The sequence below is a fragment of the Ixodes scapularis genome, unplaced genomic scaffold, assembly GCF_016920785.2.
Source record: "Ixodes scapularis isolate PalLabHiFi unplaced genomic scaffold, ASM1692078v2 PGA_scaffold9__187_contigs__length_104089568, whole genome shotgun sequence".
Taxonomy (NCBI): Eukaryota; Metazoa; Arthropoda; class Arachnida; order Ixodida; family Ixodidae; genus Ixodes; species Ixodes scapularis.
Window position 1 is genome coordinate 28,146,496 of NW_024609884.1, and position 72,089 is coordinate 28,218,584.

General features: G+C 45.1%; 1 protein-coding gene and 1 non-coding gene across 2 annotated transcripts; both read right to left on the minus strand.

Annotated features, from left to right (window-relative positions):
• Positions 1-20,990: 20,990 nt before the first annotated feature.
• On the minus strand, positions 20,991-23,697 carry LOC115320034 (glycine-rich cell wall structural protein). Its single transcript, XM_042287270.1, has 2 exons — positions 23,070-23,697; positions 20,991-21,184 (listed from the first exon to the last, which is right to left on the minus strand). Exons 1-2 carry the CDS (start codon positions 23,695-23,697, stop codon positions 20,991-20,993), a joined length of 822 nt encoding a protein of 273 aa, XP_042143204.1.
• A 4,088-nt stretch (positions 23,698-27,785) lies between these two features.
• On the minus strand, positions 27,786-27,858 carry Trnat-cgu. Its single transcript has one exon. It is a non-coding gene; the product is annotated as a tRNA-Thr (tRNA).
• Between the last annotated feature and the right edge of the window lie 44,231 nt (positions 27,859-72,089).

Below are 72,089 nucleotides of genomic sequence, written 5' to 3' on the forward strand. Positions count from 1 at the left end.
TCATAGGGAGGGGGTCATCGTCTTCTCTAGGCCGAAGTCGAGATGTGTTTCTGGAAGAGAACACAAAGCTCGGATAATCAAAGCACGTACACTAGCATTTCGACGTCATCACAGAGAGATCGAAGACAGACACATGTTGGACTCGAGGGCAGCGTTTGGACGGGCGTCTTGTTCGGTCATTGACCGAACGCAGACATTGCGGGAACCAAATGAGCAATTCTGTATCCTATTTCAAATTTCTCGCGAAGAAAGTCATTTTTGAATAAGCGTGAAGTTCTAAACGATTTCGAATCGAAGGCATTCAAGATATCACATTTTAACCAACCAAAGAACAGAAAGGTAGAAGCTTTCGGTCTTGGTTTCCGCGAATGAACATCTAACGGAAAGCAGTCAATTAAAAAACGAACAACCAAAACAGTCGTTGATGATCGTGCCATTTTTATCATGGCAGGACATGTTTGACTTCGATACGTAAACATTTGAGCTTGATTTCATATTATCCGCGCACTTCCCAAGCTAATAATCAAAACGTCGAAAATGTACGCACAATATGTACTCACGCGTCAAAAAAAAGACAGAAAAGTTTTTTTTTTATTTTTGTTTTTTGCGGGGAACTGTGGGAGAAGGTAAACGCCTCATTCATATTCTGCATAGGAAAGCAGGGGCAAACTGCAATATCGTCGTCGTGTCTCGCATGTGCAGCACGATATAGTGGACAGAGAGTCCTTTGGAGAAAATGTAAATGTTGTCCTTGTTTGAGCACCGAAAGAGCTCGCTCTAAGACAAGAAAGAGCAAACGCGGTATGGCTAGACGTATAGTAGCCAGACAGAATGGCTGTCCCTTTGTTTCCTCAGCGTTCCGCTTTATGATCCGTCGCTTTGCTCCGTCAGCAAATGTTCTTGGTGTACTAGGTCTCCCTCCCTACCGAAAACGAAACAAGAAAATGGAATGATGAACATCAGGCACATTGTTGCCTGTGCGCACTTCAATAGAGACGGTGTTGAGTTTGCCCCCCCCCCCCCCCCCCCTTTTTTTGTGTGTGTGTCCCCTCGTCCCCGGTTTTTTTTTTCTCTCAGTATAATACGATTACCCTTTTTCCTTTGGGATTGCTTCGCAGACACATGTGTAGTTTTGAGAAGCGGTAGTTTTAATAGCGCGTTCACCTGAAATTTCGCACGCTGGCATCCGCTGGAAGATAGGTTGTAGCCTCGCTGCACGCTGCCGAGTTGTTGCTGCCAAGTTTTATCTGACAACTCCGGTAAATAGCAAAGTTCATAAATACTAGCCAGAAACACCTCGTATACGTCAGTGCAGAAATGTACATTACGGCACGTTGGTGTGCGTGCAGTTTGAACTTTCATACTTTGAATTAAATCCGTTTCTTTTGTCTTTTAGATTGAGGAGACGGAAGACCGCGTCTGTAAACAAACAGCTTGGCGTGTCCTATGCGCTTCAGCCCCTCTTAACCGCTTGAGTAGCTTCGTTTATTTCACAGGCCGTCACAAGTGTTGCTGTGTTCTATAATCAGTACAGGGCGGGTGTATATGTTTTGAAAGCAAGTTTTGTCTCTAAAAATTCCCCGCTGTCGAGCTTTGCCCCAGTGTGCGCAGCCTTGAGTACTTTGCTGTGCTGCACGAGAGCTCTAACTACACTCTGAAATGTAGAGCAGCAGCATCGCCTAACATAGAGCATTTGCTTGAGAGCCATCCGTTGCTATTCTGTTGGTGGTTAGTCATTTGTATGCGCATCTAAGATAGTGCTACACCTTGGGCACGAGGGCAATATATTAAGATTAAAGCCTATCTTTCAAGCGAAGGCTTCAACTGCTGGAATTACATCTTCGACGCTTCTAACCTCAATCCAAGCCTAAAAAAAGAAGAAAAAAAAAGGCGATGTGTGTTTCATCGCGGCGTATAGAAGTTGGGTGCTGCCCTGTAAATGCGGTCTTAATAGGGCGTAGCCGAGAAAGCTAGCGTCTGGCTAAGATGTAATACTGGTATATGCGCACAACTCGCGCGGTCAGTATTTCACCTCGACCATCGATCAATAGTGAAGTTATGTTTACAATGTAAATGGGTGTTACGGCTATCTGGAACAAGGCAAGTCTCCCGGTACCGTACCAACGTTTTGCATTTCCGTTGGATGTGCTTTTTGTCAGCTTCTGGACGGTGCGAGGGTGTGTATGCAGGACGGAGAGACGGAGTGCCTGATGTGCTAACATATATAGGAGCTGAATATAGGCACATAACTTTTTTATTATATTGAATATATATGTATATATACATATTTTAAACTATAATCGAGACATAAATAAAGGTTAACGCGAACGGGGTGTGTTCTTCGTGCTCTCCTCCCCTAAACCGAGCGTATAACGTAGAGTGTTGTTTTCTGCCTGCTACAATTGATTAATTTTCAAAACGATTTTCTTAAGCCATACTCGCACACGCTGAAAAAAGCAGCACTGTGTTGCTTAACCGCTTCTGTATACGCAGAGACATGCTTTGCACTGAGAGACGCACGACGTTTATTGGTGCTACAGTAACATGTATCCAGCAAGAGGCAAGCACGCATTGGCGATGTCCGTTTTGGTGTGGCATCCTTTTTTCCATCGACCGCCGCCACAGCAATACTTGTTGCATTCTGGGCTTGACTGTTGAAAGCCAAGTCGATAACTTTGGGGGTCTTCTATTGAGTCTTAGGGCAAGATGGAACACTAGTCTTAATATCTATAGGGCATTTGATTGCGGCCTGTTTAACCTGCATCTCGTGTAAAGAAATGGCTCGTTCCGCGGGCCATTTATTTTCCGAATCCAATCACCACAATTGTTTCTTGGTAGCAAAATTTAAACAAGTGAACAACTGAATACACATTTGAAAGCTTATAGTAGTGAGAGTGACCACGGAGGCGGCCTAGTTTTCTGTAGCCAAAAATAAGCTGATTAATCAGCGCCTACAACGCTATATTTGTCACCTGTTCCTTCGAAGCACAAAGACAGAAATGGAACAGTAAATGTGTGCGTGAGACTCGACATTTCTGCTTACGTGCGAAGGCGTGATTGATAATGATAACTCGGCAGAACTTTAGGCTAATACCGCCACCCGGTATCCAGTGCCGCACAGCGGTATCGGTTCGTGTATAGCCGAGCATGTGATTTAGTGCTTGTCTCAAACCGGCTTTGTACAGTGTGCATGTACTTATTTCTTTCATCGACGTTTCCGCCTCGTCGCTAAACATTTAAGTGGATTGTTTTGGGGTTTTGCTCGCTCGGTGGCTGTTTGCCTGGGCGTTAGGCAGAGATGATCAAGACTAAAAGAGAAACCCGGTTCCAATAAACCGCTTCTGGTCAGTGCTAGTTTTTCGGTTTTTGTGCGGCGATAAGATTTCTTTCAAAAGCTATGGTAATAATAATTATTATCATTTATTTTTCCGCGCTTCGGAGTGATTGAAGAATTGATATGAATCACGTTCGTAATTCATATCAATTTTACAACATGCACAACTCACAGATAGGCAAACGATATGGTTATGATCAGTCAATCAAAGTTTCGAGTTTACGATTAAAATGCACATAATTTGTAAACGCATCTGAAGACGTATTTTGATGAAATGACATTGAAAGACACTTTCATGCGGGTGATCGGACACACTTTCTCCTGAGTACCATGCTAAAACCGACAGGAGTGCCCGCTTAAATGTAGAGGCACGTGAAAGTTACCAAAAGAAATATGTTGTTCTTATTTGGCCATAAATTTTTCTATGCGACATTAAAAGATCGCCTGCAAATCTACGACTTGATAACGTTTGTAAGTTGAAAGTCCCAAGTACGTAGAAGGCATGGTCATAAAACGTTTTCGGCCAAAATATCGATCGTAAACAATTATAATAAATTTCTTTTTCACTTTATTTCAATTAGGAATGTATCAGTTCCTGTCACAGAACTCTTGCCACGCTTGGAAACTCAAGGCGGGAACGAATCAGACTGCAAAATAAGCTAATCATACACAATGGATTGAAAACTTCCTTGGTCAAACGAAAAATTATGCCCAGCAATCTTACAATTGAACCCACAATATGAGATACGTCGTACGAATAAGAAAGAATACCGTCCAAATAAACACAAAGGTCACAATCTACGCACACGCGTGAAATAGAAGTGATTCTAAGGACGTATTCGTTTTAAATCGTCTCCCGACTTCTGCGCATTGATAGTGCTTTAGTTTTATCGGGTTTGATCAACAAAGATTTGAAGAACATCACTCATGCACGCGTGACACGTTATCTTGCAAAAGTGCACAACCGGAAAATAACCAAACATTCAAAGGAAGCTTGAAGTCATCAGTAAATAGTAACAATTGAGAATTCTTGACGCACAGCTTAATATCATTAAAAATATTATAAACTCGCGCACTGCTTGTACGATCGGTAAGACAAGACTGAAACCAGCTGATAGACCGATTCAATCTTCTTCAAACGAGCGCATTCAAATGCGCAACATAAAGAGCATATGCAGGACCAACTCTTGCTTTATTCAGTCGAACGCCTTAGACATGTCGAAGTTGTTGTTGTTGAAAACTTTTTTCATGTCGAAGTAGACTGTGTCAACTTGACCCTGAGCGAAGGCAAGCGGCACAAAATAGTGAAGGAAAAAACAGGTTTGTTTCCACGGAACGGCCCTTTAGAAAGCCATGCTAAAGTTCGCTTAGCCCGTGTCGAAAATAGCAAGACAGGCGGGTATTATTAACGATCTCGAAAGCATTAGAAAATGCACATTGTAAAGCAACCTGTCTATAGATATGAACTGCACAAACAACACCTTTTTGCGAACAGGTACCAGAACTGAACCTTTTTACAGGAACGGCGATGCATCAAAACACATAGAAAGTTTAAAAATGGGCTCCAAAATAGGCGCGAACAATTCGGCGCAGTCTTTGACAATAAACTTTCAGGTATATCTTGTCTACTCCTACCAAAAACTTTGAAATCAGTTTTCTTATCGCCTCCAAGCTTTCAACCGTATCCACGCGAGTATAGTAATCAAAGCGTCAGACGAGGTATCAACAAGGGAAAGGTCTGAAAAGTAACATTCTCGGAAGTGATTTGCAAAACCATTGGCGAGTACGAGGACAGGAACACCCCGGCCCTGCACTCCGTAAAGAGATGCTGCTAGCCGTGGCCCTTGTGTTTCGCTTTTGAGGCTAGTTAATTGGTAATTGTAATCCCTTACAGTTTTCAAGTAACGGGCACAAGTATGCCAGCAACAAGCTCAGCCCCCACACATACCTTCTAAAAACGCGCGTGCTTCTCTGAAAATATTGATTGCTAGGATGTGAAGTTAAAAGAGCTGGAATGTCGTCTATGCACCGAGAAACAAAGAGAGAAAGAGAAAGAGAAAGAGAGAAAGAAGAAGGCGGAGGAGGAGACGAGAGGAGACGTCAGAACGTCGAGCTCTGGTTCAAATGATTAGTGGGTAAAGAACTAACGCTAGCTGCCTTTGTCTCCACTGCACTCGTCGAACGCATTCGAATGCGAGGGCTAAACGCCACACGCCGGAGTTCCGCATTCTAGCGCGTTCGGCGGGTGCAGTGGACGCAGAGGCAGCTACAGCTTTGTGTCTACCCCCTAATCCTTCCAACCAGAGCTCGGCGTTCTGACGTCCCCTCTCGTCTCCATCTCTCTCTCAGTGTCTCGGCGCAGAAAGCACGTTACTGGTATGCCCGGTTAGCTCGGACATACGTGTCTGTGACAAGCTATCGCCCCGAGCGAGCGCCACCATAATCATCCTCCCCTCTTTACAAAATAAAATATCGCTAATGAACTAATGCTGCGACACACGCGATAACGGTTTTCCACTGTTTGTTGTTGTTGTTCTTGTTTTGGGCGCGCCCAATTGGAAAGTTACTATAAAAACTAGTGTAGCGGAATGTACGCAAGAAAGGGGGGGGGGGGGGGGCGACTTAAAGGAGCTGTGCAACGATTTTAACGTTGAAAGAATTGGCATCGTCTACTTTTAACATTGTTCATCTTGTTACAAAGGACAGAAAACACACCTCCTTCCTTCGAAATGTTGCTATTCCGCCGCATAATCGCGAGGCAAAGATCAGAATATTCCCCGATTTGCAGCCGCGAGCGGCCGCCATGAGAACCACGAGGCATGACGTCAATGGGGATCTTGAAGAAAGATTGCAAGTTGTGCGAATACCTGCTCGATAAAGGTAACTTTTCTATAAATCTTGTCGTTCTAACATAAATACAAATGCGTCAAAAGCCCGGCCATCATCGACAAAACTTTTATTATACGGAGTTTTAGTGGCGCCATCTCTCCGAGGCCAACAAAACCGTCAGCTTCATCTGAAGCCGGAGCGGGAGGGGGTCAGAGCCGGACGGGGCGAAAGCCTCTGGCCGGACCCGGATGAGACTTTCCTCCTTTCGCCATATTGTTAGCGCTGCGCCAGCACGTGGTCACGTGGGGATGAGTTCTCGCTGCTCACAGCCCCATTGACGTCACAGCGCACATGACTCGGAAGATGGTGAAGGAGTTGAGAGGTGACAAAAACCTCAATCTTTGTCCATTTTTAAAATAAAAACCGAAACATGCAAGCAAAAGCTGTTTTTTTTTTTGTTCTTTACATCAGAAAGGTCGAGACACCAACTCCCAAATTATTTAAGCAAAGCAATGAAATTGTTGCACAAGTCCTTTAAGTGATAAACTTCGATGCTCGACTCTTATCTGTCTGAATAACATGCGAAGAAGTACCAATTGTTCGTGTTCGGGCTAACCGTATCGCGCAGGACCTGGCATGGCAGACATGCCGTTGCCGGTTTCGCCCCATCAAATCGTGTAGTCAGCTGTGCGTGGCCGTCTTAAAGACGCCAGCTGCAAAGCAGTGATGCAGAGATCGGCTGCCGTGAAAATGCGTTTACTCTGGTACAGTTTAGTGTATTCTCTTACGAGATCGTACACCCACGTAGCGTTGCTGGAAATAAGTTTTAGACAAAAACGAAACGGTGCATCTGGGACGTGTGAGTTAGTATATCGTTTCAGGAACTTGAGGGTAACATAAAATTGGAAAGCTGAAAAGAGAATTCGAGAAGAGGGTGTTTCGATGAGTCCGGTGAACGGGCCGATTCCCGACGGCAGAGGTGAAGTGTCAAGACCAAGTCAAGTCGATCGCTTGAGGAGAAACTCAGGTACGCAGACATAAAGACGCGGCTCTTGAAATATATATATATATATATATATATATATATATCGGTGCTTGCGCGTCTATTTTTGGGAGCAGCACGCGGAAAATTCGTGCGAAGAGCACCTCTGAACAGAACTAACTATACATCGATTGAGAAATAGATAGACATGGCTTTCTTGGGTCACCGCGTGGTGCATCGTTATAAACTATACCGTCGTACGCCGTTTCTCGAGGTCGCGTATAGGTTGTCACGTGAGCGCTGAACGAATTGCTTACCAGGCAGAGGTCGGCGCACCTATGACGGGAGCGTTGCTATTGCACGCGAAAAATATTGTGCACACAAGCGGACGACTCTCGCTTTACGCGAAAGGCAAGACACAAGTCATGATGACGAAGATAATCCTGATTGTTCGTGCAAACCTCGTTGGCTTTTTTGCGTACCCCGAATGCCGTGCACGCTAGCACCAAGTGCGCGATGATTCGTTATCAACACAGCGGCCCTCCCTGTCCCAATAAACATTGGACGCAAGATGTTATCTTCGCAGCTTTGATAAATGAGTGAAAAAGGGAGCGGGACGTGGGAAAGTTGGCGTACGTGTCCACTCCTTGAATGGGGCGAAGCTGCAGTAGCTCAGGAGCGATAGATTCGTGTGACGTAATTCATGCGCTCCTCATTCATCTGTAGACGATAACCCGGACAAGCTAACGCACGAGTCCCTGCCACACCTGCTCGCCGCTGCAGCAGCCGTGGCGCAGACCGCGCCTGAATTAACAGGTGCGAGCGTGGCTGCTCCAGGCCGCAGTTCAAAGGGATTGTCCGGTCAAATTTTGTATTCGAGAAAACAATTGAATATCATTGTTATTGCCTCGAGACGCATCGTACGTGTAATATCTGAATTTTATATGCCCCTCTGCGTGAGTAATTGAATTTATACTGCTCCAATCGCATTCTAGCGTAAACGCTGCTTTTGTTGGCAACATTGAAGCTCTGACGTCACAAAACACAAAGCGAGCATTTTTGTCTCGTCGTTTGCCTGCGAGTTAACGCCTCAGCGTGCTTCGTTTTTTTTTTTTTTTTTTGTGCTCGACTTGTTTCGTGGTTGGGTGAGATTTTTGTTGCGCGGTTGGGTGCCACAACCACTGGGCAGCATATGCGAGCCAAGACATGACGTTCCACACTTTTCCGTGAGACCTGCAGTGACGAGCAAAGTGGATCGTCGTCGTGCGTAGGGACTGGGTTCCCGTCAAGATCGAGATCCCGCTTATGCAGCAATCATCTCACAGAAGAGAGCTACGAGCTGAGTTCTAAGCGGACAGAAGGCTTGTAAGCTGAGGTGTGATGCTGTGCCAACGATATTGTCACGGGTGGTGACCAAAAACCAATAAATAAACAGGAAGAAATAAACGTTTAATGTGGCGAACTTGTGCCGAAAATAAAAGGGTACAAAAGATAATAACAGAGCGTCGCGGGCGTCGAAGTCGGCGTAACACCAGAGTCGATCGCTGGGCCGAGACTGACTCCGCTCGCCTTGCGGAATCCCTTATGTACCCTCGTGGGTTTCTGGATCGTTCGGCGTAGAAGGTTCGGCGCGTAGAACATTCTGACCTCGAACAAGCAACATGGTTCTCGAATTTACCAGAACATTACTTTACAGAGTCAACAAAAATGCGCCTCCGCGGCCAGGAATCGAACCCTGGCTTTCAGCGTGAAAAGCACGCGCGATAACCGTTATACCACGAGCGCGCTGCCTTCTTGGTCAGCTGCGCTCGCGGCAATATTAAACTACGTCCACCCACTCCTCGCCCAAATCGGATCAGTCAATTTAGGTCTGTTCGATTCGCCTGAGCTGGCTGAACTAGTTCAGCAGTGCAGGAACTGGTGCATTCGATTCAACCAGAAGTTGCACGACCGCTGCACTGGCGCGTTCGATTCATCCCAGCTCTGAACGAGTTCAAACCCAGTTCCTCAAAATCTTGCACCGGCTCCGGACTCAGTTCAGCGTCCGTGCAGAAGCAGAGGACAAGAGCAGACGGCGATAGCAGACGACACTCCTCGTCCGTCTCTGCTCGCGGTGCCATTTTTCGCAGCTCTTGCTCAAATGTCTGCGATGTTTAACAATAACGCCGATACGGAGGTTGCATTTCCTCTCATTTAGGATAATAACGTACCCGCGGTGGACGCGGAATTGAGATCATATTCATAACCGAGTACCCGCAGTGGACGCGGAATTGAGATCATATTCATAACCATATCCTACTGTATCCTACTGTAACCTGGTGTGGGCAACCACGACGAGTACAAACCTTAATAAACTTTTTTTATTGCAGAAGAGAGCAATTCGAGTCGTAGCCAATGCGTCCTATTACGCACACACCGATCCACTTTTCTGTAAGCATAAAGTAATAAAAATACAAGAATATTACAAATATAAGCTTGCGACAGTATACGCGGCATCCCTTAAGTATTTTAGCCACCCATTACTGCGGTTTTCTAGACTAAGTGTTAAAAATACGGTATACGGAGTACGTAGCGCCGGGTCCCTGAGAGTACCTCGTCCTAGAACAAATTATGGGCTTCAAATGTTACAGCATACATTGCCAACATTACTGAACTTTTTAAGAGACCACCATGTCTGTCTTGATGCAGTAAATAAGAAAACAATACGCACAATATTCACTTCTAACTTTTAAACTTTTTTCTCCTGCATAGAACTGCCTGTTTTGTTTTTTCGCCTTTAAAATGTTTCTGTTAACATTTCCTGTCTGCCGATCTGCCGATAGGGGGCAGGGGCTTTGTCAAGCTGCACATTTTGCAGCTTTTTTCCCTGTCTCCGTCACCCATATGTACAAATGGGAGTAAATAAATGAATTGAGTGAAGCAATTTGCTTGATTATGGTATTCTGAAAGCGTTTTAGGCACCTGCTCGCGTAGGTTTGGCTCCCTGTGGTGAGTGTTGAAATATTGGCTCAAGTAAATTGTTTCTTTTTGATGCTATGCGGGGATCTACAGTGTTGACATGCTTACTTACAGACACGGGAAAGGTATTGCCCTCTTGATGGTCCCCGCTTTCAGTTGCTCTTGGATTCATATTGACGACTCCGATACATTGCAGAGGTCTGGGATTTAGTGCGTTGGCACTCGCATGCCCCCGTAGCTGATTATAATACTGCATGCTTTATCCGCTGGTATCTGTGGACGCCCACTCATGGGCCTGGGAAAAACACCGAGAATCGGCATTTTTCCCGATTCTCGCTTCAACTTGACGCCAAAGTTACGGTCGATAACTGTCTTGGCCAAGACGCTATCATCAGGCCTTCGTCTTTGAGGTGACCGGTATACCGACCGCGCGCTGCCGCCAGTGACTCCCGACGCAAAATCATCCTGATGCCGCGAACCTATCGTCGAAATGCAAAGATTTCCTTTGGGGGGCATTTGCCGCTACCTTCTTGACTTGTGACCGACTATAGTTCAGAACTTCCTGGTGGAATCGAACAGACCTTGATTATGCAGCGAAACCGAAACCAACAGCTAGGCCATCTCGAAATGATACCAGAAGTTGTATTTAGCACGCGTACAACCCAATATCTGTTTGACCCACGTGTGAAAATGGAGCGTGTCTACGATTCGCCAAGCTCGTCCAAGTCAAGTGATGACATGCATTTGAACGGTTCGCCATTTGCCTTCGACCCGAGGACATCGCCTCTGAGGAAATGACCCGCAGCCTCATCACCGATCCAGTGGATCCGCCGAAATGTGTACCCAGATGCCGCTTCGTGTACCTAGGTGCCTCTTCAGAGGCGAAATCTGCATCCTTTGCTTTGCAAGCGCCCCTAGTTCGATCGGCTCCGTCGCAGTTGTGTTTGCGCGAAACGACATATGTTTGCTCGAAGCTTATTGCCGTCTGCGAGTAATATCCTGCTAAAAGGCGTGACTTTTTTTGCACGTGCTGCATTAAAAGAACCGTATTTCAGTAGGGTACTGCCTACTGAAATACGGTTCTAGACTATATAATTAAAAAAAAAATACAAGACATCCATCGACCAACGCTTGGTATCCCGACCATCCGACAAACCTTTGCGTTTTGTGACGTCACGCAGCACCTACGGATGTCGGCCATTGACGCTGGTGAAATTCGGGGTGCAGTTACATAGGCTCATGAAAGGTTTAATAACTAACGAGAGATCATATAACAAAATAAAAGTGACGTTTTTCTATATGAAGGCACCCTCGACGTAACGAGCGCAAGAACTTAAGTACTTCCGGTTTCGACCGGACAATTTCTTTAACTTGATTCGAACATTGCCTTGGGGCGTACTTTCGCGTGCCTCGGCGACCCCTCAGAGGGCGTTTTGAGTGCGTGAAGCAGTTGATCAAACGTCTTGAGAAGCCGCCTTTAAATTTTCGAAGTTCGTCGTAATGGAGCCGGATTTCTATTAACTAGATCCGGCGCTAGTTTGTATGGAAGGAGCGACTTCTCGGAATACATCCGTCATAGTGTCTCGTACAGACGGTGCTAATATTCTCGATTGTTTCCTCAGCCATAAATATTACTTAATAATACTCACTTAAATCCTTCTTAATCGTGACGCTTTTATTTTGGGGTGAATGATCTCTCATGACGACGTCCTGTGAACCTTTTTCTTGTCTGACTATACATCGCGCAGCTTTGACCGCAACATGTAGGCTGCCGTTACCTGGCGCATCGGCATATTTGGCATGACTGAAACTAAGGCTGGGTGAACGCTAGGCGTCCCCACATATTTTCCGGGATTACCACGAAGAATGAGACAACGAGGCGACATTGTTTGTTGGCTGAAACTGTAAACCAGCATTCGTCTTTATTTACATTACAACATGCGGTTGTTTCAGGGAACGCCGGTCAAAATGTTCCCGCGGAAAATACGCGTCACGCACACACACAAAAATAACAACAACGGTTGCTGTATTTGACAAGAGGTTTGTTTAGTGAATGGCATAACGCATCGATCAAAACATAAAATTTAAATCAGAAACTCGCTACTTCAGTCACTTCAAACAGTCAGTTTGTATGCGTCCCCGGTGTTTTGCTTTCCTATTGGTAGCATCTTTGCGAAGTGGACACTAACGCGCGCAGCTGCGCACCCTGCTTAGGAGAGGTAGAATGAGGTATGGCGCTTACCTTAAATTTGTTTGCGCTGGCGATAGTGTGAAAACGCACAGCATTGATATGATGTTAGACACACGAATCCAACACATATTAGATTTGGCGAGTTGGTCACTGCACTTTCCAGTCGCAGTCGAACCTCGAGAATAACTAAACTGATTCTCGAGGTGAACTTCAGTATGTGCGATTACTCTCGCTATGCCACGTCCGTTCGAAGAGCGCCCCGTTTCATTTCGTCGGATCGGCCTACCGGAGAGCCCATCGTACCTTATCGGATGTGCAAAAACGGTTCTCTAAAACTCTCTAATATCCCCTGTCACTGACAGGATGAGTAAGTTCAGTTGGGAGGAGTTTCAGTCGTTGTGAATCCAGCCCTTTCCCCTTCCCCTTCCCCTTCACCCCCCCCCCCCTCCCCCCCCTCCCCCCCCCCCCCCCAAACGTCGCCACTAGTGGTACAGCATCGCACAAGGCGCGCAACGGAACGCGACGACGCCAGGAAATCGGCATCTGCCGCTCTGCGGCGTACCCTCATAGAACTTCAGCGTGTTCGCTGATTAGGGCGAGTCGGGGATCCACTAACGATGACGTAATTTTCGGGCCTCGTCTTCTAGGTGGTATTGCCACTGGACGCAGAGCCACTAACGCAAAGATGCGACCAACAGCAAATCGAAACCTGGGCGACGTATCCAAATAGGGTGTTGTTGTTTATGTTGTTGTTTTGACGTCGAAAAATACTGCAGGCATCTTGTATCTTTTTTTATTAATGATACCATTAATACACCCGTTATATGGGCTCGCTAAAGGTCTGCTGAACGAACTCTTTTGAAGAAGCAGCGAATCAGCTCGTGATCTCGGCACTGGGCGTGCCCATCGGCGTGCGCTGGTTCCCCGATTCTTTACGAGTTCGTTCTGGGGACCTTTAACGGGCCCGTAAAACGAGGGTAGGGCAGTATTTTTTTAGGCCTTTATTTTTCCTACATATAAAGGTAATTAATCCCTCAAAACTAAGTAACCGCTTGTTAGGCCCCAGTATGACGTCAACATTTTCCTTTTTCTTTGTTTTCCTGTACTACGCGCAATTTTTACAGGAAAATCCGGGACACTCCGGAGCCTGTGGTGACGCCTGTGGCCTGAAGGCGGCGCACATTGCCTCCCGCCGTTTACTGGTCAGACTCGGGTACGTGGAATGAAGAACGCTGGCGTTGGACGCGGCGCGTGAGGGTACTGTACTTGTAGCTCTGGCTACAGACAAAGCTACAAGCGCGAGCTAGCCGGTGCTCCTGGCTTCGAGACAGCCTCTCTAGCTCGAGCGCTCGTTCTGAGAAAGAACGTTTCAAAGCCTCGACCTCGTGCTCTCGTGCTTGTAGCATTGGCTGCAGTCTCAGCTGCGGAGTAGACAGGCGCGCAAGGTTCCACGTAACATCCCTTGAGTTTGGAAGCCAGGGTCAAACGGGAAGGTTGCCTCAAAGGAGGGCTCCCCTGAACAGATGTTCTTTATGATGTCACTCAGTCCTGATCCAGGTGCACTCCCGGAACTGGCTGGGAAAAAAAAGGGGGATAACGAATATGCTTTGAAAAAATACAGGTCTCGTTGTCTGATGACTTAACGGATCTATCTCCGTCAAGTAGCAAACGTTCTTTGATATCAAGGAGCTATCTATTGGGCTAGATCTAGCGCAAACAGACGGGAGAGAAGAGAGAAGACACAATCGATGAACTTACAACTGAGGTTCGAACAAGAAAAAGGCACTCACGCACCCAATGACACACCACTATGCTCTCTCTGTCCCAGGAGTATGTGCGGCAAAGGCAAAGGCATAGGCGCGGGCACATGGCTTTCAGATTTGCTTTCCTTTCGCGAGTGCTCGTGGAAGGAAAGCAAATCTGAAAGCCACGCGCTCGCACCTGTGCTTCTGCCTCTGCTACACGCAACCCAGCACCGTTATCGCGAAAGCTGTCGTCGTGCCAAGGAATTCTAACCGCCCATTCACACTGGAAGCGGATCCGCGTTCGCAAAGCGGTTGCGAACGCTGTTGTATTAGCGGCGAGATGTTTTGGTGGCGCCCTCCTATGGTTCCCCCTTGTGACGTCACTACCTTGCAAACAACAAGTTCGATGGTGTTTGTAAATAGCATCGTGGAAGCTTGAAATCATTGCGCTCTCAAAGGAACACTGCCAACACCGTCAAAATTAAAGTTCTTTCATTCCTCTTATTTCCGTCGATGATAAATCCTTTTCTGACGTCATAGTCAGCGTTCGGCCAATCGTGGAAGGCCGACCACAGCGACACTTTCGGTCGCGCACGTCGCCAATAAAGATCCAGTACAATTGCACGCGCACTTGATGCCATCGAGTGCGCGTGAAATTGTACTGGATCTTTATACAACCGCGTTCGCAACCGCTTTGCGAACGCGGATCCGCTTCCAGTGTGAATGAGCGGTAACTCTTTGACAGATAGCGGAACAGACGGGGCGCTTACATAATAGTTCTTTAGGCGCGCGACGATCTCCGCTTTGATGCATTTCTCTGGCCAGGACATTGCGGCTTCTTCCAATGACTGAGATTTTCACAGCGAAGCTGTATATGACTCGTGTATGCACTCTAAAAAATGTCTGTGCGTCTACTTTCACGCACAACACTCGGAGAACCAATCAGCGCGACTTACGGAGGCAGCTCAGCGAACGACGATGCGGAAACATGTTTAGACCAAAAGACGCAGTCTGAGTTGTGACATTAAGCAATGCAAGCGTGAAGTTTTGCATTGCTTAATGTCACAACTCAGACTGTGTTTTTTTATCTAAACGTATTTTCGGCGTCGTCATTCGCTGAGCTGCCTCCGCAAGTTGTGGCGATTGGCTCTCCTAGTGTTGTGCGAGAAAGGAGACAAACAGGTTTTTTTTTAGAGTGTAGCGCTCACCGCATACGTTTCACGGTAAAGATTACTGTCGCGCAAGCTGCTGCGGCGACGGCAGCTTGCAACGTGGGAAGCGACGTCACTAGCCTTTCTAACAGGGTGTTTCACGTTAGAGCGACAAAAATCTCTAAAATTAGCGAAATCAGGCAAAAGGATAATTTTCTCGGGACCGCATTACTCGTGATGGTGAACGTCAGAAAATGCTCGATACTTATTAATTAGTTCGCTAATTAACTTAAATTACTAATCAATTTTGATTAGTCAGAATAGACATATGGTTCCAATAAGAAACTTGCCGAGCCTCATGGAAAACCACTAAATCAGTAATTTTCACAATGACCTTCAGCAGGTACAAGGCTGGGGCTCTAATAAAACGCGGAAAAATCGCACGGCCGCTTTACCGCAACCGAAAAAAATCCGCCTGGTCCGGGTATCGAACCCGGGACCTCTCCATTACAGGTGGAGCGCTCTACCAACTGAGCTAACCAGGGGTTAGTCGTCAGTAGAGCAAACGGGTTTTATCAGTTTCCACCAATCTAACACCAACAAGGTAGACTGGTGGCAACTGATAAAACCCGTTTGCTCTACTGACGTCTAACCCCTGGTTAGCTCAGTTGGTAGAGCGCTCCACCTGTAATGGAGAGGTCCCGGGTTCGATACCAGGACCAGGCGGATTTTTTCGGTCGCTCACCAGTCGCCTAGCTGTGTTTGGAGATTCATGTTTGTCCTTCGTCCCTCTTGTTCCCCTTCTCCAGGGATTAGTTTCGCCATTCTTGTCCAGCTCGCTTGCACCTTTGCATTTAATTGCATTATAATTATAACCTTAAAGTTGCAAGCTTCACCCTTGTTGGTGTTCGACTGGTGGCAGCTGATAAAACCCGTTTGCTCTACTGACGTCTAACCCCTGGTTGGCTCAGTTGGTAGAGCGCTCCACTTGTGATGGAGAGGTCCCGGGTTCGATACCCGGACCAGGCGGATCTTTTCGGTTGCTCACCAGTCACCTAGCTGTGTTTGGAGATTTATGTTTGTCCTTCGTCCCTCTTGTTCCCCTTCTCCAGGGATTACTTTCGCCATTCTTGTCCAGCTCGCTTGCACCTTTGCATTTAATTGCATTACAATTATAACCTTAAAATTGCAAGCTTCACCCTTGTTGGTGTTCGACTGGTGGCAGCTGATAAAACCCGTTTGCTCTACTGACGTCTAACCCCTGGTTAGCTCAGTTGCTAAAGCGCTCCACTTGTAATGGAGAGGTCCCGGGTTCGATACCCGGACCAGGCGGATTTTTTCGGTCGCTCACCAGTCACCTAGCTGTGTTTGGAGATTTATGTTTGTCCTTCGTCCCTCTTGTTCCCCTTCTCCAGGGATTACTTTCGCCATTCTTGTCCAGCTCGCTTGCACCTTTGCATTTAATTGCATTATAATTATAACCTTAAAATTGCAAGCTCCACCCTTGTTGGTGTTCGACTGGTGGCAGCTGATAAAACCCATTTGCTCTACTGACGTCTAACCCCTGGTTAGCTCAGTTGGTAGAGCGCTCCACTTGTAATGGAGAGGTCCCGGGTTCGGTACCCGGACCAGGCGGATTTTTCCGGTCGCTCACCAGTCACCTAGCTGTGTTTGGAGATTTATGTTTGTCCTTCGTCCCTCTTGTTCCCCTTCTCCAGGGATTACTTTCGCCATTCTTGTCCAGCTCGCTTGCACCTTTGCATTTAATTGCATTATAATTATAACCTTAAAATTGCAAGCTTCACCCTTGTTGGTGTTCGACTGGTGGCAGCTGATAAAACCCGTTTGCTCTACTGACGTCTAACCCCTGGTTAGCTCAGTTGCTAGAGCGCTCCACTTGTAATGGAGAGGTCCCGGGTTCGATACCCGGACCAGGCGGATCTTTTCGGTTGCTCACCAGTCACCTAGCTGTGTTTGGAGATTTATGTTTGTCCTTCGTCCCTCTTGTTCACCTTCTCCAGGGATTACTTTCGCCATTCTTGTCCAGCTCGCTTGCACCTTTGCATTTAATTGCATTATAATTATAACCTTAAAATTGCAAGCTTCACCCTTGTTGGTGTTCGACTGGTGGCAGCTGATAAAACCCGTTTGCTCTACTGACGTCTAACCCCTGGTTAGCTCAGTTGGTAGAGCGCTCCACTTGTAATGGAGAGGTCCCGGGTTCGGTACCCGGACCAGGCGGATCTTTTCGGTTGCTCACCAGTCACCTAGCTGTGTTTGGAGATTTATGTTTGTCCTTCGTCCCTCTTGTTCACCTTCTCCAGGGATTACTTTCGCCATTCTTGTCCAGCTCGCTTGCACCTTTGCATTTAATTGCATTATAATTATAACCTTAAAATTGCAAGCTTCACCCTTGTTGGTGTTCGACTGGTGGCAGCTGATAAAACCCGTTTGCTCTACTGACGTCTAACCCCTGGTTAGCTCAGTTGGTAGAGCGCTCCACTTGTAATGGAGAGGTCCCGGGTTCGATACCCGGACCAGGCGGATCTTTTCGGTTGCTCACCAGTCACCTAGCTGTGTTTGGAGATTTATGTTTGTCCTTCGTCCCTCTTGTTCCCCTTCTCCAGGGATTACTTTCGCCATTCTTGTCCAGCTCGCTTGCACCTTTGCATTTAATTGCATTATAATTATAACCTTAAAATTGCAAGCTTCACCCTTGTTGGTGTTCGACTGGTGGCAGCTGATAAAACCCGTTTGCTCTACTGACGTCTAACCCCTGGTTAGCTCAGTTGGTAGAGCGCTCCACTTGTGATGGAGAGGTCCCGGGTTCGATACCCGGACCAGGCGGATCTTTTCGGTTGCTCACCAGTCACCTAGCTGTGTTTGGAGATTTATGTTTGTCCTTCGTCCCTCTTGTTCCCCTTCTCCAGGGATTACTTTCGCCATTCTTGTCCAGCTCGCTTGCACCTTTGCATTTAATTGCATTATAATTATAACCTTAAAATTGCAAGCTTCACCCTTGTTGGTGTTCGACTGGTGGCAGCTGATAAAACCCGTTTGCTCTACTGACGTCTAACCCCTGGTTAGCTCAGTTGCTAGAGCGCTCCACTTGTAATGGAGAGGTCCCGGGTTCGATACCCGGACCAGGCGGATCTTTTCGGTTGCTCACCAGTCACCTAGCTGTGTTTGGAGATTTATGTTTGTCCTTCGTCCCTCTTGTTCACCTTCTCCAGGGATTACTTTCGCCATTCTTGTCCAGCTCGCTTGCACCTTTGCATTTAATTGCATTATAATTATAACCTTAAAATTGCAAGCTTCACCCTTGTTGGTGTTCGACTGGTGGCAGCTGATAAAACCCGTTTGCTCTACTGACGTCTAACCCCTGGTTAGCTCAGTTGGTAGAGCGCTCCACTTGTAATGGAGAGGTCCCGGGTTCGGTACCCGGACCAGGCGGATTTTTCCGGTCGCTCACCAGTCACCTAGCTGTGTTTGGAGATTTATGTTTGTCCTTCGTCCCTCTTGTTCCCCTTCTCCAGGGATTACTTTCGCCATTCTTGTCCAGCTCGCTTGCACCTTTGCATTTAATTGCATTATAATTATAACCTTAAAATTGCAAGCTTCACCCTTGTTGGTGTTCGACTGGTGGCAGCTGATAAAACCCGTTTGCTCTACTGACGTCTAACCCCTGGTTAGCTCAGTTGGTAGAGCGCTCCACTTGTAATGGAGAGGTCCCGGGTTCGGTACCCGGACCAGGCGGATTTTTCCGGTCGCTCACCAGTCACCTAGCTGTGTTTGGAGATTTATGTTTGTCCTTCGTCCCTCTTGTTCACCTTCTCCAGGGATTACTTTCGCCATTCTTGTCCAGCTCGCTTGCACCTTTGCATTTAATTGCATTATAATTATAACCTTAAAATTGCAAGCTTCACCCTTGTTGGTGTTCGACTGGTGGCAGCTGATAAAACCCGTTTGCTCTACTGACGTCTAACCCCTGGTTAGCTCAGTTGGTAGAGCGCTCCACTTGTAATGGAGAGGTCCCGGGTTCGGTACCCGGACCAGGCGGATTTTTCCGGTCGCTCACCAGTCACCTAGCTGTGTTTGGAGATTTATGTTTGTCCTTTGTCCCTCTTGTTCCCCTTCTCCAGGGATTACTTTCGCCATTCTTGTCCAGCTCGCTTGCACCTTTGCATTTAATTGCATTATAATTATAACCTTAAAATTGCAAGCTTCACCCTTGTTGGTGTTCGACTGGTGGCAGCTGATAAAACCCGTTTGCTCTACTGACGTCTAACCCCAGGTTAGCTCAGTTGCTAGAGCGCTCCACTTGTAATGGAGAGGTCCCGGGTTCGATACCCGGACCAGGCGGATCTTTTCGGTTGCTCACCAGTCACCTAGCTGTGTTTGGAGATTTATGTTTGTCCTTCGTCCCTCTTGTTCCCCTTCTCCAGGGATTACTTTCGCCATTCTTGTCCAGCTCGCTTGCACCTTTGCATTTAATTGCATTATAATTATAACCTTAAAATTGCAAGCTCCACCCTTGTTGGTGTTCGACTGGTGGCAGCTGATAAAACCCGTTTGCTCTACTGACGTCTAACCCCTGGTTAGCTCAGTTGGTAGAGCGCTCCACTTGTAATGGAGAGGTCCCGGGTTCGATACCCGGACCAGGCGGATTTTTCCGGTCGCTCACCAGTCACCTAGCTGTGTTTGGAGATTTATGTTTGTCCTTCGTCCCTCTTGTTCCCCTTCTCCAGGGATTACTTTCGCCATTCTTGTCCAGCTCGCTTGCACCTTTGCATTTAATTGCATTATAATTATAACCTTAAAATTGCAAGCTTCACCCTTGTTGGTGTTCGACTGGTGGCAGCTGATAAAACCCATTTGCTCTACTGACGTCTAACCCCTGGTTAGCTCAGTTGGTAGAGCGCTCCACTTGTAATGGAGAGGTCCCGGGTTCGATACCCGGACCAGGCGGATCTTTTCGGTTGCTCACCAGTCACCTAGCTGTGTTTGGAGATTTATGTTTGTCCTTCGTCCCTCTTGTTCCCCTTCTCCAGGGATTACTTTCGCCATTCTTGTCCAGCTCGCTTGCACCTTTGCATTTAATTGCATTATAATTATAACCTTAAAATTGCAAGCTTCACCCTTGTTGGTGTTCGACTGGTGGCAGCTGATAAAACCCATTTGCTCTACTGACGTCTAACCCCTGGTTAGCTCAGTTGGTAGAGCGCTCCACTTGTAATGGAGAGGTCCCGGGTTCGATACCCGGACCAGGCGGATCTTTTCGGTTGCTCACCAGTCACCTAGCTGTGTTTGGAGATTTATGTTTGTCCTTCGTCCCTCTTGTTCCCCTTCTCCAGGGATTACTTTCGCCATTCTTGTCCAGCTCGCTTGCACCTTTGCATTTAATTGCATTATAATTCGTTGTACGGATCGACGTTTCTTAACGCCTGTTTTCCCCCTTCGGGGCAAGTAAAAGAATCATCATCAAAAACAAATACGGGTCGGGTATCGGTATCTACTAGAGAGTTTTAGTGTATCGTTCCGATGACTCCGACAACGACACCCGATACCACGCCGCAGCCTTTGCTCGTGCATTGTATCGTTATCGGGTATCGTTATCGGTAGTATCGGAGGTATCGGAACGATCTACTAAAACTCTCTATTGTTGGAATATGGTAAATCCGGTGACCGTTCCGGATCGAAACCACGCCAAAAACGTTTTTTTATCGCTAGTCACTCGCAAGTCACATTTGGGATAATATGAAGGGAGTCAGTCGCCCGATTCGTTTACCTGTTCCTTGACTCAGTGAAATCCTTTGTAGCCGCCGTATCCTCTGTAAACCAAGCCCGGCCCGTAGCCCGCACCGGCGAGTCCGGACGAATAGCTTCCAACCACGGCTGGGCCGCCTCCGCCGCCGAGACCCGCCGTACCCACAGCGCCGGTCCCACCGTCGCCGCCTCCCAGTCCACCCCCGAGTCCACCGCCGTTGCCACCAGCTGCAGGAATGTGAGGAGGGATCATCATCTTTCTGCCTTCACGAATTCTACGATAAGTGGGATCTGCTCCAACACGCGGTGCCAGACGGCACGTCGTTGAGGTGGCGTTGGTGTCGGCACGGCGCAAACTCTTGACGCGTTTCTTGTTTCTATAAAAAAAAAATCGTATACCTTTACGTTTTATATATCCTTTTTTTGAAAGGGCTACTAGGCTCAATTATGTGATTAAGAAATAAAAGACACACAACACAAGCTTTTGCCATCATCTGGTTCATCGCATATAAATCATATTAAAGAAAATGTGAAAATAACTTTTTTTTTTAAATATAACTTACAATTGCCATCATTGCTCGCAAGTGGTAAAAATTGCATAGACAACCCCAGAGTCTTCTCGCGTAACTGAGAAGTTGTAAGTGTCTGTCTAATAACTATAAACAAAGCTGTTCTCAACTGAAGTTTTTTTTTTTTTTTTTCGTTGTCAGTGTTGGAACGATGAAAGGAAGGAAGGTAGGAAGAAAAAAAATAACAAAGAAACAAAGAAATTAACTTGGGGCAAATGTCTCGGTTGGCTACAGTGTTCAGGGTTGATGAATGGAGAGATTAAGAAAAGGAACTTAAAAAGTTATTAACGCCAAGAACATAATTTCGCTATGCGAGGGCACTCTTTCCAAGTTCAAAGCGTCGTGCTTTTGGAGTGGACATTAAATAACACAAAGGTAAACACTCCTTGCATCATGCATGGTCCATTCAGCTTGAGGTCAGCCTATCTGCCTTGGGATACGGCACCTCATCGCACTGCCCACTGCAGAGGGAAAATGCAGTTTGGCAAGTGCAGTGCACAAAATTGAAAGCACGACATCCCGGTTGTGTCCCATACGCGCAAGGACGTGTGTATGCACGTGAAGATAACCTCGACACGTTCATCATTGCACGGACTTGTACGCAACAGCTGAGACGTTGCAGAGGCCCCCGCTTGCATTCGTCTATGGGCTGGGCATTAACGCGCGTTCACAAGGTAAAGGCCTATTCACAAACTAGATTTGGACTACTACTGACTACTTTGCGAATACTAAAATCAAGATACGAACGCGAGTTACTGGGATATCCGTGCTTCGCGTGAAACGAAATCAATTCCAGGAGTGTATCTTGGCGCGCGGAACACGAAGTACACATGTCCCGGTAGTAACCCCACAGTCGTGTCCAGTGGCGTAACTAGGGGGGGGGGGGGGGGGGGGGGCAGGGTGGTACAAGTGCCCCGGGCGCACTTGGGAAGGGGGTGCCGAGCCGAGTTCAACCACAATAATAATATAATGATGATGATGATGATGTAATTATCACTATCATCATGAGGGGCGCGAAATTTCATTTGCCATGGGCGCCGTCATATCTAGTTACGCCACTGGTCGTATCTCAACGTAGCAAAGTCAAACGTGGGAACAGGCTTTAGGAAAACATGTCGATCAAACTCCGCACTCAGTTAGCACAAGCTCTGAAACCACGGTTTAAGAAATTGTTCATTTATGTAGAAACAATATAATAGTGAGCCGACTCGATATATAAACATTTGTTAAGTGGCATTATAAATTGCTCGGGAGCTTGGTGTACGCTCTGTGCGGCGCCTTACCTCCGCCGTATCCTTCTGGACCGTGGCTGCCACCGGTGATGGTGGAACTGGTGACACTCCTCACGACGTATGTTGATCTGTCCACCACCGGCCCGGACAGTGCAGAACCTCCTACCGCTGGTGCGGCTGCGGCGACTGGAGCGGCTACGGCTACTGGTCTCAGTACAGCTACCGGAGCGGTTACTGGCACTGCTGGTGCGGCCACGACGCCAGCTCCACCAGGACCACGTCCGAAGCTTCTTCTGAAGAGAGCATTTTCACCGACGGCACCACCTCCGAGACCGCCGCCTCCCAGACCACCACCTCCGAGGCCAAGGCCACCTAAGCCGCCGGGACCACCTCCGAGTCCAAGGCCACCGAATGCACCGAGACCACCTCCGAGGCCCCCTCCGAGATCACTTCCGAGACCACCTCCAAGACCCCCTCCGAGACCACCTCCGAGACCACCACCGAGGCCCCCTCCGAGGCCACCTCCAAGACCGGCTCCAAGACCGGCTCCGAGGCCCCCTCCGAGGCCTCCTCCAAGACCACCGCCAAGACCACCGCCCAGACCACCACCGAGACCAGCTCCGAGACCACCACCAATACCACTGCCGAGACCACCGCCGAGACCAAGACCCCCGTAGCCGCCGCCGAGACCGCCGCCAAGGCCACCGCCGAGACCAAGACCACCGTAGCCACCGCCGAGACCAACTCCGGGACCAGGTCCGAGACCACCCCCGAGACCCCCTCCAAAGCCAAGACTGAGGCCACTTCCGAGACCAGGACCCCCGTAGCCGCCGCCGAGACCAGCTCCGAGGCCAAGACCATTTCCGAGACCACTCCCGTAGGCGTTGAGAGCTAGGCCTCCGCCGCCCCCACCGACGTTACCAGCGAGCACTTTAGCCATCAAGCAGCAGAACACAGCAATGATGGTCTGTTGAAGCCAGAGGGACGAGGCAGACGAATGTGAGAAACCCTCTGGTGAGCCACGAAAAAATCAGCTGCACAGGACACCACAAACCGGACGGGCTCGTGAGCTCGTTTGCCATATTGTATCTGTATTAATAGATATGAACTCGATTCCCCCCCCCCCCCCTTAATAGTTTACTTAATCATAATCGCCTGAAGGTTGACCTCTCTAAGGCGCTGCGGCTGGTTCAGTTGCCGTGAACACGTTGCTTTGTGTATCCATTATTTCCTGTAGCCTTCAGACTGTTGAATAAGTCCCCGCAGTCCACACTATATACTAATATATCGCACCGGGAGGCATGACTGAGCCATAGTCGATGACAGGTTAAGAACCCAGTAGAATAGATGCTCCGCTTCCAGCAGGCGCTCGTTGCCTTACGCCGTGCTCTGGCTGCTTGTGCGACAAAGTATTATCGAAGGCAGAAAGCTCTCGGTCGAGGCGGAGCATCTGCTGGGCTCTAACCCTGTCACCGACCATTGTCACTGATAAGATGAGAACGGCAGGGCATCTCTTTCGGATGCGCAGCTTCCAGATCGCTCTCGTTGCCTTCACCATTGCTTTGGCTGCGCGTGCACGCTCGAAGCTCACGAGACACCGTATCATGGAAGGTAGGGAGCTCGCGCTTTAGGCGGGACATCTGAAAAAGCTCCTTGACGTGCTCATCTTCTCAGTGACTATATAGTATACGCGTCTAGATGTGAAAAAGTCTCCCAACATACACATGTGTCTTCTTACTGCAGTCCAAAGCTTTGCCCCCGCATTCGAAGCCTCCGCTGCTGTCACACTAATGAAAAATGGCGTCGAGCCTACAATTGTGGACAGCACGAAGCCAATCTACCAAGACAATTGTTGCTGAATGGTGCGATACGTAGCCGATCTGATATATTGGGAGCTCGACACGCATCGAGTAATAGCTCTTCAGGTCGGAAGTCGCGTGCAGCGTTTTGGGGTCCACGCGTAAGAGCGCGTGTCTTTTAAAAGAGGGGGGCGAGGACGGAGGTCAGGAAAGTAATCTATAGTCTCGAAGAAGCAGTGTTGTGCAGAACGACGTTCCAAGGAACGACATTCCTGGAATGCGTTCCTTTTGGGAGGAACGGAAAAACGCCGCCGTTCCATCTTGCATCGGTGGAACTGGAACGGGAACTCGTTGCATTTTCAAAATAACGATGTTCCTTTTTTTTTTTTTTTGCCTATATATTTGTAATTTTACCCGTACTTGTAGCCATCTATACTCTGTTTCACCTTGTGTTGTACCGCAGGAAAGGCTACAAGCGCGAGCTCCTTGCTCTATGGCACACCTCGGCGGCACACGCTCCCGTGCACCAAGGGCAGCTAACAACGCTATGAGCTCGCGCTTCTAGCCTTCGCTGCAGTACAACATAAGGTGAAACGGAGTACAGGCTTTTTCTTATCGATTATTTCAACCTTCGACTTCAAAGGATGGGGAAGTGTCCGAGAGATAGTGGAAAAGAAATAACTAGAACAAATGTGATAATGGCAACACGCATACAGCGTCTGTGTGTGCCCCCCCCCCCCCCCCCAAAAAAAAAAAAAAATGAATGAAAACTATTTTTTGTTTTGAAAAAGAAATCACGCATCGCCAGACGCTCATTCTCCTCCCAAATGTAGTGCTAGCGGTCCGAACCAGATGCCAAGGTTTCAGTACGAGCCGTTATCTTATTCAAAAGTTATGCGATTTTCCGAACATTTTGGTGGGAAGATGGGGGCCATTTTCGCCCTTTTTCGGTAACTGGCGCCTAGAGCTCCATGTATCAACGAGCTCTGTCGGTCACCATTTTCCCATTGAAAATTTCAACCGTTCGGCGACGCGTAGTTTATTTTTTAAGTAAAAAATAGACCTTATAGTTATTTTGTCTCACCCTGTGATTTGATCCGAATATTCTCACTTGATTCTTTTTTATCTATGAATTATTTGGCACAATATTTTATGAAAATACGCAAAGGTAAGGTTAAAGTAACGAAACGTTTTAATCTTGAAAAATGTAACGGGAACGCGTTCCTTTCGAACCACTAGAACCTGTAACGGAAACTCGTTCCAAGATTGAGATGGAACGAGGAACGAGCTTTCGTTCCTCTTTTGGAAGAAAGTGTACAACACTGCTTTGAAGTGACAAGTGAAAGCAGCGGTGATTGAGGCCAGTCAATTGCCTTTCCAAACTTGGCTATTGAAATCAATAAACCGTCCTCACCAAGCGTTCGCAGCTTGCGTGACCCCGTCATAACTCTAGTTCACAGGAAGCAGGCCGCGGTGCTCGAGGCGGCTCGTTCCGTATCGTGCTCTGCACGCGCAGAGCTGCAGCGAGGTTGTCCCGTGTGCAGAAAGACTAAAGTTCCCTCGATGCACTGAGGCAGCGGCGGCGTACCCTAAACTGGCTAGTGAAATTCGTCTGTTGTTCAATATAAATTACCGTTAGCCAATTAGAGCCATCGTCCCTGGGCACCAGTAAAGAACTGAGGCTACTTGAACACAAGGATCCTGAAGGATTCCTTTCTCCAGAAGACAAATTTGTGCCACCAAGGTCACTATCAACACCATCTGCTATTCTAAAAGTGGAAGGTATCCACACGAAGGGCACGACTTCAATGTGCGCTCGCAAGCAACTCGCAGTGGCAACTATACACGAGATGTATACAACTCTACAAAGCACAGATATATGAACGGGTACACCACGGAGTCACGATCAGGGGCTGGAGTAGCGATAGTCACTCACAATCGCTCTTTAGTGTAAAAGGTGGGACGTTGAGCAACAGCAGTTCCTTCAGAATTTACAGCCATTTAAGAGGCATTTGTGGTATTTAAAATCACAGCCCCCGATAATGGGCATATTTAGCGACTCCTAGCCTACGATCCAAATGCTCGAAGCTGTAACGAAGCGAAGCACGTATGAATACCTTGCATCTGGCATATGTATGCTGCGAGACGCAACGACAAGTGCATAGTAACATCAACCTTCAGTGGATAGCTGGTCGCTGAGGAGCGCTGGACAGGAGGTTGCTGACACGGCGGCAAAATCCGCCGTTGTTGAAGTCGCTAACTACGTAGGGAATTTTATTATCACGAGCATGTCGCTCAGCAGCCAATCAGATTGCGTTCTTGGCCGATACGCAACTCGAAGAACCATACACAAACAAAGAAACTTGAATAGGGTAAACCACACCCTGCGTTTTTGAACTTATCGGTGACTAGCAGAAGGAGCGCAAGTTCGTCTGCTTCTTTTGCAGGGGTTGTGGTGACGTCAGAACGCCGAGCTCTGATTGGCTCTTGATTAAATTATAGTGTAACTTGCGCTCCGCATAAACATACCGTGCTCCAGGACGGATGTTAACGACCTGGTATAACATGGCGGAAAATCACTTTCACCGCACTATTAAAATGGTGCCTGTAACGCGTCGAATCGTTTCCGCAAAAATAAGCACAAAGATATATTTTAACGTGAAACATGTTTGGCTAGTTGCTCCGGATTTTGTGAAGCCGTTGCCTGTGGCGTCCCATAATGCAACGCGCACAGTGTGGCATTATGGGGCGTCACATATCTACAGACCAATTCAGTTTCTACGCGGGGAATTGACGTCACGTCACATGATGCATGGTGATGATAATGCGGTATATTTATATACCGCAAGGGCCCCGGTATGGCATTCTGCGAGGTGAAGACACAACAAACTTACGGGAGAAGAAAAAAAAGCAGGCAAGGAAGCGTTCATGCACCTTCCTCATAACGTAAAACAAACCAAAACATAATTGAACACACAAGGAAAAGGACAACTTTGCATATAGACAAAATAATCACCGATTTCACGCTCGTAAAAATAATTATTTCAGCATCAAGAACTTCCAGTCTGGTGGACACTAAACCAACAATTTACCAGAAATTACAGAGAATCAATTTACCATTGATTCTCTGTAATTTCTACCACAGTCGGGGCAACGCGCTTTAGTCTGAAGTGGCAAGCTGTGAGGGGATGCGAACTTGATGGTACGACTCAAAACATAAACCCCAATCAGCCACCAGTGAGAATCGAACTCACGACCCCTGGTTTACGAGACCAGTGCTCTAGCCACTGAGCTATGGTGGCTTCGTCAACTCCCTTGCACCGAGCAATGGTGGCGTTTTAATTTATTGTTTGTCTGTCATTTGATGCTCGTGCATTCTGCTTTATATGTAAATCAAGGAATCATCGAGCAAGAAAGATTAATAATGCTGTGTGTAAGTCTACACAGTCGGAAGTTAGTCAGCATGGGCGTCTGGTTTCTCAGCTGTGGATGAGTAAATTTAGCCAGTGCAGTACAACCGCTAGCTTGTGGTTTTTAACGTGCACCACGCAGTAGTTATGCTCATTCTGATCGAAACGGGAAGAGGTGGTGATTGAACCCAGGATCCCCGGGTTCTGCAGCGTGAGCTTTCGCTCCAAGCAAGGGTTTCTCCAGGAATTGAAACTAGGGGGGGGGGGGTCTAGATTTTTAGGGGGTGGAGGCATTGAGAACAGAGGAGTCGTTGCGAATTAAGGGGGTGCCTTCAGAAAAACAAGAGGGGTGTGCAGGGAAGTCACTGGCTTCAAGCGCTCTGAGCTGCGGTGCTCTAGCGCACTCGGCCACCGATCCCCCAGCAAAAAAGGTCAGTGTTGGGTAAAGTACATCTAAAAAATACTTCAAGTAAAGTACAAAGTAAGTGAGAGGTTATGTACTTCAAGTAAAGTAGTAAGTACACCGGGCGCAATGTACTTGAAGTAAAGTACCCTAAATGCAATGTACCTCACAGAAAAGTGCAAGTACATTTTAACACAATCTTTCATCATGCCCTTCCATTCCCCTATACATACAGTTTTTTGTTTCTTTTAAATTCTTATGCGATGTTCCAGTGGCTATCGGGTTACCTGTTATTTTCTGAAATGGCAGCTTATATTGGGGAAACACAAGCGGCCACAGAGTAGTTGTTTTACTCTCCCCGACGGGGCTTTTTCACACAATGAACTTCAGTGTTGCGGGATAGGCACCAGCATTCCATTCCAATTCCATTCCGGGGAATTTAAGTTTCCGACAATTCCATTCCATTTAACTCCTTGGAAGGGAGACTGTGGGCCCATTAATTCCCACCCTTGGAATGGCTGAAAGTTACACTTATGAGGTTTATTCAGGTTAGTTTTACGGCCAGGGGTACACAATATATGGGGCTAATCATAACGATCAGTCGGATAATTAATTAAAATTTGTTAATTAACTTTTTTAGTTTTGTGAAAGTAGTCTTACGGTTCAAATTAAAAATTTGCTGAGCGTCGTCCAAAACCGCTAAATTAGTAATTTTTAGAAAGACTGAGCCCGTGAGAAGCGCAGTAGTGCGCTAAAGTTACCACTCGTGCATGGACCAGGTACAAGGCTGGGGCAATAATAAGAGACGGAAATATCGCGTACCGGGCAACCGCTAGCCTTGTACCTGCTCCACGAGTGGTAACTTTAGTGCACTACTACGCTTCTCACGCGCTGATAGTCGTTCTGAAAATGACTGATTTAGGGGTTTTCGATAACGCTCAGTAAATATCTAATTGGAACCATCTGTCTATTTTCACCAATTAAAAAGGTATTTAATGAATTTGAGTTAATTATCTGACTTATCGCAAAAATTAGCCACCCGCATAATGTCCCCCTGGCCGTATAACTCACCTACACAAACCGCATAAGTGTAGCTTTCAAAACTTTTTTTAAACAAAAGTGTAAATCCTAAAAAAAGGCAAAAAACACCCTGTGTACAGAAAAAAATTACACATATATATATATAAATATATATATATATATAATGGGATATATATCCCTAATGGGATATATATATCCCATTAGATGACAACATACGCTTTTGAATGCCGTGATGGAGGGACACCAGGAGAAGAAAACAACCTGTAAAAATCTCAGCGTTTTAATTCCTGTGTGTAGTGGACGATTCAGACAAGCCAAATATGAGCCGGGAAGGAGGAGCGGTGCTATTTATTTATCTTTATTAAAGGGTTACCCCACATTGCACGAGCGTTTTACAACTTCACACGTTTCAATCTAACAATGTCCCTTGTTTGAACTTAGCAACATTTTCTTTTCGATGTTGCTGTCCACAAGACAAGCAAGCGGATAAGTGGGTAGGGCTTTTGAAAAGTCAGTCTTGAAAACCACCTGTCCTTCTTCGTGAAGGTCGGATTGGTTGTTCAATTTGAAGGTGGAGAGAAGGCAACAGGGAATAAAGGTATATCTTGTGTATTTGTTAAATCACCGAAGTCCGAGCTACAAGGGTGCGTTCGATGCCTGTTGACCTGGTCTTTTGTTGTAATTTTAGGTCCTTTCGTGTAAGCTCAGTGATGGCTGAGGTCGGCCTTAGATTTCTGGGTGTGTGAGGATTCGTGGAAGCAAAGAAAGTAGCTGAGATTGAGACGTCCCTCTTTTTGTGTCTTTTCCTTCGACTAAAAGTTTTTTTCTTGTGTGTGTGTGTGTGTGTGTGTGTGTGTGTGTGTGTGTGTGTGTGTGTGTGTGTGTGTGTGTATGTGTGTGTGTGTGTGTGTGTCGCAGTCTCGGGCACTGAAAACAGAATCAACGTCCACGAGCTCACCTGCACCCGACTGTTACCAAGTGAGGGCCCCACAAAATAAACCCCAAAATAAGTAACAAAAGGTTCACGTCTCGTGGCGCCAGGAACAACACCTTGTCTCTCTACAACTATTCAGTTTTTGTTGCTTCACTGAGGGTGCGCCATTTTCATCCTCGTAGGACCATAAGCCAGCGAGACAACCAAGGATTTAGTCACCTCCAGTGAAATTACACTCTTTCAAGAGACACTTATCATGTGCTACCGAATTGCTCCATCAGCTTGTAGGCCCTTGATGTAAATCGCCACAGCTCGCATAAGAACCAAGCCTGTTCCTTTCCCACTTCATTCCCGGCGAAAGGCACCTTCCGGTGTCGCAAAGGTGCGAAGTGATTCCGGAATCATTCCAACTCTGGCGTAAATTTACAATATATACAGCAGCAAACATACATTGAAGAAATATTACACATAAGCAAAACAAAACCATATAAGGGGAGCGGAGTAACTTGCGAAAATATGTTCGCTGTTCAATCAGTACGCGTATTGAGTTAGGATGGCAATGTCTAAAAAAGCGATTGAGTTCCGTAGTTTGAGAGTGCAAAAGGTATATTCCATATTTCATCATGGCGTGTGTTGTACCTGTTTGTGTTTCTTTGTTAATTTCGATAATTGTTCAATAAAATTGTTTGTTCTTTACGACATAGTATCTTTTGAGCAGTAAGTAATTATTTAGGGATTGAACCGCACAAACATTAGGCTCTTAAAAAGTGTCACTTTCACTCAAAAAAAAAAAAAAAAATGAGCGGAAGACGTCTCGAAAGACGATAGCGCGTTTTCACGTGGCGATACGCCATTTTTCTAGCGAAGCTGTATACGACTCAGAGGTCGAATTTCTGGAAGTTTTTCGTGCCGTCGTCGTCACGTAAACAAAAAAAAAAAAAAAAATCTTTTTAAGCGATTGAAGCCAAAAGTGTATACAACATACAGCACAGCATTCGTTTCAAAAAAAGAATAAGCACAAAGCAAGCATCCGAACCACATAATTGATGATAAGGCGCTCCTGATAACAATGCGAAGCACGTAGCGCTCACCGCATACGTTTCACGGTAAAGATTACTGTAGCGCAAGCTGGCGTGGCGATAGCAGCTTGCTACGTGGGGAGTGATGTCACTAGCCTTTCATGTATAAAAAGTTTTGGTACAGTACATTTACTTTTCCTTCGTCAGTCGTTTGATATAGACCCTTTCGCTATTTACAAACATGAACTGCCACTTGCGTTCCAAGCGACGTCAGGTCGCACCCTCTTTGCAAGCCTGTTGAGCTTGATTATGTCACCAGTGCTGGAAAACATAAATGCTACACGGACAACAAAGTTGGAGATTTAACGAGGGCCTTCGGCTTTACAGTTTAATGTCTTGTAGGATTCAAGTTGGTTTACAACAATATTCGAACATTACTAACAGATCTCGCGCTTCTTCGTTTTTTTGTTTGTTTTGGCGTTCACCTAGAGAATTGGTGTTTCAACAATTCATCTACATTTTAAGCAGTGGCGTTAAGGTGGCCTTTGTCCATTATTTTTATAAATCGGAAGTTCTCTGGGACGTCAAAGACTTGAGTACCACCTGGTGGCGTTTGCCATAGAAAGGGTCTATCGTGCAGTGGGCAGTCGTTGCTGGTGATACCACAGCTTCGCTGTCCAATCACCTTCACAGCGTGAATTTGGAACCCTAACTTTTTTAGTTAGAGGTCGGTGAATTCTTATACTCGACCTCAGAAATTGTGTATAGTTCTGAGAAAGACAAGGACGCGAGTGCGTGGTCCTTGAAGGTGCTTATAATTTCACCGAGACCAAATTTGGGGAATGTATATTGAAATAGGGAGTTGTACTTTCCTCGGAAGAAAAAGAAAAATACATTCAGTAAAGTCCAAGTACATACACAGAGATTGTACTTCAAGTAAAGTACAAGTTTTCTGAACCTAAAGTACTTCCCAACACTGGAAAGATTCATATCAGGTTGATTGAGCACGAGCACAAAGCAGTGGTCTTCTGAGCCAATCGGAACGTGGAGCTTTCTTTCTACCACCCACTTCGTTCGTCACTTACGTAACGTCCTACTGCACGTAAATAAGAAGGCGAAAGAAAGTAGCTAGCACTCGAAAAGTAATGTTATGTTGCGAAAACATCAAAATCGCGAAAAAAAGGCAAAAAAAAAAAAAGAAAAGCCTTTCGCTAACTAAAAATCCCTTCTATCGCCACGCTGATTCTCGAAAAAATTTGTTTGCACTTCACGCAGCGGTTACGGATAAGAAGGCGTGGTGAATGCACCCCCTCAGAACTTTCCCGCGGGGTCAACTATCACGAAATCCTTCTTCTCCTTGCGTGTGCATGAAGGACCTGCGCGCGATGCGCAGAAAACGACAAAGCCATTTTGTTGTTGTGCATACAGGTGCGACGACACCGTGTGCTTACGGCCCGGTGTCATGATCACACGACAGGGCGTCAAGAACGGCGGGGCATACCGAAGAACGGAGCCGCAGCCCGTGTGTGTCCACAGGTCTCCAAAGCCAGCGGCAGGAGCTTCCGAGAGAGTCGCCGAAAGCGCCCAGCCGCACGTCGCGTGACGAAACGCCTAGCAACCTATGTGCGATGGGGGATGCGGGGCTAGGGCGTACTTGGGCCATTGTCCCTAAACGTTCTCCGCAACCCGCTACGAGGCCCGGGACTCTGCACGCAAGGCAGGCACGTAGCCAGGATTTGGTTTTTTTTTTTTTTTTTTTTTTTTGGGGGGGGGGGGGCGCTTATGACAAAATGCTGTATGAGGGGGAGGGGGAGAGGAGGTCCCAGCGAAATGGAAAATTTCGGGGGGGGGGGGGGGGCGGACCCCATGGGCCTCTCCCCTGGCTACGTGCCTGACGCAAGGCTAGCGCCGCGCATGCGCAACAGTTGCGTCTTCGTTCCGGAGAGCGCAGCGGACTTGGGAACGCGGTCTACGAAGCCTCCCTAATATTTTGTAATGAGTCATCCGCAGACTGTCACCGTGGGTAGATTGACACGCACCCCAGTGATACACCCGCCGCCCCCCACTGCGCGACGCCGAAATTGGCGAAGGGGGACGTCGCCGGCGATCTTCGGTTGCTAGGAGTTACGTGGGGCTGTGGCGCCATCCCGCGGCGACACTACGAACTTTGAATAGTGTTCTACAACCAGTCCAAGGTCAGCGCATTTACCAGGGAACTAATGCTAACGCATACAGTAATTATTTCTTCTCCATTGTTTACAGTGATCGGACAGATTTATCAATCAATCTGTCACGTTTAAAAATGCGTCTAGTGACTAAAAACCGCTACTTTGTGGCTAGAGGGGTTTCAATAGAAATCATCTGATTGAAATAAAAGTTTATCTTTGACATAGATCAAATCAATTTTATATAAATCAAATCAATTTGATTTATTTTACTTTCTAAATAATCATTTTTTTTTCACCTGTCTCACTATTTTCAAAATGCCTGGCGCCTGGACCAGAATGAACCAATCTGCAAAAGCATCCAAGGCTCTGATATTTTTTTTTTTTTAAATATACTTCGATCGTTTCAGCTGAATTCCAGAACAGAGAGTCGAACCCGAACCAAACTTAACCGGAAACCGGAACCGAACCGTTATTTTTAGCCGGACAGGAACTGAACCGAACCGAAACCTTCACCGCCATCTCTAAACTTAACCGGAACTGAACAAAAAAAAAAAAAAAGTAATAATAATGGCAACCAGTACAAAACGGTTGATGGCATTTTTTTTTTGTTGTTGTTAATATAACCAAATGAATATTTAAGAATAAAAAAATTGGCAGAGCTCTGTATTTCTTTGTATTCATCATATCGTCCTATACAGAATTGCGATTTATGAGAAGTTGTGGGTTTTCGTGGCGCTTTTGTATTGACACTATGATTAATCATGTGTCAGGTGGTCATGTGACGTCTTGGTGTCAAGACATGCTGTCAAGTAATATCATGTCACGTGGCGCCGTGACGTCACATGACTTAATGCGTCCAGTCAATTTAAATTGAGAACGTCACTGGATTCATTAGCGTTGTAGACACCGTGACGTCTTGAGTCCGAGACACGTGCTCGGGTTCATGACATTCAGCATCACCGAACATTCGTCTAGTGGCTGGTGTTCAATCAAAAATAAGAATAGCCAAACTTCAACGATGTCTGAAGCTCAGCCCATGCTCTATGCTTTTCCAACCCCAGTGCATGGTTATGATGAACGCTGACGGTATATAATTAGCGTCAGATCACGCGGCCACTCGGTCTAATTGCGAGTTGAGGAGGGGAAACCTGTTTCTTTCTTTTATTTTTTTCTGCGCTTGTCATTGCGCGAAGAGGAAAACGAATGGAAAATTTTGCAAGTTATCAAAGTCAGGAATTAGTTCCTAACGGTAAACTACTTTGGTTTGCAAAAACTCTCTTGCCAGAAAGCGCGTTTTCATAGTGGCAGTCGCTTGCGCCGCGCCTCATGACGCTGCACCAAGCAACAATAGTTGGCGTCTATGAAATACATGACTTGAACTACGCGCGAACCTTCTTCAGCATGCATTTTGCACTACCGGATTTGATTTTCTCAGCAAGAAAAAATCATAATGACCACTAGTGATGAGGCGAAACTCCCAAGGTTCGGTTTCAGGCTGTTTCGAAAAATTCCGAAACTTTTTGGACGAAATTTTGGTTGTTTCGAAAGTTCGTCAATTTCGTCGCTATCTAGACAACACAGCGTTATTCCTTTTGGTTCTGGGGACGTTCTGAGTGCTAAATGACTCTAAACCTTGATACAGACTGAAATTCGATCAGTTTTTTTTATCAGGTTCCTAAGTTCAAGAGCTAAACTACGATTCAACTTTTAATACTGCGACGCAAGGTTGTACCAATCACGGGTGTTTTAGCTTAAAATACCCGTGATTGGTGCCACTTTACGTCGCAGTATTAAACGTTGAATCGTAGTTGGGCTCTTGAACTAAGGAATTAATTGCAGTGCATAAAATCATAAAATAGGCACCTCGACGCCATTTGTATCGTGAAATATAGTTTATGAAATACCTTTCACAATATAAATCATGACGACGCAACTGAGGTAAAAATATTAATATTTTCAAAATGTCAAGAAAGTTTTAGGACAAGCTCATAGTCTCCATTGAATTAAAACGAAAGAAACACGAAAGAGATTACCAACTCGCTCAAGTCTATAATTAAAACTCATAGTCTCTTTTGTAGAAACACGAAACGGCAGTCGCAATGCTTTGTTCAAGAGCGCTTGTCCATCGCTTCGCTGCGAATGAAAGCGCGATACAACAAGCACGCCACGGAAGAACTGTTTGAACAGGGAGACGAGGTGTCGTTTTACAACCCCCTGCGAAAACGAGGACTTTCGCCGAAACTACAACGTAACTGACAAGGGCCTTTCATCATCATCGCCCGCCTGAACGATGTGGTATACCTTGTGCAACGCAATACCCGTTCGCGTATCCTTGTGGTTTATAGGAACCGCCTTGCTCGGTACGAAAGCTGCTCAACTTAAATCAAACTTACTTTTCGTTTTTTTTTTTTCTTTTTTTTTTGGGGGGGGGGGGGGGGATAGTATGACAGGAGTAGAAGAAGAAGAGGTGATCGGAAGGACAACAAGGGAACACCAAGGGGAGCGAACACTTTAAAATAAAGCGTAACAATATATTTCTTACTCCTCTTCCCTTAGTTCCAGTGCAGACTAGCAAGTAGGACAAACGTCCAGGCTAACAACCTGTCTTACTGTCATTAAAATCTATCAATTCACACTATTCTAAACTTTTCAGAAAAACAAGTCATATGAAAGGGGGTTTTCATACTACGTATGTGGAACACATTTTTACTACCGAACAACTATACATTCGATCGTATTTGTTGCCTACAAATCCGCGAAAATATAGTTGCTGATTCGCAGACTCTTTAAAAGCCTATGTCCTTTGGAACCTGAGTCATATTGAGCCATTCCCACGAGCAATTATTTCATTGGTTCAATAAGGTTTCTCGATATTGAGGACAAGAGAACCGAGCCCGTTTTAAGTCGTTCGTGACGAGCCTCAACTGTCTCGTTCCTCTTCTTGCGTGTCAGCTTTACCCTGATGAACTTCGCCTGCAGCTCTTGTTTAATTTGACTCACGCGCTTTGAGGGGTGGCCCGTTGACACAGAACACAAATTATAATTATCGATGATTTCGCGCACGAGAACCGAGCGTCACCTATTTATACACGCCCTATAAGGTGTTTCTCGGTGGACGTTCACACGCAAATGCGCTGCCTCTGACCAATCGATTGACTCGGAAGTATTGGCGCAGCCGATCGAACTACCGGCAAAACAATTATCGGTTGTCACTATGCGGGCTGACGCCTAGACTGTTAAAGGGAGAGAGAGAGAGAGAGACGAAAAAAAAAATGGAGCGCTAAATTAAACTCTTGCAGGGGCGTTCGCAAAAGCCGCACTTAATGTTGACACGAGGTTGGCGGCATCTGCAACGCGAAACCCGTTTTGTTTTCTCTAAGAGCGAGCAAAATAATAATAGTAATGAAAGGAAATACACTGATACATAAACGGAAAAACAAATATTGCGTCCTATAAAGCGCGCGTGATGGGGTGTCAGGGGAAATCCTACAATTATGCTCGTCATTGTTCTTCCTCAAAGCCCGTTTCGTTTTTCTTTTTTTTGGTGAGGGGGGGAGGGGGGTTTAGAAGGTGTTATTGAAGTGTCCGGGTATGTACGCGACGCCACTCATAGGGGGGAGAGGCGATCGGGTGAAGTCAGGTTAATGCAAGAGGTCGCTCGTCAGACGTCGCGACCTGCTCGAAAAACGGAGAAAAAAAAAAGAAAGAAAAAGATGGCGACTCCCTTGATCTCTTAAAAGGTCATGGATGGCGGAGTTGGTTCCCCCGACACGCGGCTGTCGAACCGGCGAAAATCAATAGTCCACCGCCTAGCTATAGGTATAGCAAATAACAAGCTAACAACGCCGTCTGTCAGAACGGCAGGGAGACCCGTCTGAGGCACTTGCCTCGGGAGCTCCCTTCCTCCCAAACCTGTATGAGTCGCCTGTTTGCGTTGGTACTATGGCGCCGAGAGCGGCCCGACACGACTATCAGAACATAAAAGAAGCAAAAAAATACAAATAAAAAAGAAAAACCAATAGAGCTTAAATAATTGCTCGTTTCGTTCCGCGAACGTGAAGCGAGAAGGGAAATGAGGAAAGAGCCAATTAAGCTCGGCTGAAGACCCACGCGCTTTCTAATGAAAGGCCGTTAGCGTTAATGATACGAGGCGCTTATGAGACGTCCCCCCTATTTGAATTCGCCGTCGGTGTTTGCTGCCGCAAGGGGTTTCTACAGAACGATGCGCAGCAAAGAACTATCTGGACGAAGGTGACGCTCTGCGGGTCATGTCGGAGCGATCGTGCGCGCGATGTCCGATAAACGAAAACAAATTAGTCCCCCCCCCCCCCCCCCCCCCCCCCCGTTTGCAATTAGACAGCGTTCTTGCTTGCGCGTGGGTATGTTTAGGAGATCGACGAAGATGATCGCGAGACGTTTACACCGTGTAGATATCATGCCTTCTTTACCTATCGACCCTGGGAAAAGTCCATTTTTCTTCGCGCGATAGCCTCTGACCGCAAAGGTTCGCGTCAGATATTTTCTATTTCTTGTATACACCAACTCATGTTTACAAACAAACCGGAGCGCCCCGAGCGGATGCCACCGGCGCCGCGCATGCGCAGTGGACGGCGGGCAAGAAGCCCGCCGTCGCCGATAAACAAACCATTGAATTGCGTTGTTTTCGGCGTCGGTGGCAGTCCCCGTGCTCTTTTACGCGTTGGAATTGTTGATTCTACGTCCTCCTAACAACGTCTGACTACTTGAGCGGCTTCAGCAAAATTAACGAGGCAAAACTTTGCGTGAATAATGTGACTTGCGGCGATTCATTTCACGTGGACGGCGCAGAATGGACGCCGAAACCATGATGAGATATATTTTCGGTCATGACGTCGCTCGTGCTGCAAAAGTGTAGTAGGTAGCGACGATGATCGACGTCGATACTGAAATTCGGAAGCGGGAAAACACCAAGCGTAACAAGTTGGTGATGGCCACTGGTACCAATGATCAACATCTTGTATTTACTCTTTACACCGAGCCTACATAAGTCTTTTGAGGCCTGCAATTACTTCTTATTGCAATCATCGGGTGTAAAGTTTGGTCTCCGGACCGGTTTTGTTTGAACGAGCATACGACAAAAAGCAGGCTCGAAAGAGCAGACAAAAGTTCGAACGATTATGCGGCCGTGTGAATTTGAGGACGCAGTGAACCCGCGGGTGACCCGGACAACTTGGCGGTTTTCTCTCGTTCATGTTGGAACAAAACAAATACGTCTGCCGACCACAAAGTGTTGCCTGCACAAGCAATCATAGTTCGACAGCGTCTGGTTTACCCTTTTCATGGCTACTATCCACGTACTCGGACGAACGGAGCGGGAAGAAACACATGAAAACTGATCTTCAAACCTCTCCAGACTCTTCTGATACAGTCCCCGCCGCAGCATTTTGATAAGAACGCAGGTTTTTTGTCTGGTTTTTCCGAAAAGAACACAAGAATGCATGTCTCGCACGGCAACTTCTGCCCACCGCCCCAGACCGAAAGTGCGACCGACACGCCACCACCGTGCAGCAACCCTGGTGATATCGGTCTAGCGGGCGTTCTCGGTACCATGATACCTTATGCTTTATCGGCGCATTACGCCAGGTCGGTCTCAACTGACAGCAAACGTTAAAGCTGTCTATACGCCTGACGGAAATAGGAATTCCGGAACTCGTAAAATGTAAATGGTTCCTCAACTTTCCCTTTGAATACATGATGCGCCAATCACTGCGATCAGTGGAAGTAAAGAATAATAATAATAATAATAATAATGTGCTACTGCTGCTGCTGATGATGATGATTATGCTTTGTTTGGTGGCCCACAACAACCTTCCGTCACAATTGGTGGCACATGAAGAACTAATATAGGATCGAAAAAAATAAATACTGACGGAATGATATTTGACTCAGATCGGGAACCAAAAGAAGATAAATCGAGACTTTATTTGAACTAAAAAGAAATGTTAAAATACACCAATGTGAACGAACGAGTCATCCGATTCTGTTTTCTCACTAACGGATATATTTTCGCTTAAAAATGATTCTGTTCGGTTATCATCATGAATTTCGCATTAAAAAAAAATTGCATTTACAAATCTAGGATTCCAATAGGAAGTGTATTTTACTCTTATGTTTTACAATATTATACTTTGATATTTCTAACGTAGTAGAGATTATGTAGCGCATAGGGTTTAGGCTTGAGGGCTCTGCAATCATGGCACCGGCGGAAATTGTCTGAAAGCCCGCTTTCGGCAGTTGCGATTTTATAGTGTTTAGGCGTTTGGAATTGCAAACTTGTTATTGTACGCCTGACGACATTAATGTCTTTTATATGCGTATTTATTCAACGTCCCTTGGATTATAATAATAATAATAATAATAATAATAATAATCTTTATTTTTCGGGTGCCCTAAAACGGCCGAGCGGCCTTCTCTTAGGTACACCAACTCGTACAATAAAAACTCTTAAACAAAAATCCTACTCATTAAAAAGAAATAGATATGCATATACACTGACGCGCTATGAAGTGACGAAAAGTTCGTCCAACTGACAGCGAAATGTAGGCAGGGGTGTGGTGATGTCAACTTGAGGTGGCACAATGCTGTTATACAATGTCTGTAAACGAGAAAGAGGTGACACACGGCATGGTGAGCAAATATCAAAACAGGTGAGCTGTCTCGTCGCACGGAAAGGAACATGGAAATGGATTTTACTAATAAGCCATGAAGAATCAATGGCACCATTAATGATCTTATGCAGGAATACCAAGTCAAGGACTGTTCTTCTGTGTGATAAAAGCTTCAGCGAAAATCTATTCAGTAAGCATTCATAGTCATAATACACGCGTCGTCCAATCCATCTATCATAAACAATTCGAACAAATCTTTTTTGCACACGTTCTATGATCAAAGCCTGTGTTACAGAAATTGAATTCCAAATCACAGAAGCAAACTCGAGCCTTGAAACCACTAAGGATTGAAAAAGATGTATTGCACAATGGGGCTTTTTAAAATGCTTGGTCAAACGCGATATAACTCCTAGAACTTTCATTGCAGAGCTGACAACAAAAGAGACATGATTTTTAAAAGTTAATCCGCAGTCAATGAACACACCAAGATCCCTTACAATTGACACTCGTTCAATCGGATTTCCCTCAAGATGATAAGTGTTATTTATGATCGCGCGGCGTCTGCACAAAGATATCACTTTTGTTTTTAAAGGATTAAGAAATAACTGATTTTGTTTACACCACTGTGCTATATTAGACACATCATGTTGTATCAGATCACAATCTAAATGACAGTGAACACTCTTAAACAACTTGATATCGTCAGCAAACAAAAGCAGTTCAACGTTCTTTACACATGACGCTATATCATTTATAAAAATTGAAAACAGTAGAGGACCCAAAATTGAACCCTGGGGCACGCCTGATATTGAAAAAAACTCTTTGGAATAACTGTCAGCGACCCGAACACTATTTGATCGAAAAGACAAATAACTCTTAAACCAGTTACACAATTCTGTACAGACACCATACAGATGCAACTTGGACAAAAGCAACACGTGACTCACTTTATCGAAGGCTTTTGACAAATCAAAGTATATTGCATCTACTTGTTCTCTGTTTAAAACAAACGGCACACAGTAATCTAAAAAGGTACACAAATTTGTTTCCACAGACCTACCCTTTAAAAAACCGTGCTGCAAGGGCGTTATTTTTTGACGGAAATAAAAAGTCATCCTGCTATGCACAACAATCTCAAAAACCTTGGAAAAAGCACAAAGCAGAGAAACTGGACGGTAGTTCGCAACTACAGATGCGTCACCGCCTTTTAAGATAGGAACAACAACTGCTTTTTTCCAGAGCGAAGGGAAAACGCCTGAACTGAGTGACATATTAAAAATGTGCTTCAAAATAGGAATGAACAGCTGACCGCAACCTTTGATAACAAAACCTGGTACACCATCTACACCAGAAGAAAACTTCGGTTTTAACTTCCTTATCGCCTCGGCAATATCAAGAGAGTCCACTCTTATAGAACTCAAAAAATCGTGACAAATCAGCTCCTTATCCTCCGGTAGAACGGATTGCTGATTGTCAGAGAAACATTTGGCAAAATAATCAGCGAAAACATCTGCAACTTCATGAGGTGATGAAACATAACCCGGGGCGTTATCTGAGCAGGCACGTAAGCAGATGATAGGACTAACGTCACGTGTATGTTGCTTCGTGAACTTCCAGAAAGTCTTCTTCAGAAAGTAACGAAGAATAAAATATACAGCCATAACCCATAAACCCACCATCAGCATTTTTTTTAGCATATTTAGAGGCTTAAAACTCAAAACTAGTGCATATACCTCTAACGGAATGTATGCTGCCTAAAAGAAAAATGTAAAAAAAAGCAGATTTTTTTAGCAGTGTTTAGAAATTTAACAAAAAGTGAAAACCCTTTTTGTTTCATAATTTATTTCTCAGTACTCGTACGTGATTAAGACGCAAACTTTCCATAATGTGGAAGGCAATGAAAGGTTCTACACGTGGTATTATTTTAAAAGTGATGCTAAACATAGTCGACTAAAAAAAAAAATCCGCAGTTTAGGCCACAGTTGTTCGCGGAGCATGTTTGGGGATTTTTTACAAAGATTGGATCAACTAATAATAAATAGTAGTTGGAATGCCGTTTTACCGACTTGCATATATATCACAATAAAAAAAAATATAGAAGCTCTCTTTTGAATGCTTTGAGATTGAGAGTGGTTCAAAAACGTCACACGCGAAAATCGTCAAAACCCACCACGGCATTTGCTCTTTTTTTAGCATAATTAGAGGCTTAAAACTCAAAACCAAGGAAAATACCTCTAACGGAATGTATTCTGGCTAAAAAAAGGTTGTCAAAAGAACGCGACGCGAAAAAAAAAAAAAGAAAAAAAAAGGAAAATGTTTTTTTTATAAAGCGTGCTGAAATGGGACGAAAAGTGAAAACCCTCTCTGTTTCGTAATTTGTTTCTCACTACTCGTACATGACAAAAACGCAAACTTTGCTTAATTTGGAATTTTTTCGTACCTTTGTTCGAAATTCGGTGTCACGTCTGTGTCGTGTGCTATACAGCCTTCACTGGTCATCCACACTTCACAGGCTGGAATGGCTAGGGATTTTTCTTCTTTTTTTTTTTTTATCGCTTTCCGTCTATTATCGTTTGAGTTCCGGCTTACTGTTTCAATTTGACCCCGTTGACCAGCTTTCGACTCGAATTTTATCGTACCCACCTCTGCGGTCTGCGTGCCTGCCTAAACGACGGACCCGACTGACTTCTTTTTTTTTTTTTTATATATATATATATAAAGGTGTGCGAATAGTAGCTCGAGTCGAATGGCACTCCGTCATTCGCGGCTTCCCCGGCGCAAGGGCTGACCACTCCATCTCGGCGCTCTTTTGAGCCGTGTGTAGTCTACGGGAATGGCGCAGCGAACTTCCACGGCGTTTGTTTCCGCGATCCGACGCGCTGGGGAGCGGCCTCCGATCGGTCCCTTTTTGTCGGGACGTCTCGGCTGACGGATGGCACGGCGACGGAATGGGGCGCGTTCGTGTCTCGCGCAGCTCGCGCTATTTCTCGCGGCGCGAACCGGTCTTCGCCGCGCATTGAACCTCCGTCGAGAATTCCGTCGCGGGAGGGCGCCGTGGCACCCTCCCGCCCCAAAGGGTCTCCCGCGAATCGGTGCGCAGCGCCCACCGTGACTGGGAACGAGTGGCCTTCCGCGCCTCCGCCTGCACGAATGACCCTTTGTTCACGGGCAGCCGCGGTTAGAAAGTAACTGTGCGTGCACCAATACGTTGTGTGTAAAAAGTAAGAGTCCAGTTGCTTGCCACTTTGACAACCGAGGGAAGCACGTGCCAAGCGATGTCTGTACAAAAACATTCCCGTGGGTCTACACTCTAAAAAAAATCTGTGCGTCTACTTTCACGCACAACACTCGGAGAACCAATCACCGCAACTTACGGCGGTAGCTCAGCGAATGACGATGCCGAAACATCTGTTTAGACCCAAAAAAAACGCATACTGAGTTGTGACATTAAGCAATGCAAGCGTGACGTTTTGCATTGCTTAATGTGACAACTCAGATTGCGTTTTTTGGTATAAACATATGTTTCCGCATCGTCATTCGCTGAGCTACCGCCGTAAGTTGCGGTGATTGGCTCTCCGAGTGTTGTGCGGGAAAGTAGACTTACAGACATTTTTTTAGAGTGTGGTAGCTAAAAAACGCAATGGGTGGCGAATCCCTGGCCTCTTACGGTCGCTGCGTATAGTCAATCGCAACGCGGTATCAGCTGATAAGAAAATCAAAGACCAAAGTACGAAACAAAAAGCATAAACTTCATAAACTTTCTTTGCATGGTGTAAATCAGAACGTGATATTCTGGATCAGGGCGTATTTATTTAATCGGGTGCAGTATGTAGAGGTTAACGGTGACCATTCAATTGTATCTGAAGTGCCCTCGGGCGTCCCCCAGGGGTCAGTACTCGGGCCAGTATTATTTTTAATTTACATTAATGATATCGCGGCGGAAATAAATCAAGGGGTTACTGTGCGACTATTTGCGGATGATTGTCTGGTATATTCAAAAATCGAGGAGCAAGACGACCAGCGCAGATTAAGTGCATCTGTTGGGTCTATTCAGGACTGGTGCTCGAAATGGAAGATGAAAATTATTACACAAAAAACTGTTTTCGCACGAATAACTAACAAAACTAAGAATATTCTTTCTTATACTTACGAGCTTGATGGGAGTCCTTTGGTTGAAGTTGATAGTTTTAAATACTTGGGGGTGACACTTTCTAAAGACTTAAGTTGGAGTAAACACATAAATGAAATATGTCACAAAGCAATGAAAAAGCTTTGGTTTTTAAGACGGAATAAGCCAGTGCTCCGCCTAAAGTGAAGTTAAGGGCCTACACAACGTATAGGCCTACCTTGGAGTACGCTGCATCGGTATGGGACCCCTATAGAAAAAATCAAATTGGTGAACTCGAAAAAGTTCAGAGGAAGGCGGCGCGATTTATTCTATCCAAATACAAGCGACTTGATTCTGTCACAGATATGCTGCACAGCCTCAACCTCCGCTTACTTTCTGTCCGTCGAAAAATTGCTCGACTAAAGTTTTTCTTTATGTTTTCTCATCACCTGTATAGCATTAACCCGGATTTTAGATTAACACATCGTGCATCGAGAGAACTCAGATACGTTGGCACTAATCAGTTTGAACTGCCCAAATGTAATATTGACGCTTATAGGTTTTCTTTTTTCCCTAGAACTGTAAAAAACTGGAATGATCTCCCACAAAATATGTTGTCATTGGACTGTTTAGATGATTTTGAGAGCGCCCTTTTGAATATGACTGGTTTGGAATGATAAATAGTAGTTAAATATTTTTTAGAAATTTCGTTACAGATTTCGAGTGCTGAGAATTCATTTTGTTCAGTGCTATATAATATATTGAATGTTTGTGCTATTTCAGCCCCTTTATTTTAAGTGAATGTCGCTGAATGTGTACTGTATTGTAGTCCTGATGTTGTATGTTTCAGCGCTCTTCTATACCCCACACCTGTTAAAGCCCCATACTTGGGGTGAACAGTATTCATAAATAAATAAATAAATAAATAAATAATCGCGAGAGGCCACGGCCTAGGTCTCTTGAGCCTGGCGGGGTCTATTACTCATTCTTCAACCCCGCTTCTTAGCACTTTCCCACGAGTGTATAGGATTGCTGGATTGTAAGTAGTATATGCGTGCTTTGTTACCGTACACAACGAATCATCACATATTTGTGGGGCCCTGCAGTGTACGGCGGCAGCAATTTCAGAGATGATCAGGATATAGTTTGGAACAGATGGCCGGAAAATAGCCAGTGGCTCTAGTCCACTTTTGACATACGGTGCAGACATGGTGTCTAGCTTATATATATATGTATATATATAATGTGCCTGTATTGACCAAGAGTCCTGTCTGATGGGACGTGTTCGTATTTATAGCGCTGTCTTTACAGTTGTTGGGAAAGGCGCGGCTTCTCGTGTTCCAGTCTCCGACTGGGCGCGGGCATCTGATAAATGGCTGGTTGGGCTACGGTGGCCGACCATTTCGAAACCATGCGCTCAATCTACAGTAAAAGAGAAATAATATGGTTAAAAAAAATGAACGGAGCACGACGAGAAAGAAGATGAGAGCGAAGATAAAAGGGTACCACTTGATGATCGGAACTACAATGAAACGAGGAAGCGTCGAACGGGATGAAACAAATAACAACGCCCGAATAGACCGGGGCCAAGCGGAACACCGTCGAAAACTTCACTCGGTGCTATAGGACGGAGACGACGGAATGACAAACTTGAGTAGTCGTGAGCCGCTCATGCCACTTTCCCCGAAGGAGTTGCAAGAGCGCGCCGGCAAGCTGGATCCGTTCGAACATGGTTGTATGCCCAACCGTTCGTGCCACTTCCGTCTCCGTCCCGGCGTTCGTATATTGGATTCTGACGGAAGGAGAGGATGATTTAGTTGAAAACTGTCTAGCGGATGGATAGGCGCTCAATGCACCATATTTTGCCCGATTTCCCCTGCCAGGAAATCGGAATCGGTGGCCGGGTGTGCTGACGCGACTTGGTGCACGTGGAGCTTGGCTGCGGAACCCAGAGATTCTGACTACAAGGTTCAATCCCCGCACCTGTTGATGTGAGTGAGTGCCGTACTGGGGTGTAATTAGCGTTGAACCAGTGTCGCCATTTCTCAAGAACAGAGCGTTGAACCAGTGTCGCTGTTGAAGCGTTCACTGCTTAATTTTCTTTTTTTCTACCTTGAATAGAGCTGTCTGAGTTGTTGAGAACATTACGAATGTTATATGTAGCTTGTACGCTTTAACAAGCTTATTACCTGGTGGGCACGACGATTGAAGATTGTAGGGCTACGCACAGTTCACTGCTCTCCCCAACACTGGTGTATCCTATGAGTACAAGATGGAGCTTGGGGACAGTCGCCTATTCGGGTACTGTAATATTCTTTATGTTTATGCGGATGGTTCCGTAATCCGACAAATGGGCAATGCTGCTCTGGGTTGAAAGTATCTGGATACAAAAAAGAGCAAGTCGCTACCTATGCACTTTTTGTGTATCTAAGTTACAAGACTGGGTACTTTTATTTCTTGGTAACTGTAGCCGTACCCTAGCTACAAATACTAGTAATTGAAACTACGCAAGTGATTTTTTTTTAATCTCGTAAGCGAAGGACTAGTACTTGCTACCTGCACAAGAGGATTCTGAACAATACAATCATAGCAGGACGCTGTGGTTTTACGCATGTTTATCAAAAAATATTTCGTTACCACTATGGTGAAGGGCGACAGTTACAATGCCGTTGGTATGACATATCTGGAACAAAGTTCCCTATAGTACGAATCATCTTAGGAAGAGATGAGCGCACCCGCCGGAGAGGATGGGCGATGTTGCTAAGGACGTTTCCCAGAAAATAATTATCTAGCATTCTCTTTTATTGGGCGCTGACAAAAATGTTGTCTCTAAATATTTAAAGTTTTGAGATGAAATTATAAAAGTTTACAGGTTACGCATATATTCCTCAAATGAAAACTAAACTAAGAAAAGTATACCAATGTACTTTGTAATTATTTTCAGTTAAAATGCTGCTAGTACAAAAGTCAACAATAATTGTTACAAATTGGTATCCGTTACGCATAGAAAAATACTTATGTATCTAGGTGAATTTTGAAGTATCTGAACACCTACCTTATATTTAAGCGCAAGTAACTGTAACTTTATCTTAGGCACATTTTTAGAGTAGCTTTTACAATCTTGGTGCTACTGCTGCATTGAAGATCCCATCCGAATGTGTAATCTGAAGCGGCCGTTTCAAAGCTAGGGTTCGCTCGACCACTGCGAAATTAACGGGAGTGAACCAAGTGCCGGGCTTCATTTTCACAAATGTAGTAAGTTTCACTATATTAACAGATTTAAAGAGGCAGTAGGGTTACTGACCAAACCGGTGTGTTGAGCTGAAAAAGTCATTTCTACACAATTATATTTAGAAGAGCTGCCCCGCTTCGGGTTCCAAGCATGGTTCCAATGTTTGTGCTTACACGTCCATCTTTCTGACAGTTGTGAGACCGACAGGCTGGCCAACCTGGCACATAATATAGCTACCTCGAACACTCCCTGGTGCGAGTGACTTTCTTGAACGCCAAGGAACCGTAAGAGGCACGTTGAAGACCTCATTTCACACCGCTTATCTATGATGAAGCCCACTCATACTTAACTAAGCCGCCCACTGACAAGCGACAGAAAGTAACTTTGTTGATGAGGCTTACGCTGCACGTGTGTTTTCACTCAGGCATACTGAGCAAAACCTTCCATCGCCATGAGTCCCTGTCATCACAACTGATATAACGATGAAACAATCTCCATGGTAGTTTCGGCTGAGAAGAATGAGACGACCACCGTCGCCGACTTTATCACAAACTTGTGCAGTATAGGATTAAGACTTTAACCACATAAGGACATTCCCAAGTGAATCCTACTTCCGACACCGAAATGTTCAGGTCCCGTTTCTAAAGTTTCTAGAAGCAATCAATTACGCTGCAACTCCATACTTTGAGATAACTTTCTGAGTTATCGCCGTTCAAAGCTAGGGACGCGATCAAAACAAGCTGCTAGCACAATCAAAACAATGCACTCGCACTCAACTTTCTTTCTTTTTGCCCCGTTATTTTCCTCGATTCTCTCTAATTATGTTTTATGCAATGGTCTTTTCTTTTTGTTACTTATTCATTTCCTATTTCTTACGGAGAAACGAGTTCGGCATATTAAGTGCCAAATGAAGTTTGAGTGAGGGCCGTCCTGATTGCGTTCAGCACTCTTTGGCTGAACGCGATCTAGAGCGGGATTACAGTTGAGCGGATACCCGAATTCGTCGGTTATTCTACGACTGAAAAACAGCGATCGAAACCGATTATGAGTGTGATATAATTTCAACACGTGGTGATCTAAATTAGGCGGTAAACTCTGGTGCTGGTACACTACACCATACCATGTTCTGTAGCTTCAGTGGGCACTCTAAAATGACGGTTTCTATAACCGATGGCACACATTTTTTTTTCTCACTAAATCTACGCCACGTTGGCATTCGGAGAGCGTCAATGTGACATATTTGTATCGCCTAATCTCAAGGCATAGTAAGCCTCCGGTGGTGTGAAATCGCTCCAGTGTGAGATGGCTGTTCACTCGTTACTTCGTGATTATGACGTCAATATCGCGCAGGTGTGGCACCACAGATGCAGATATAATACCAAAAAAATACGTCCTGAGTGACGTACAAAACGACGTCAATCACGAGAGCAGAATAAAAACCGTTCCCAACTGTGTAGTTGTGGCGTGAGTGTTCGGTGTTCATCGGTTTTAAAAGCAAACAAAAAACAAACGAATATATGTTGCTTAGCTTTCGGTGTGCCACTCTAAACATCGTTGGAATGGTGAATTCCATTTTCTGTACAATGATACAATCCAACGTTTTTCCAAATCTGTGCTGCCGTCTATGGGACATCCGCATGTTCGAGATTAAGTGGCTCGAAAACAACGCGTTCGCAAGCTTGTCCGACCTATTTGACCAAATAGTGGTTGGGTACCAGTCGAAGCATTTCCAAGATTAACAAATATTCGGGATGAGCAAATCTGGTTCGCGTTTGAGGCCCTGACACTAAGTCGTCATTTCCCGAACCGTGCGAACCCCGTCCCAGGGCCGCAGTTCTTTCACACAAGAAAAATCATTGTTACGCTACTGGAGATGATAGCCGACACCGCACAAAATAAAGACTATTTAGTTGCATAAAATGAATGGCAAAGCATTAAACTGAAACATATATGCTCACGAGTGACCACACCATGATTTTTGTTGTTGCTTCGCTGTTCCACGCAGTCCAACATTTATTTTGTATCTTTTTTTTTTTTATGAACATACTCGGGTGTGTCATCTCGAGTTAATATTTGAGAAGGCTGAATGAACTAAAGCCCATTGATAAAGGCGTTTTAGTTCAGCCTCCTCCAATGTTAACACGAGATGACACACGCATCTTAACAAAAAGAAGAGGAAAAATAAAAATAAAAATGCATAAAATACAGATACAGACGCAAACACATCGAGGGGTTTTAGGCTGAATGGCTTAAAGGGACCTTGAAATATATTTTGGATCGGAATAAAGGGTTTTAAATATGGATTTTACTAATCGCATATCGTGTAGTGGGCCAAAAGTAGACTATGAAAATATTCGTTACAAGTAACGGATTACTTAAAATCCGTCACTTTTTCAGTAATTTTACAATTGCCACGTTACTTTTTTGCGGTTTTAATTTGTAATGTAATTTGGTTAGCAATATTTGTAACGGATTACTTTAATTACTCGTTACTTTTTTTAAGAATATTAACATAATGCAGAAACTGGAGCAATATGTTCAGCAAAATGTAAAACATCGGGAAGGGGAGAATAACCGAAAAAAGATTTTTTTTTTTTTTGACCGGTCGCTATAACCACTAGAAAAACGTGCAAGGCATACACAAATATGCGAAAAACAAATATCAAGAAGACAACGTCGAATAGACTTTGTTTTATCGATCTAGTAGCGGAGGTAGACGCTGCTACTGAGCATGCGCACCAATATTTTTGTCTGCAGGATTCCAGGGATCGTTTTCGGTCGCCGTAAGCTAGCGAGATGGTGGGTGCGGTTGCAGCTGTCGCTGCCTTGTCAGCTGACCGGACAACGGAGTGCACCTATTTTTTTTTTTTTCTTAAATACAATCTTTTATTTTTGCAACGACTATACCAGGATGTGGGCGTATAAGAATTAGAAAGTAGTGTTGCAGAACATTTTTGAAAACATCATTCTTTTTCTAGTGAAAGTAATTTGTCACGTAACGAGTAAAGTAATCAGTTACTTTGCAGGGAAAGTAATTTGCAACGGCAATCCATTATATTTGAGGCTCTTTAATTTGCAATTGTAATCCATTACATTTCTGAAGTAACGGGCAGAATTCTAGCCCAAAGGAAACTAGTACACGAGGGCAGAAAGCCAAAAGCTTGCCTTTTCGATACGAAAACTTTAAGATACAGCCGACTATTTCCTACCTGCTGTCTTCGAAAGCTTTCCGCCTTTTCACAGTGATACACCCGCGGTACCCAAATCTTGTCAACCGAACCCACCTCAAGCATTGGACACGAGCACAGCGTTATTCGGACGTATGCGCTCGTCAACAATCAATCCGTCGACGAATATTTCAATTCGCTTTCGTGGCCAATGAGTGCCCTGACGGCATCTATCATCGCCTGAGAATGACAAGTTCCATAGTGTGCTTAAAGATCATGGTGGAAGCATGGAGTCGTCGCATCCAGTGGCCAAGCACGTCACGACAACGTGACTTCTCATTTTTTCTTTGATTTGAGGCTTAAAACTAAAGAGAAAGGAGTTAACAAACATAAAATTGGTCCCTTTAATTTAAAACAAATTAGGCCACGCAGAAAACAAAAACACGTACTTTCTTGCAAAACGAGCTTGATAAACGAGGCTTCTCCACAACACACAAGATGGTGGAACTCTTGATAGCACGCAATCCCTAACCCAGGAGCTTCGAGCATTGCGCGCATGCGCACCATGCCGTTCGGAAAAAGCTGGATGTGCCTAACCAGTCGCACCGCAGCTCGGAGAACGTGGAGTGAACGCTCGCGCTGCGGAACCCAGGCACCCTAAAGCCCCTCTATTCTGGGAAAAGTGGTGCCATGCATTGTTGTGAAAATGTTCGAGACACGTGCAGTGCACCAAATCTGGGAGGAACATGACGTCTGAAATCTAGCTCAGTGCTGCTCTGTGCTGCCATGATCTTAACAAGGGCTGCACGTTGCCCGCGCTTCGCGCATCGACGCACCTTGCGCTACTTTGAAAGATGAAGGGGCTTTAAGGCACCCTGGAGGTAATCCCCACCCCTGCCCGTTTCTATCTGGGTGAGCATCGCACCGGCGAACGGTTGTGTATCACTACTGCGTAGTACACGTTAAAGACCCCAAGCTAGCGATTGTACAGCACTGTCTCAATTTCTCATCTACAGATGAGACACCAGACGCCCAGTGGGGCTGACTTACTTTACGCTGTATGAACGTACACACAAAACAATGTATTACTTAACCAAAAACGCGGGAGACCGCTTGTTCGACTTACCAACATGTTGGCGCTGTGGCTTCGCATCTTCAAAGCGGTTAAGCTAGTGAGAACAAGAGCGAACGGCAGCAGCAACCGGCACTCTTGCACTCGATTTCGGCCACCAGTTGTCGGTGTTCCATGGTGATCCGGGTTTTATATATCCTCCTATCACTGCACCTGCGAGGGACGTTCTCCCTAATCTAGTCACGTGCCCCCTCCCCCTTCCTCCTAACTTTTCCTCTGGAGACAAAGTATCTCCTCTCGAAGCTGTCACCTTTCTCGCCTGTTTCTCTTTTCATCCGTTCGCTTATTTAGACGACGAAACCGAACGTTCATCCGTCGCTTCCACACACTGTTTCGCCGCCTTCTCCTTCGTCAGTTGCGTGGGTTTCCGCTTTCCGTTTGGTCTTGGTTCCGAAGCAGCCGACGGGAATCGGGTATCGTGAAAAAAGGAGGGCACACCACCACCCAACCTGACTTTTCCTTCTTTTACGCCCGAACAACAGCTTCAGAGAGGAGACAAGAATACCGATGCCTCATTGTCCAATGTTAAATAAAAAAAAGATGCGATTTTGTTGTTGTTTTTGTTGTTTTTTTTTTTGGTTACTAGTCATTTTTGTACGTAGGGATGTCTTCTTGCAGATGTCTCTCGCCCCATTTTTGTCTGCGCGTCTCTTCGTCCAGTCGGGTTCTGGTTTAGAATTGTGGACGCACGTGAATCCGATACTAGTTCCGATTAACGGGTTACTCGGCGGTTCCGTTTTACTGCTCGATAGTGAACGGTTCCTTGCTACAACTTTAAGGTTCTCTCCTTTCCTCACTCTATACTATGTTTGCCTCCTTATCCACTCTTTTGTTTTCAACACGTTTCAGATCAGTTTTCGCGGCGCGTAGGCCTCGAAACCGTAATTTCGTTGGTTGCTGTGTCTCTTTTTACGTTGAAGTCTCCTCTTGGTGTTCCTGCACTTGCTTATATTGCCAAGGAAAATATTCCAGCAGCTGTATACGTGCGACATGTGAGAGTTGTAACTTGATATTGTCGGTTAAGACTTTGACCAATGGGCGATAGTTCTTATCTCCAGCATAGCTTATAAATTACGAATATGTAACGTTCTTCCCAACGCTGCAATTGCACTGACAGACGTCACGAAATTCGAGTCAGCTATTTGTTCGCTTACCTTTGACGTGAATACGTTCAATTATAAACCAAAGTTATGCTTATTTTGTGGTTTTCCGTTTGCTTACGTGTAAATATTGAATTTGTTTATGCCTTACGAAATTACCTCCTCTAAGAGAGCTCCTAAGGGCTAAGGGACGCAAGAAAACTAAAAGTGACAAGCACGAAAAGCTGATGCCTACACTTTGCAGAGTAGCTTTACCTCTCAGCAGGTATGCATACTGCCGAAAAAAACGTCGGTACTGTCGGTCAGAGCCGTGTATAGAGAGACTTTAGTCAATGGGGGGCACGGGCAGAGCCAGGGCGTGCACCAGCCGCAGAAAGAGGGCTCGACATGCTCCCTTGGCCAACCAGAAGCCGAAAGGAATCCCCTAGCGGTGGTAGCGAGAAACAGTTTTAATCATAGGCATATGGTTTTAATAAGTGCGTAAGAGTTAAATGTAGTAACCTTTCACGGTTGAGAAGAGGATGCACGTGATGTTTAGATCATGATCATGCAGAAAGATGCAAGAAACGAATGTGCCACTCAACTCTGTTTTGTTGGGATGGCAAATTCCCAGCCTTCGGCACCTGGCGTATGGATTACGTCGATCGTTCCGCTAGTCCCACTCTTCCAACACGATTTTGGATGACCGTGATTGAAAAATCACGTGCACCATATTTTCAATCACCGAAAGTTACTCTGATGCACTTCTTAAGTTTGTTTCTCGCGACCACCGCCAGGGTATTATTTCCGGCTTCTGGTTGACCGCATTCGAATTTGTGAAGACGCCCTGGAACACGCCCAGACCGCTCTCGGCCAATGGCGCCTCCTGATTTGTCTTCTATACTTCCCAATGAATGGCCAAACATTCAACACCTACGGCTCTGCTGTGAGTATGCAACGGTACGTAGCCTGTTCTTTATTGGGTGATGTCATTTGAATTCAACCAAACTTGCCGGGGGGGGGGGGGGGGGGGGGCGGGTTTTTTTAGATTCTTGGTTTGTTTATTGTATCTGGTACCTTAATCCCTCCGATGAACAAAACTGCCCTTTAAAAAAAAATTGGAACAAAACAGTTTTATAGGAAAAAAAAAGAAAAAACAAGTGCCAGAAAGTGAAATGTCTAAAAGTTCAGTTTGATTTTTACTCAGCTTTGGACGTCGTTTCAAGTATATGGCTTTAGTCAAGCCGCTGATATATTTTTACGCTGCAGGGGATGTTACGGATCATTTTTATCAATAAAACAGTGATTTTTAGATTTTATAATTATTTTCGTATAAAAGAGCGAACTTGTTACCTGGAGCAATTTTGGCTCTATTTTGAATCGCTTCAGTAAGCGAACTGTTAAATATAATGACATGAAACAAGTATCAGTGCATAGCTATGATTGTATGACTATCTGATGGCGCAACTTGCGTCTTTGTATTCTTTACAAAAAAGATTATATCCAGCTCCAAACGTGTTAAAATGATAAAGTGTTAAAATATTTAAAATCAAATTTCTAAAAACAAAAGTCATTTTTTCATTTTTTATTTCCTTTTCTACTTTATAGCTCATAAGGTATACAAATACTGCATATAATAGGTCTTTGGTGTAATATGTTTGTTGTAGTTTAGGGACAACCAGCTTAACAAGCCAATTTTCGACTTGTAACTCAATCCTTGGTTCAACAACGCTGGCTTCACCACAATTCTACTTGAGGCCTCGATAATAGTGGATGTTTTTGGAAGCCACTTTACCACGATTTTTTTTTTTTTTTTTGCTGTTATATATGCTTTTAGCAACTCCGGGAATATCAGAGGGGTGTTACGAAGGACTTAAATAAACCATTCATGTAACAGTATATGTCACCTGCAGTCTAAGGGCGAGGTGAGCCAGACATTGTGTTACAAGCTCTGGCAGGCGAGTGTTCTTATCTTAAAATCGCTGGAGCACAGAGTGACATGAGGAAAGTGCAATTTAAAAATAAGCACCCGGGAATAATTCATGAAGCAGCTCAGTACCTACCTCATGCGATACGCAAAAGTGTAAAAATATATGTGTGTTGGTGTGACCAACACATATATATATTCCAATTAAACGCACGTACTTTTTTTTGCACAAACTTGACCTTTTTGAACCATGTAGATTATATTTTTTTTCGTTTGCAAGCTTGCATAAATAAGCCATAGTTGAGCTGGCAAAATGCAAATATACCCACTGGTATCACACCAACCAACCAACCACAATAAAAACATGTAATCTAACGAGTAATCTATCCACGTTACTAAAATACGCATACGTAACCGTAGATAATTATCTACAACACTGCACAGTATGTTGACGCAGAGACTTTTACGAAAAAGACTGTCGTTTGCTTGGATAGCTTACAAAGTTACATATTTGCGCTTTTTAGCTTGCGAGGCACCATAGATATTCGCACTAAAAAAATATCGATTATGCACTTCGCTGATGATGCGCTTTTCCGTTTTCAAGTCGCCCCACGTGTGAGAGGCGGTTGCCTTTTTGAGCCGACACCGACTGTCATTCGGCTCTCTTGTTTTTTTGGGAAATCACTCACGCCCTCCATTTTTTTTTTTTTTATTATTCAAGAGAGTCACGTTTTTTATACACTTTCTCACTTCGTTCAAAAAGCTCTTTGATGTCCGTATCGCCGCATCCGCAGACAAACCGAGGTTGTGCACCTTCGCCTGATGCTTCAGAAGCCCTCGAACTCTATCGCAGGTGTTCTTGCCATGTCCCGACGCCGAAAAAATCAACTTCACCTTCGGAAGACAGGCTTTTTGGAACTCTAGAGCTGAAATCTATTCTTAAAGTGAGCAGGCACTCCGTCAGATGTATACGTTACTGAGTCATAAGCTGGAATGTACTCCTCCAGTCAGTCCTCAATGCATCTGAAAGAGAGAACCGCGTGGAGAGTGTCGTTGCACGGGTCTTCTTCACACACGATACGAAAACATCTGGGATCTTGCGAGGTCGACACAACAGATTTGAACACAGAGATCTGATGCTTGCGCTAGCGGTTCTCTTCTATTTCGTGTGGCAGAATCACCGTCCAGTTTTGTGCAAAATCAGAAATGCATGGCAATATGTCTAGGGATCACCTTGCTCTACTCGATCCGAATAGCTTCCTTCGATTTCGGATGAAATCGTGAGTGGAAGGTCTTGGGCCGATTCTTGCACCTCTTTCAAAAAGGCGTTCAAGTCCGCAGTCTTATTCACCGAATTGCCGTTCTCGCACGTGCAAGATGTAATTTCCTCATCTGTAATCAATTTTAATGCTTCTAAGCAGAATCATGCAATGCTCGGGCACTCCTTGCATTCGCCTTGTAAACAATCGGGCGTTGAGCTCGGCCAAATGCATAAAGCGACGATCCTCTCTGCTGTTATAATTTCCTCCAATACGTTCTTTAGGGTATATAAGCACAAATCAAAATGTGTGCAGCACACTCATTCGTACACGGTTTGGTCAGGGTTTAGCTTAACCCATTTTGTCGCGGCGAATAAAACTTGGTCAGTCCCAATTTGGAGTCCGGGTTGGCCTTCTTGAACAGCTGGCAGGCTTCTTGGAATGGACTTGTCATGTAACATTCAACGACGACCTCTTGTTCCCCGTCCTTCATAATATTTACTGCGTTCTGCGTGTTGGGGCTCTGCTGGGAACAGTCGAGATGATCGTCGGTGTAAAGCAGCGTGGCTGACTGTTCGATGTACTCGTTTATCTTAGCTCCTTGGTATATCTCCAGGCGCTCCCATACGCCAAAACATTCACGAAGTCACTTGGCCTTTTTCACAATCTGGCTCGACGCCTCAGGGATCAAAGGTATGACGTGGCTAACAGTTGCACTTGCAGGCACAAGCTTGCAGCTGCTAATACCTTTCCTGATAAAACGGTGCCTTGACAATGGATTCTCTGAGGTTCTCTCACAACTCGTCACAGTCGAGGGATGAGTGTTGAGTGCGAGCACCTGATTCACTCGCTGCAAGACTATATGCTGTAGCCAACATTTTACGTACCTCTCTTCTGCACAACCCTTTAATTTCCCGCTGTTTTTTTTTTTTTTTTGTTTTTTTGCACTTTAAGAGATACGGTTTTTGTGGTTTACAACATACGGCATGTTCAAGGAAGTTGTCTTCAGTGCTGCAGCAGATATTTGTTCGTTAATGCCTTCTACTACTTCATGTTCTTCGATGAAGCCTGCCTGAGAGCCTGAAGATGGGTCACTCACCGTACACGCTGGAAGTTGCTCATCGGTACTTCGAAAATACTTCAGGCAGGGCATATCCGTCAACAGCACAGTAATAGGTTTGGAAGGAGGCAGGGGTCTCTTTAATGCATCAATGTGGAGGTCGGTTACAGGACGCAAATATCAGTTGCGGCATACCACTCGCTTATGTCTCTCAAAGTAGTCGGCACCTTACTTTCTTTTTACGCTTTTTACGCTTTACACCACGACTGAAACGCGAATGTACGAAATTCGAGTGACCACACACTTGCTAGTTCAAACCAGTGTGTTATTCCTTGACAAAGTGCAGCCTTTGGCTTCTTTGTTATTCCTCTCCCTCTATTTTTGACTATACTGTTTTAGTCTAGAGGGTTTTATCAATTATAATCACTCAAAATCATTACCGAGAAAGAACGCGCCGTATGTCTTTTCATTGAAAGGGAACGACAGTAAGGAATAGGGAAAAGAGGACGATAATAAGATCAGATAGACGAACTTAAAAGCGATAGCCACCAACCGAGGTTATATCTGCAGATACATTGCGAACTCTGCACAAATAGGATTGCGCGAATTCATGAGATCGACATGAAAATGTCGAAGTCGGCTTTCTACGTCTCCTCCTCTAGACAATGTTGACTCAACGGAGCGAGAAAGGTTTTGCGCACTGAGGAGTGTTAGAGAAGGATGGTTGGGGGACGGTGCATCGGTACACAACATCGGTCGGAGGTACGAGGTCTACGAAGCTTATCGCACGGAGAATTCTGTGACAAACATCGCTACCCCTTGCGCTGATCGACATGGACCTGCGTTTTCGTCACTTCGATTAACAACAAGATCAACGTTGACGCAAAAAATACATTATGCTTTCTCTCCATTTCAAAGATGACTGACTCCTTTCGAAGAAAGACGTGAAATAACTCTACGTGGCTGTGAGGTGCAAGGAAAATGGTGCTGCCAATTAAATAGTGCCGACTCCGGTCGAATTATAAGAAGTCTAGAGCAATTTTTTCCCGATTTGTTCAACTATGTCAACAAAATACAGGAAGATAGCAAACTCTATAGGTAAAACGTCGGCTGCAGCTCTAAGGCTTATCGGGAGCTCTACGTTATTCATACCAGCTTCGCTCCTGTTGATGTTTCATAGTATGCATCTTTGCATCGCTTATCGCCCGGGCAAAAAATGTTGAGTCACTGAGCTGCAGACGCATGCGCAGCGTCTGATATGCCGCACAGCAGAGCAACAGCGCATGCTCAGAAGGTGTTCCACAGCCGAGCAGCAGACAAAGATGACAGTGCACAGAAGGAAATTTTTGCAACGGTCTATAGGGGTTGGACAGAAGCTTCCTCTGTCCATTGAAAAATTCGGGATGCAACAAAAACTGTTTATCAATACTTTTCTTTTTATGACATCTTTTGCAAATAATATTTAAGGGGTTTCATTTACCTCAGCAACCGTGCTATCGCATATATTATCAGCTCTATATTCAAGATTACTTCATCGTACTCTGCTCCAGCGATTTTTTCGGTAAGAGAACTTGCTTGCCAGAGTTTAAAACATGTCTGGCTTGCTCCACTCGCTCTCAGACTGCAGGTGGCATTATACTGTTAACATGAAAGGTTTATTTTAGCCATCCCTAACGTCCCTCGCATATTTCAGGAGTTTCTACGAGCATATACAACAGCAAATAAATCACGATAAAGTGGCTTCTAAAAGCATCCGTTGTTATTGAGGCTGCCAGTAGCATGGCGGTGAAACAAGCATAGTTAAACCAAGGATTGAGTGCCAAGCATGAAATTGGCTTATTTCACTCGTTGTCCCCGAAATACAAGAAAAAGATTACACCGATGACTTATATCCAGTATTTCTATACCTTATGAGCTATCGTAAAAAAAAAAAGTTAGAGAAAAATGAAAAAAAAAAAAAAACTAAAACGTACAAGCCACAAGAAAGTATGAGAAACCTATAGGTGTCTTCTTCGCCTGCAAGTATATATTGAGGAGACTGAATTCGATCCTCTGGAGTGGTGGAACCTGCGCCAGCACGAGTTTCCGTCCCTCTTTCTTGTAGCGCAGTTTGTGCATACCACCCCAGCATCAAGTGCACCAACGGAGAGTGACTTCTCATTAGCGCGTATTCATTTAAGAGAGGCGAACCACTCTGGGATCTGTCCGAGTTGAAGATGTTCTGTTTCTTCTTGCGCAACAACCTCGAGAAGTACGATGTTGCGTGTGTGCGCGTTTTCTTTTCCTCGATAGTTGGCACTGACCTGTTTTTAAGTATATGGTTCCGAGCATGCGGTTGAGTGTTCGTGTTTAAAACTGAAACCGATAGGGAGGTGTTGTCATTATTGAATATCGCGATATTTTCCTAGTGGTGTACTCGCGCCTTATCACATATACACGAGTATTTTGCTGCTGCGAATGAGCGACTTTCCTCCCACTTTTTTACTGTTGCCTAAAAAAGATGACACAATGTTATTAACCTGTCCTTTGGAATTTTTCATGTTTATAAAATATGTGTCTGCTTGAAGTGGCTTTTACAATGCGAAAATAAAAATAAATATATATTTCCTTCCTTTTGAGCGCAAATACTGGACAGAGTGTCAGCGTCACGGACCCCCAAGAAGATCTGATAGCTGGGATCCTCTTCCGAGCGATGCGAAGTGCCTCTGGAAGGATGATTGCTTTTTTTTATAAATACGATAAAACAGAATATGATAACATAACTTTCACTGTATTCTTACACGAAGGGTTCTTTGTATAAAGGTAAACAGACGGCTTATAGGATATACCATCCAGAATTTTTTGTTTGTTTTATTAATGCTTGATTTGATTATGTAAAATTAATGCGCGGATTAAGAGTCGGATACGGTTCCGAATTTCACGGATGCGGTTCGGATGCGGATACGAAGTCTGCGGATGCGGATGCGGATGCGGATGCGGATGATCAAACTGTTATCTGCGCAGGGCATGATTATAGCTATGCACGAATACTAGTTGTTTCATATCATTATCTTTAACGGTGCACTTACTAGAAAAATCTAAATTGGAGTCAAAATTGTTCAAGGTTGTAAGTTTTAAACGAAAATAACTATAAAACCTGAAAATCACTGTTTTATTAATACAAATGGTCCGCAACATGCCTGCAGCGTAAAAATATATTAGCCGCTTGAGCAAAGCCAATAGTCCTGAAAAGACGCCCGCAGTTCAGAAAAAATAAAGAGAAAAAGATCAGATTAAGTTTTTGACACAATCGTTCCAATACTTAAAGGGGCCCTACGGAGCGTTCTGCGATGGTCTATTTATGGCGGTAACTCAATCTACAGGCCCTAAGGATCCTAAAAATCATAAAATTACCGTCATGCGCGGCGGATTTCCCTATTAAAATTGCTATCAAAGTCCCCGGCACGCCCCCCTTTCTGAGATGACCTCGGAAAACGGGAGGGGCATCTCTTTACGCGTCAGCCAATAGCAAGTAAAGGATTCCGGCGTCACTGCGCGTCACCAACGCGGCCGACCGCCGACCAAAAAGGTTATACTCTCCTTGCCTCCGACCCGCGGAGGAATCTCTCGAACACGCGCGGACCGCCGTCAAGGGGCCCGGACTTTGTGCTCGCCAGTCGTCGTTCGTCGCACCTCATCGTCGCGCTGCTACTACAATACGCAGTCGCATTCCACAGATGACAAGAAAAAGTTTGACTCGTTAATGTGGAAGGATCGCAAAGCTGGCTTCGGAGTCGGGATCCACGGGAAGAAGGAACACGTGTCCCGCAAACGCACGCCTGCAGACGCCCCGGGAAGCAGACGAGCCGACGCGCCGACGCATCACCCCCTAGCAACAAGCTTGCGGGGAGAAAACATAGTTCGCTGGTTTTGGAGCGATAATTGCGGACTATGTTTCCCTCACCACAATCAGTTTACGTTTTTCTCAAACTCTAATTTACAACATGCTTAAAAAGTGTTGCAATAATAACGTTCGCATTCACCGCGAGATGCAGAATTTCCATTGGTCAAGTTTTAGCGATGGGCAGGGAATGGGGGATTGTCTTCCAAGAGGAAATAGTCCCGATATATTTCTACTTCCATCTGCTCAATAAACGGTTTTGTAATCTAAAACTTTGTTTTAGATTACAGACGATCGCAGAAAGCTCAGGAGGGCCCCTTTAAGATTTTCTTTTTCTTTTTTGTGAAACTGGTCGTTTAATACTTTTAAAAGACAGCTTTGTTACTCAGAGAAATAGAGCTACAACATGGTTTTTTTTTTATATTTAAAAAGCCCTTTCCACTTTCTCTTTTCAAGTTTGGACGGATTCAAATAAAACCACCCTATTATTTTCTTTTCTTTTATTTGTACATTTTGCCGCGTGGCATAATTAGGCAGGAGCTGTGTAAGGGGTGCTGAAGTACGGTGGTATGCGAAGCAGAGAAAGACAGTGAAATAAATAAATAAATAATTAAGTGCATAGGAGAGAGAAAAAGAGAGAAGAGCAAGAAAGAAAGAGAGAGAGAAAAAAAGCCTGAAAGTAAGATAATTTAATTCACATAAAAACCAGTTGGAACAGCCATCAACACGCCTGGATGCATTTCCATCACACCGATGCTCAAAGAAGGGCGTATAATGCGTATCATAGAGGTTCCGCAAAACGTATGATCCGAGTTCCTCTCTTACACCAGCTCATCTTTTGGGCGATGTATTTGGAGACCCGGGTCACTCAATTTCTTTGGCTCCAATCAATTTTCGAAAGTTGCTTGGTTTTTGGAAGGGACACTGTGGATTGCATGAAGTGATTCACGCAACCGTCTTGTGTTTCTTTCGTTTCACCAGTGTGGGCCGAGTATCTAAGCTTCCTCCCGGCACATACTATTCGTGGCTACTCGAGCGGAGACGTTTTGATACATCGGATAAGGCAAGGTGGTCGTGCCAAGGTTTACTAAGCAAGAAAGGCCCGTACAACACTTACGTCCTTTAGTGCTGGGCGCGCCCCACGTGTTCGGAATAACCGCCACAAAGATAGATGTGGTCGTCTCTGATCCTTCTTCGATGCGTGTCTCTTGCATAAAGGGGCTATACAAAACTACTGGTTTCAAGCACTGCGTATTTTACACATTTATACTGACATCAGTATTACTCAAGTATACGCAATCAAGGGAACTAAGCCAGGTTCATACTTGTCGGGGTGTAACTTTAAGATTAGAAGCGAACTTTTTTTTTTTTTCACTTGCTTTTTTTAAAGTTTGCTGACGCATGAGCGGGGAGCACTCCGAAACATCGATAGTCGAGTCTGATTCAAGGATGGGAGACGAGCAATGCTTGTGCCCTTCACTTGGACTTCGTTGTAATTGATGCATTGGCGATCGTACCGATTGTGGCTCGCGTTCAATGGCTGTGGTGACGGAAACAGCCGAACTTTAACAATTTCCGGAGTGCATCACGACACATTGCCAAACGCAGCGCGTGGCATCGCCAGCACAAATTCGGCACGAGGTCACGTGGCCGTTTGTTCTCACCAGAGTGTCAAACCGAAATTGATATCGGTTCGGTTCGGGTTCACGGCTTTCGGTTCAGTTCCGATTCAGATACGGGAAGCAAAAATAACGGTTCGAACCTGCTCGAACCGCTTTAAACCGCTAAATTAAGAGTTTTTTTTTTTTTTTTCCAGTCTTGTCTTGCAATGGGCACTATTTCCGTTACTTAATTTTGACGCAACAGTAAAACAAACTCTTGATTAACATACAAAACGTCGTATTTATACGACTCAACGTTCACTTGTTTATTTTAGTCACATATATTTTACCTGAATTGAAAGGTTGTCACGAAGTGTGGTAGGTCACCTAAAACACCCGTGATTGGTACAACTTTGCGTCTCAGTATTAAAAATTGAATTTTAGTTGTGCTCGTGAACTAAGGAATTAATTGCAGTGCATAAAATCAAGAAATAGGCACCTCGACGCCATATGTATCGTGAAATATAGTTTACGAAATACGTTTCCCAATATGTATGATAAAGACGCAACTGAGCTAAATACAATAATATTTTCGAAATGTCGCGAAAGTTTTAGGACAAGCTCTTTCAGTCTCTTTTATTAAAAACACTGAACGGCAATCACAACGCTTGTTTTCCTAACCAACATTGCTTACACTCAGCATCGTGATGCAGGCGAAGAATCATACAGAAAGGAGTGACCAAAATGCACCTTCGCACTCATATAGAATCTGGCCTAAACTAGGGCGTAACCAAGAAAACATTTTATTATACAGGATAAACTGGCAAAGCTTGGCTGTTGAGGTTTGTTCATGGCGAAATACCGGTCAATTCAATTTGCAAACAAGCATTACCTTTGCTTATTGATGATTTTTGTTAAACAGAACAAAGTGGTGTTTCGACGTGGCAGCTACTTGATTGGTCATTTTCTGGCGGTCTGTGTGCGTAATCGTCATAGTTCCACCACGCGCCCCTGTGTACTTTGCTTTTTGTCCCGCCCACAGACACATGAAATTGCCGTTGATAACATAAAAGAGGCAATAATAGATTTCTGTATGTTTGAGGAGCTATCTAGGTGGTCAGAAAGGCGTAGTTACTTAAATTGGCTTCAAAATTAGAAGTTTGTTCGTGGCTTAGAAGTTTCTTTACGGCAATCGAGGTAAAAATGCCGGAAACGATTTCCAGGGCATCTTTCAGATAATTTAGGGAGTATTTACTTACGATGTATATCTCTAAGGTTATCAGCTCTTTATTTATTTCGTGAAATCTTTAGTCAGTAATTAAATCTATTTTATTATGATCATAAATTGCACGAAGTTCACATAACCGCTTGAAACTGACACGGGAGATCGATACTCATAAATACGTCAGCTGTTCAGCATTCTGCGGAAACGTGCTTTTTGTTCGCTCTTTGGCAGTGTGAAACACCGGGTCGCGGAGTGTGCCAAAAATGACTTTGTGCTTACGGTACATGATAGATCTGAAGGCAAAGACACGAAATGTGCAGAAAGAGAGAAATAATGAATAATATACATTTTTATAAATCAGAATCTATGATGCCTCACTGCAAAAAAAAAAAAAAAAAAAAAAGAATTACATAGATATGTAATGATAATCCTACTTACACATAAATAGCGCGAAGGATAGACGAAGATTTTTATAACCCCAACATCAATCATATTTGGGCATCCCCTAGCACGAACTCAAAACTTCGCGAAATACCGCCTCGGGAGGCTAATATTACGTTCGGTTTTACGTGCACTTGTTTTGGGCAATCACTTTACAACTCTGTGCTTTATAAGTCATGCGCTCAAACATTTTATTAGGCTCCCGTGTATCATCGCGAGACTGATATATATATACTCTACAACTTTATAATTTGGACGTCTACTTTTACTAGTGTTACGAACATCGCATTTCACCAGAAACTTGAACTGTTTAACATGGTTTGCACGTGACATCATCGCACTATATGCTGGTGGTCATTAGGGATGGGGCAAAACTTTTTCCGAAACAGGTTTCCGAGCGTTACGGAAGAACGGCCGAACCTCGGTGAGTTTCGGATAAGTTCGGATAGTTCCGGAGCGTTGCCAGAGTGGCCAGACCACATTATTGATGTTTGCAACTTTTTTAACAAAACAATCTTATAAACCACATTAAATATTGAAAATTTTATATAAATACCGAATTTAACAAAATAGGCTTGTTCAAATGAAATCTGAGATACGGAGAAATAAAATAACGGACAACACGGACACCAAATGTTGAGATTTTGCGTCGGTCAAAATGGTTTCGACTTCCCAACTTCCATAGTCACGTCGTCAAGTCACCAAAACAAAGCGGGCAGGTAGGTGAAATCGATTATCACAAATCGCAATGCCCGTTTTCATCGCATCAATAGCTCGACGATGTGTGTGGTGTTCGTTCCAAGCGCCGGGAACGTTGCGGTTTGCGTTGACACAACCCAGGTGGCATCTGGAAGTGACTATGCCTAAAGATCTCCGACATCTGTGTTATGAAATCGAAAATATGCGCACCTTGCTGCCCGAGACCACCTGCACTCTAAAAAAAGCCCGCGAGTCTGCTTTCCCGCACAACACTCGGAGAGCCAATCACCGCAACTTACGGAGGCAGCTGAGCGAATGACAATGCCGAAACATCTGTTTAGACCAAAAAAAAAAAAAAACGCAGTCTGAGTTGTGACATTAAGCAATGCAAAACGTCACACTTGCATTGCTTAATGTCACAACTCAGACTGCGTTTTATTGGTCTAAACATATGTTTCGGCATCGTCATTCGCTGAGCTGCCTCCGTAAGTTGCGGCGATTGGCTCTTCGAGTGCTGTGCGGGAAAGCAGACGCACGGGCATTTCATTTTTTAGAGTGTGTACTGTAACGTGCATCATGTTTATAAGAAATAAACGTTCTAGATCTAGGTACATTTGGTTCGAACGAACTTGATAAGTGTACCATTAACGAGGGTACTTACGTGCGTTCCCAAGGTGACAAAGCGAGTGACTCTTTTTCACAGCAACACAGGCTGCAAAAAAAAAAAAAAAAAAATGGGAGCGAGACTTTTGCGAAACTAACGCTATTTGCACAGTACAGATTAACAAGGTTTGCTTTATTTCCCGTCAATAACTGCTGCAGTGGCTATGTAACTTATTCCGAGTTCTTCAGAAAGATACAAATGCATTGCTTACCGAAGCGGTTTATTGCTCGTGCATCCCAGTAAAGCGCCTTTCACACAGTGCTCCGCTAAAGACCACTGGCGGTTTCCAGGGTGGATATGAAATCAGTGATCAGTGAACCGTGATTCGTGAGCGAAATGTTCGGGAGGACACACTGCACCCAGAGCTCTGACACGTGGACACGCACAAGCTACCGTATAAACTTTGCCATATTTTGCTTTTTGAGCTCCTAACGTCAGTGTGGCCGTCACCTCAAACACGGATCAAGAACGCTGTCGATTGGTCCACATGCCCGCAAGCCTCAGCATGGGATCGTAGGATCTACGTATATCCCCAACACGCCGGTGCAACATGGTAAGAAAATGATCGAATTTCGGTCATTATTGACGTTTAAAATCTTTAAACACTCGCAACGTCCACAACATCAAAAGGAACATGTTGGCTAAAAGTCGACGAAACTATTGAACCTTCGAAACAATCGAAATTTCGTCTAAAAAGTTTCGGAATCTTCAGAAACAGCCCGAAAAAAAAAACGAATCTTCGGAGTTCCGCCCCATCACTAGTGGTCATTGCGTTTTTTTTTTTTTTTTTTTTCTTGCTGTGAAATTAAAATCTCGTGGTGCTAAATGCACGCTGCAGAAGGTTCGCGCTCAGTGCAGCTTCGTGAGGAACGGTGCAAGCGTCTGCCACTTTGAGTGTTTTTGCAAACAAAGTTGTTTTCGATGCCCCGCTTTCTGATATCTGCCAAAGATGCGGGGCAGAGGAACCTTTACAACACGGTATGTCTTTAAAAATAACCCCCCCCCCCCCCCCCCCCTTTTTCTTTTTTTTTTTCTTTTTTTTTTTTTTTTTTATTGCTCTTCCAGACAATACGTTTATTCCTGAGGGACTCTCTCATCTGTTTGGGGGTATTAGTTCGACAATAATGTTTGTGTCATTCGTTAGTAATCCTCCATTGGCTTTTATTTTGCACTTAAAGATCGTGAAGTTTAAACAAAATACGGAGGTGGTCTAAGCTGGGGGAAGAACTTGAGAACGACACTCCTGTGAGACTTGGAGCGGCTGCCAACGTTAGGCTGTCTACTATAAATATTTCTTTTCAGATTTCCCTCCCGTACACACCTCTATACTTCGTCTCATCCTACGATGGACTAAAGGCCAAAGCCACATGCCCCCAGGTCCAATCACGTTCCACGCTATACTATGACACGCTTCGAAATGATTAGGTTTGGACGAATAATGCTCCGAATTCAAAAACGCTGCATCACTTTTATAGCTTCGACAATGCAAAGAGCCAGTACACTCTAAAAATGTCTGTAAGTCTACTTTCACGCACAACACTCGGAGAGCCAATCATCGCAACTTACGGAGGCAGCTCAGCGAATGACGACGCGGAACATATGTTTAGACCAAAAAACGCAGTCTGAGTTGTGACATTAAGCAATGCAAAACGTCACGCTTGCATTGCTTAATGTCACAACTCGGACTGCGTTTTTTGGTCTAAACATATGTTTCGGCATCGTCATTTGCTGAGCTGCCTCCGTAAGTTGCGGTGATTGGCTCTCCTAGTGGTGTGCGTGAAAGTAGACGCACAGACTTTTTTTAGAGTGTAGGTCGTGGCTTTTGTTGCGGTGTGAAATTGTTGAGTCACTCATTGCTCGATCCGAACCACTGTCCGCCCATTCCCATCAGTGATCCGAGACGCGTGCACCGATACGTGCATCGAATCGAAGTTCCACGCTATGTCTAAGTGGCTCGCGATTGGATCTGGCGGTTCGTAGCTTCCGCCTTTAGTCCATCGTAAGGTCAAGGTAAGGTCAAGGTGTAAGGTCGGATGAGTCACATTTAGTACTTTCAAATGCTTCTATTCTCGGAGACAATTTTATGAGGCAGTACAGCAGCCACGAAAACACGTTTGGGTGCCTCAATGATGTGCACAACATGTAAAATGGGTCGTGCAAATTATTTCTCTTTTCAGTAAGTACCGTTAAAAACTAATTTCTCACGTTGGTAACTTGCAAACATATCCATTAGTTTTCGTCTCCGATAATGGCAAACGCAGAAAAATCAAAAGAAAAAACAGCTTTCCCCTCCTCAGCTCGCAACTAGAAAGAGCAACCCACGTGATATGTCACTAATTATATACCGTCAATGTTCATCATAGTCACGCACCGGTGTTGGAAAAAACATAGAGCATGGGCTGAGCTTCAGACATTGTTAAAGTTTGGCTATTCTCATCTTTGATTGAACATGAGCCATTGGCCGATGTTTTGCGGCGCTGGTTCTCATGAACCCGAGCACTCGACTCGGGCTCATGACAATCGAGTACGGCACGGTTTCACGTGACTTGCGATGCAAAGTCATGATGTCATGTGGCGTCACGGTGTCTACAACGCTAAGGAATCCAGTGACGTTCTCAATTTAAATCGACTTGACTTAGTAAGTCACATGACGTCACATGACTACGCGACGTGACATTACCAGTGTCGCCAGGTTGGGCTATTTATACCCAAATAGGGCTACATTTTTTTTTTGTAGTAAGCGTCTGAGTTTTGTGGTTGGCTATGTGGTTATTTTTGGGCTATTTCTAGGGATACGGCGAACCTTTGTCGAACCTAAGGCTCGATGTCGAAATTGGAAATTCGACTAGTTAATTTTCAAACTTCCAATTAGTTTCGAAAAAAAAAACATTGTTTCTCTACGCTGGATAATTCGCGGTCTTCTGGTGTTATGGAACGATACTCCTCGAGAAGGATGTCCGGGAATGCGTCAACCAGTGCTCTTGAGAGAAAATGATACGACTGTGTCTGAGTCAGAAAAAAGGGGTCTAAGGCATTTCCTCAACTTTGTGCGAAATGGATCCCGGAACGATGGATCCCGTTCGCCAAACGCCACATAAGTTTAGCACACCTCACAACAAAAAGTTACGATTTCAAAGCTACCTGCCATGGCCCGACCCATCGAAGTGGACGACTTCTCAAAAATCAGGAGGACGCAATCATATCCGCCATTAGCCGATATCAACTCACCGTTCAGCAAAACTGGTGAGCTGTATGTTTATTCATATTTCAATAAGCTCTACATTATGTGAATACTTCCGCCGTCACGGCTACGAATTACTGCCCGAAGGAATTGGAAAGTACCGTAATCTCGAAATTATTTTCATTATTTTTAAACGTAATTGTAATGTGAGGTAATTACTTTTAGCCTGCGGTAATTTGTAATGCAATTTGTCTACATTCGCGTATTTCTAAAAGTAATAAGTAATGAAATTAAATTAGTTTTGAAAAGTAATTGTGCTATCTCTGCCGCCATGCATCGTGGGAACCGTAGTCTTTCTGCACGGGCGACAACCCCGCTGCGGGTTCTGCGCGAGCGGAGCATAAAAGCGGACGAGCTGTTTCGTGTCTCCTACAGTTATGGCGGCGTCACGCAGGCGTGAAACGCTTAGTGAGATCGGTTCATTCTGTTGGAGAATTCGGAAAGGTTCTGGAGCGCTTTTTTCGTTGGTTGGTATGTGCTTGCGCGTACAGAAGCGCACTCGCAGTTACCGCTCTATTGGCGCGAGCACGGAGCTCTCTTGGACCGCTCCAAATCCATCGATGGAATTCCCCAGACGCTTTTTATTCGCGACTTGCAGCGATGGTTGGACCGCCGTGTGAGAATAGGTTCTTTTGCTCCCGGATAATCGGCTTCCGAACGAAGGTGCTTGCTTCCCTCTTCCTCACGTGAAAGGCTTTATATCGCTCGTATTTCAAAGATTCGAATTACCTACGCGTCGGAGACCCAACCTCGCACTGCTGTTCTACGACGACCATATAGATGACAGCTCTTTTGATACTAACTAGTGCGTTCCCCATAGGCCGTGAAAGTTGCAAATGATCATCGACGAGCGTCGCAAAAGGGGTAGCGCCCACACTCCGAGACGTCAGTGCACCGACTGGAGAATGCATGATCAGTGACCGCGAGTCATAAATAAGCGTGCGCGAGCTGGCAAGCGTATTGCGTTCACGGCGTCTCACGTGTGCCGCTGGTCACGTGCCACCGGACACGTGCCAATGTTTACGCGCCGATGGCCCCGTGTCGCCGGTCACGTGTCAGTGGCGACGTCAGATGCTCGTGTCATCGGTCGTCGTCCCCTTTTACAAATGTTTGCAATGGTCGACGAGTGTATACGCTACTAGCTTGACTTTGCACGGCATGCCACCGAGTTTGGAGTTGCTGAGAACTCGAAAACAACAATTATAATTGTGGCGTAATTCCAGATGATGGCGGTATTCTAAGGGTTCTGAAAAGCTGGAGATGGTCCTATTACCTTAATGCGGAGATCGAGTTGTCCGCTTCTGGCGAAGGAGTTGCTGTGACGTCAGAAAGACGCCGAGCTGTGACTGGCTCTGACTGAAGGATATTGGGTAGACCTCAAAGCAAGCGAAGATCTTGAGGTCTACGGCCTACCGCTATCCTTCATTCAGAACCAATCGGAGCACGGCGTCTCTTTGACGTCATTGCAACCCCTACGCAAGAAACAGACGAACTTGCGCTCCGCATATGTTCGTTCGATATTTGAGGCCTACAAGGTTTCACCACCGGAATGTCAGGTTTCAAGTTCTATTGAAAGACGTAAGAAGAGAGGTCAGTTCATTTGCTAATTGCTATGCTCCCAATTCAAGTAACGACTGTTCACCTACACTCTACGAAATGCCTGCGCGTCTACTCACCCGCAAAACACTCGAAGAGCCAATCTCTGCGATCTACGAAATCAGCTCAGCGAATGATGAGGCGGATCATCTGTTTAGACCTAAAAATGAGGTCTCCGCTGTGGCGTTACGCAATGCAAGGACGACGCTTTGCATTGCCACAGCGCAGACTTCATTTTAAGGCGTAAATGGGTGCTCCGCCTCATCATTCGCTGAGCTGGTTTCGTAGATCACAGAGATTGGCTCTTCGAGTGTTTTGCGGGTGAGTAGACGCGCAGGCATTTCTTAGAGTGCATGCAGTCTGTTAAACGCTTTAATCGAAAATAGGTGCGTAGTTGTGTGCGTAGTGTATTTCTTTTCTAGGTTAACAAAGTTTGGGCGTAGTTTACTAAACCTAATCGAGATGCGCTTATTTTGTTGTGTACGAATTCATGTAATCAAGGATATAAAAATCCAATCTGCCATTAATGAAAGCCGTTATTTTCTGAACATTTTCTGAATGCCTGGAAATGGACGGAGTACTCTAAAAAATGCCCGTGCGTCAATGCTCCTGCATCTGAGTTGTAACATTAAGCAATGCAAGCGTAACGTTTTGCACTGCTTAATGTCACAACTCAGACTGCGTTTTTGGTCTAAACATATGTTTCGGCACCGTCATTCGCTGAGCTGTCTCCGTAAGTTGCGGGGATTGGCTCTCCGAGTGTTGTGCGGAAAAGTACACGCACGGACGTATTTTAGAGTGTAGATTAACCAAAGAGTGTGTGGGAAGGGGGGGGGGGCTTATTCAGGCGCAGCTTGTCGGCTGCGTCCTGAGCAACCGACACGACATCAACGCTGAGTCGGCGGTACAACCTTGTTAGCTGTTAAAGGAGCGGTGCAACGATATTCAGTTGGAATATGTTTCACTTTACACGAGCTTACTGGCACCAGTGGGGCTCAAGGATACTCGCACGCAACGCCACTGGCCAAGAAATTCCTTTGTTGTGATGTAATTTCAAGGACAAAAGCGATAATTTTCATTCAATCTCACCTTTGCAAAATTTGATGACGTAACGTGGTGATCGCATTACACCCCGATGACGATATTTGAATGCGGTTCATAGATTGGACCCGAGCATTGCTTGGGCACTCGGTTTGGGCTCGTGATAATTACTAGCTCGAGAAGCATTCGGATAGTGGCCCGTGTCCAATCGCTGCAACGACGACAATAGCCGAGCCCTAACAACGTCTGGAACTCAGCGCGTGTCCTGTGCCTTGCCAACCCCAGCGCGTGGTTATGATCAACATTGGCGGCTTATAATCGGCTCCAGATCACGTGACCGCTTGTTCCGGCTACGAGTTGAGGGGGAGAACGCCGCTCGTTTTTCTTTAATTTTTTTCTGGGACTTCTATTGCATGGGGTGAAAAACGAACGCGTGTTTCACAAGTCATTAAAGGGACCATGAAACGAATTTTGAGTTGGGATGAATGATTTTAGATTGGAACTTTACTAATCGCATATCGTTTAGTTGGCCAAAAGAAAGAGGCTAGAAAGTCAAAAG

Excerpts from the sequence above, each read along its gene's own strand:
- LOC115320034 (XM_042287270.1), bottom strand. The coding sequence starts at position 23,697 with ATGGCTAAAGTGCTCGCTGGTAACGTCGGTGGGGGCGGCGGAGGCCTA. Across the intron at positions 21,185-23,069 it reads TCTCGGAGGTGGTGCCGTCG|CTGGTGGCAACGGCGGTGGA; the intron begins GTGAAAATGCTC and ends ACATTCCTGCAG.